The 52,024-nt window shown below is 45.4% G+C and overlaps 1 long non-coding RNA gene across 1 annotated transcript; it reads right to left on the reverse strand.

The window, feature by feature from the left end:
* Nucleotides 1-15,229: 15,229 nt before the first annotated feature.
* On the reverse strand, nt 15,230-27,325 carry LOC117196137 (uncharacterized). The gene is made up of 3 exons (XR_004476218.2): nt 26,937-27,325; nt 24,952-25,181; nt 15,230-23,041 (listed from the first exon to the last, which is right to left on the reverse strand). It is a non-coding gene; the product is annotated as an uncharacterized LOC117196137 (long non-coding RNA).
* Nucleotides 27,326-52,024: the final 24,699 nt, after the last annotated feature.

The following is a 52,024-nucleotide window of genomic DNA, read 5'->3' on the forward strand; positions in this document are numbered from 1 at the left end:
CAACATGGATGGACCTAGAGATTGTCATACTGAGTGAAGCAAGTCAGAAAGAGAAAGACAAATGTTATATGATATCACTTATAGGTGGAAGCTAAAAAAAAAAAAAATGAACTCATTTATATAACAGAAATAGACCCACAGACATAGAAAACAAATGTATGGTTACCAAAGGGGAAGCAGGGGGAGGGATCAGTTAGGAGGATGGGATTGACACACTACTATATATAAAATAGATAACCAACACGGACCTACTGTATAGAACAGGGAACTATACTCAATATATTGTAATAGGCTATAAGGGAAAAGGATCTGAAAAAGAACAAATACGAACCTTAAAAAGAAAATAGTGCAGCCCTGGGGCAGGGCCCTGGTTCCTCCTCATGGAATATACATCACAATATCTTCCGGTTCTTCTGCAGGAACAAAGGCCCCCATCCACGTGGAGGATGAGGACGGTGAATGCAGGCTGAGCGCAAGATTCCTGCAGCACCGCCGTGTTACCTCACCACCAGCAAATCAGAAGAAAGTCTGCACACAGTGGAAGATAACGAAGACTCTGACCCCCTCCCCAAATGATTCTCCCTTTAAAAACTTTCATGGTGGAGAAGAATCTTTGAAGTTGGTTTTTGGACATGAGTCCACCTTCTCCCTAGGTTGCTAGCCTCCTGAATAAAGCAGCCTTTCCATTCCAACTCACATTCATCTCTGGAGAGCGGGAAGCAGCCAGACCTGCGTCTGGTAACGGGGTGGGGCAGGCGGGAGGTGAGAGGCGGTCTGATTCGGAGCACAGTTTGAAGGCAGAGCCCATGCAGTTCCTGGTGCGTCAGAGGTGAGACGTGAGAAGAAGAGGAGTTAATGATTTTCCGCCCAAGAATCTGGACCGATGGAGTGGCCAATGCCTGGGATGTGGGAAAGCTGTAGGTGCGGCAGGTTTGGGGGAAATTTGCACACATCAGGGCTGATGTGTCCTGGGCATTCACGTGAAGGTCTTGAGTAGGGACTTGGATATACACACTTACATGCAGTTTGGGACAGAGGTGTGAGCTGGGCTAGTCATCTGGGACTTACCACGTGGGTGCATGGAGTGGGACGGGGCCTTGAGGTCAAGCAAGTTGAAGGCCGAGAACTGGCCATTGGATTTAGCAACGTGGTGGTCAGAGGTCGTTAGTGAGTGTTAAGGAAAAAGATGGCCCCCGCCTTCCCTCTAAGAGGCCACCCCTCCCACCTGGGGGCGCTGCCCATCGTCCCCCGGACCCGGGCCCTGGACGGCTCCACACACCAGCCTTCCCAAGCAGCTCTGCGTGCCCTAAACTCCCTTTCAGGGACAGCCTTCCGGTTAGGCGAGCCGCTCCCTGCTGTGGTGGGGACCAAGTGCCCGCGGCGGCAGCTGCACTGCACACCTGAACAGGTGGCTTCCAGACACGGCGCTTCTCAGTCCAAGGAGAGTGTTTGCGTGGATGGAACTTCACCTTGGAGAGCACGTCTGGACTCGTGGAAGTAGCACAGGGTGACACAGGCTGGACCGGCCATGACGGGAGCAGCGGGCTCTTCCAGTTACCAGCTCTGCTGCTGCGCTATCACAGCTCACCTTTCTGGGTCTGGGCTGCTGGTTCTCTGAAATAAGGGCTTTGGGCTGACAGATGCTCACGTGTCCCGAAGCACCACGCCGGGAGCATCTCGAAACATCATGGATTTCTGATAGATCTAATTTTATCATAAGAAATTGTTTTAAAATTCCAGCACAAAAGGAAAATTCGGCCTTCTCTCCATAGGCTTGTTTGACTGACTGGACTCTCTGTGTCTTATTCGACATGGGCTATGCGAGGGGGTAGGGAGCAACGGTTGATCCCCATTTGTGGGCCTCCGGAGTCTCAGTGTCGAGTCATGTGTTGCCTATTCAGTTAGAGATGGGCGGTACTTACAATGATTTAAGAAGAGTGCATGGGAGAAAACTGTACGTTGAGAAAATTCTACTCATTAACTTATTTTTTTCCCCGGGACTTGGGGGAAAGGTCAACCACCAATGATTACAATTCTGGAGCGACTTTGGCCGTAGGAAACTAGTTTTCTAGGCTAGAATCACCCCTAGACAATCGCTAAAGCCCCCCTCCAGCTGTATAAGCGTCTGAGATTCTGCAAAGGGACCCCTTTCTCCCCTCCAGCAGAGGGCTGCGGAGGCCGCCAGAGCTGAAGCCGCATGTGATACTGCGTGCAGTGTGGGCCCCCGAGGCCAGGCTGCACCCCCAGCATCTGACTGGCTTCATTTTATTTTAGTTAATGAATTACATAAGGTTCCGGGACAGGAGACAGAGGGGACATCTAAAACTACCAGCTGTATCAAAGTGGGGAGCCAGAGGACAGCGTAGAAAGACCATTTAGATTTCAGCCTCAGAATCAAAATATCTGTGAAGACACAGACACGTTTGAGCATCCCTTAGAAAGTAAAGCAGGGAAGGAAGAATCAATGCGTTCTCGCCGCACCCACCCCTTCCTTCTCTCCCACTTCTTTCCTTAGAGAGGTACCAGTGTAATTACTCGCATTAGCCTCTAGATGGCAGTCAAGGAAAGGAAAGATAAAATTCTCTGCTGAAACGGAGACCAGCAGAAACTCGAAAGGGCTGGATTCAAGCTATAAAAGGAAATATGATTTTTAAAAATACAGCATCATGAGTAAATAGGTAAAATGTGGGAAAAAAACCTAAGACAGACAATTCTTGCATATAATGCATAACCAACCAATCCTTTAAGAGAAATCCCGTTAAAATTCTACCTGGAATTTTGAAACCATACCAAATCTATAACTTACTTGGGATATGTTTTTGCTAGTTCACAGTTGCAAGGCCAGTATTTATGCTTCGTTTTATGCAACAAATGCTAATGTACTAGGTGACTTCTGAAGTCTCTAGGTTCCAAAATTCCCTGAATATACTCCTGAAAAGTGGTGCAAATTCAGTTTTCGTAACCTGAATCGTATATACTGATGGATTTCAACGCAGTGTTCATTGTCATTGTTCTGCTCTGCCTAGCAGTTCCTAACCCTTTGGAACTAGTATCTTAAATGAGTCAGTGATATTTCCTGGAGCCATTCATTCGTGGGAGAGCCTTGCGTGGGTGTCCCCTTCCACCCCCCCACCACCCCACCCTGCCTTAAGGGTCCGGGACCTAACACAGAGCAGGGGTTCAGCAGTGGAGTGAGTGCAGTGGGGCCACCTGTGCGTCATGGGTCCTTAAATGAGCCTGCAGCTCTGCTGGGATGGGCATGGGGCGCTGGACTCCCGAGGGCTTCTGCCCCAGCGCAGGCCTGTAGTCTAGTAACAGGTTGCTGGGACCACCTGGGTCCGCTTCCCCAGAGAGACCTGAGTGCAGAACAAGGCACTGAGGCCAGAAGCCTCTTGGAACCAACATCCCAAAGGAAGAAGCAGACCTCACGTGCAAGGTCAGCGAAACTTGAGGCCAGCCAGCTCTGCAAGAGCAGCGATGAAAGCTGGTAAAACCGGGGCCAAGGATCCAAATGACAAACCTCCAGTTTCCTGGGTGGATGGCCGCCTGGTATTTCGCTCACTTAAAACCTTATTAATGTGCAGTTCAGAGAAAAAAGTGTGCTTGACGCTCCAAAGTGTTTAGTGTCAAAATGTCTTTTCTAAAACCCTAAGGAACTTTCACAACAAGGGAGACTCACAGAGTCGGGACGGACCCCAAGAACTCACGTGGTCAGTTCCATACCTCCAGGTAGAGCAGGTCCTCCATCACACCAAACACAGAACACGAACAAATCAAAGACCCTTTCCTTTTGGTTGAGTTTCCAGAGGAGACCTGACCAGGTCCCCTGCCTCTTTCTCTTCACTGTTAGCACATGTTTGTTCGTGTTCGGCTATGCATTAAGACAGACAGCTCACATTCCGGTTCCTCCACTTCGGGGCTGTGTGAGTTTAAGCAAGTTATCTGCCCTTTCTGAACTTCACTTCCCGCACTTGTAAAATGACTATTAGAATACTCCCCAATTAGAGGTGTTTCAAGGCTTCAATTAAAAAACTAATGAATATATCCAAAAAGAAACAAACTCACAGATATAGAGAACAAACTAGTGGTTACCAGTGGGGAGGGGAGAGGAGGGATGGGGGAGATGGGGGAAGGGATTAAGAGTTACAAACTACGAGGTATAAAATTGATAAGCTACGAGGATCTATTGCACAGCACAGGGAATATGGCCAATATTTTATAATAACTATAAAAGGAGTATAACCATTAAAAATATGAATCATTATATTGTACATTTGTGACTTATTTAATATTGTTCATCAACTCTACCTCAATAAAAAAATATATGTCAACAACTGCACCTGTGGCTCAGCCCCTACAGCCGATCAACCTCTCCCCTCCTCCCTGGGCTGGGATGGTGGGGTTGGCATGACGATGGGGGAAGTGTGACGGTCTGGGGTACCAGACCCTATTTTTCTCCCTTTAGTCCCGCAGCATGAAAATCATCTCATGACCCGTATGGCTGTCAAATAGCTGAACGTTCACGGAGCTGACAAAGCGGGAATTATCCCAGCCCGGAACATAATTCCATTTCACACATAAATGAAGCATTTCCCACACGGTTCCAAATACACTGAATGTTCTAGTACTGCACATTTTGTTGTTAATCCGAGGAAGATGGTTTTGTGTGTTGTTTGTAACTTTACCGAGAGTTGTTGACAATTTTGTAAAATCACATTAACCACGTTAGGTCTAGACTAAAGTAAATGGGTCGCCCACTCTAGGTAACTCTCTCCGTCCACACCTGAGTGGGTGAGTGCTTCGTGGTTAAGTGCAGAGGGACACTGAAATCACCCATCCGTGGCCTCATCTGTTATGTCGACTTAAAGTGAGCTTTGTGTAAAGGAGGTTCTATTAGCCATTCATTTCAGCATAGAAAAAGGGTTTTTAAAAAATTCTTTATTCTCAAACAAGGGCACTGGGTCTGATTAGCAGCTGTCACAGTTGGTGTCCACAGCCCCCAGCCCTCAGGGGTCTTCTGGGCCTCCCCCCTCTGCATGTACTCCCAGGAGGGTGGACCCTTCTCGGGGAGGGTCCTAGAGGCTGCGGGGACCCCTCTCAATGCACCCTCGGCGTCAGGCCTCGTTCTTAGCAACAACCAGGTTTTCTTATTTTTTAATTGAAGTGTACTTTAGTTTCAGGTATACAACATAGAGATTTGATGTTTTTATAGATTATACACTTCAAATAAAGTTATAAAATATTGGCTATATTCCCTGTGCTGTACAATTACATCCTTGTAACTTATTTATTTTATACCTAGTAATCTGTACCTCTTCAACCCCTTCCCCGGCCTTGCCCCTCCCCCTCCTCCTCTCCCCTCTGAAAACCACTAGTTTAATCTCTGTATCTGTGCGTCTGTTTCTGTTCGGTGGAATCTGAAAAATAAAACCAATGAACAGAAAGAACAAAACAGAAGCCAGCTTTGAGTGAGGTCCTCAGGGGAGTCCCCTAGAGACCCCCACTCACCTGAGCTTACTTTCTCTCCAGCTCAGGCCCAAGGGAAGCCGGCCATCCCCCACTCTCGTCTCAGCTGAGAAAGACCCCTGGGGCAGCCAGGGCAGAGTCCCAGCCTTGGGGCAGGCCCAGCTGGGGGCTCACTTCCCCATTCACGTCCCCCCCAGAGCTGCCAGACTTGGCAGATCACTCGGCAATCTGGGGACATACTTACACCAAAATAACGATGTGTTGTTTCTCTGGAATTCAAATTTAACTAGAATCTGTGTCTGATCTGCCCCCTCTCCCCACGCCTCCCCCCAGGGTGAAAGGTCAGAGAGGAGTCAGGGAGGCCGCGGAGAAAGAGGCCTGGCCAGAGAACCTGAGGAGGACAGGTCGCCTGGCTCAGACCGTGGCCGGGAGATGCCAGGGCTGCCTGCGGAGCCTGGTTGCAATTTTCGACCCCAGGACCGAGCGGGTCCTCAATAAGCTTTCCCAAGCCCCCTCCCCTTGAGAGTTAGGACTGTTCTGTTTAGAGTCAGGAAAGCGTAGATAGGCTTTTGTATACTGGCGTCTGCAATATCTTGTTGTTCTAAAGTGAAAAAAGCAGAAGGAGACACACAGTCCTGTGACCCCAGGGGAACCCGTCAGGCCTGGGGGCTCCCTGAGAGGATGACCCTGGTCCGTCACAGAATCAGAGCTAATACAGGAGCTTAGCGATCACCTCTGGGACTAGCCCACTGGTCAGGGGAGCACACCGAGGCCAGAGAAGCCAGAGGGGCAAAGCGACTTGCCTCGGAGCTCAGAACATTGTTCCCTCCAGGCTGCTGGAGCAGAGGCAGTGGGAGAGCGGGGTCTAGACCAGAGTCACAGTGAGTGAGGTCATCGGTCCCCAAATTTCCTGAGTGATTCGGGGTTTCCCTGGGAAGTTATGAGTTGATGTATCACTAAGAAAACTGTCTATTGGGCAATCATAAGTTACCTGCAAATCTTGATCTCTTGAAGGTGGAAGCTGTGGTTGTGGGACTAGATAAGAACCTTTTTGTTTTCTTTAGCATCTTTATTGAAGTATAATTGCTTTACAATGGTGTGTTGGTTTCTGCTTTATAACAAAGTGAATCAGTTATACATATACATATGTTCCCATATCTCTTCCCTCTTGCGTCTCCCTCCCTCCCACCCTCCCTATTCCACCCCTCCAGACGGTCACAAAGCACCGAGCTGATCTCCCTGTGTTATACGGCTGCAGATTTCCTCAGTGCCAAGGGCTTTGCGACCTAAGTTGTAAGGCTTGTGCAAGATGTTTACGACACGTGCGTGTACCCTCTTGTGAGACAGCAGAATATGTGCATATTGGTCTCTGCTTCCTGTTCCCAGCGCAGAGCTCCTGAAACGCTTGTAATTTCCTAGGTGGTTAGAATGCTAGGAGCAACTCTTCTACTATTTGGTCTTTGACCCCAGTTCCTGACACAGGGCTCCTATGTCCCTTGGGATTTCCTTGGCGATAGCAGTATCTTTTGTTCTTTTTTTTTTTAATTGGAGTATAGTTGATTTACATTGCAGTGTTAGTCTCAGGTGTACAGCACAGTATATGTGTGTGTGTGTGTGTGTGTGTGTGTGTGTGTATGCATATCTATTCTTTTTCAGATTCTTTTCCCTTCTAGGTTATTATAAAATACTGAGTATAATTGTCTGTGTATATGTACCACCTCTTCTTTATCCATTCCTCTATCAATGGACATTTAGGTTGTGTCCATGTCTTGGCTCTTGGGAATAGTGCTGCTGTGAACACAGGGGTGCATGTATGTTTTTGAATTAGAGTTTCCTCCAGACATATGCCAAGGAGTGGGATTGCAGGATCATACAGTAACTCTATTTTTAGTTTTGTAATAAGGTGACTCTGGGTGTGCCCCTGGCTGGGCGTTGGTCGCCAGCAAGACCACGCCAGGATTAGAAGCTTGGAATTTTCAGCCTCACCCCCGGCATTGTCCAGAGAGGGGAGAGGGGCTGGAAATGGGGCTAAGGATGGATCATGCCCACGTGAGGAAGCCTCCCTAAAATCCCAGGCTGGTGAGCGTGTGGAGGTGCTGGGAGAAGAGCGCCCCAGGGGAGCAGGGAGCTCTGCACGCCTCCCCACACGCCGTGCCCTGGGCATCTCCTCCGTCATCACCCTCATCTGTGTCCTCTACCGTGTCTTTTACCATGAACTTGGAAACAGCAATTAACTGGCTTCCTGAGCTCTCTGAGCCGCTCTGGAAAACCAGTCAAACCCAAGGAGGGGCCTCCGATCAGAGGTACACGTGACAACCTGGCCTGATTGGTGTCTGAACTGGCGTCCAGGGGGCCGTCTCGTAGGACTGAGCCCTTACCCTCTGGGTAGACAGTATATGAACTGAGTTAAACTGTAGGACACCCAGCTGGCATCTGCAGAATTGCTTGGTGTGAGACACGCGCACGCGTGCGCATGCACACACACACACACACACACACACATCTGGTGTCAGAAGTGAGTAGTGTGAGAGTGAAGGAGAGACACACACAGGAGAGAGAGGTTTTTTCCTACTCACCTCTGCTTTCAACAGTTAAGGTCCCCTCGACCTTGAACTAGGCCCTCGAGGGGCTGAGCCCTCTCCTGGTGGCTAACTCATGACACTGCATCTCCTAGGATCTGCGTGGGTCTGGCACTCTGAGCGGGGCAACCTTCTGTTGCAGGGCCGACCTGTGCACTGGCTTCTACCCATTCAATACCTGTAGCATCTCCCCGCCACGTTGTGACAGCCAAAAAGTCCCTGGACGTTGCCGGGTGTCCCCTAAGAGCCAAACCGTCTCCCCGTCCCACCACGGAGGATCCCGGATCCACAGCCCTGGACCCAGCTCCTCTTGTAGTGCTGTACATCACGTGTTTGTAACTTGCTTATTTATACCCAGGAGTTTGTACCCAGCTCCCCTCAGACGCCACTCCAGCCTCGTGTCCTGTGAATCACCACGTACACACACTCGGTTGAGTCCCACCAGCGAGGGCTGCAGTGACAACTCTTCAGCCAAAGCTCAAGCCCAGATACCCCGTTGCCAGGAGAGACAAGATCGGCTCAGCTCCACACACACCCAGACCCGTCCGCTCACATCACGGGGCCGTGAAATCCAGCGTGGGCTGCAGGGGCGTTGGAAGCAGCCACCTCTGATCCCCTGGATGTTTTCCATTTCCTCGGACCCGGGTCACTGGGCTCCACCCCCACCTGTGTCACTGCTCCCGGACCCTTCCTCTTGGTAACTCCCTGGATGGGCCTTCTACCGTCTAGCTCCTTGCCCCTGGCTTCCACGGCCCCTCTAACTCTACTAAGAGCCCCTGCTTCAGTCAGAGCTGGCCGTCGCAGCCAGGAGGGCAGGGGTACATTGGAATTTACTAGAGTTTCAAAAACTAGCAAGAGTACCGCGGTCAACCCAGAAGTTTCCATTTCTGGCGACCAGGTGAATGAATCCAGAGGAAGCTTCCAAGCTTTCCACCCGCTTCAAAAGGGTCACCACAGCCAAGAGCAGAGGGAGAATGGAGGGGAAATGAGAGGAATTCTTGTTCTGTGTCGTGTTGCACAAAGACCCATTAGGGTGAGCAGTAACCCATGCTACAAGGTCATGGGAGCAGCACACTGGCCGGCGGACAGGGAAACTGAAAGAAAAGTAAGCCGAGGTTTTGTGGAAAGTCCATGGGACAGAGCAGACCAAGTGGATGTGGTGTGAACTGCCTCCCAGGTCCCGTTCCTTTTTTCGTGGGTGGGTGGGAAACCACACACTTGCAGAATCGAGCTGTGTGCCTGCTGCAGAGGGGACAGCATGCCCTGAGACTTACAGGTGGAAGCAGGAGGCACAGCTGGGGGAAGGCAGTGGCCCCGGTGGGGAGAGTGGGACTTGACGAGAGAGACGGAATCTCCACAACCTAAGAAACAATGAAGATGTTTTTGCAAAGCCGGTGTGCTTAATGGGTTGGGGAAACAAAGGGCCCTTCTGACTTATACAAATTACACTTGGGTTGGGTAACCTGATGGTTAAAAGAGATATCAGCCTAGACAAACGGTGGGAAGATTCCAAAAGTTAATCGCTCACCAGGTTTCCCAAGGGCCAGATCGCCCAGCAAGAAAGTCCACCGTCTGGCCCCGAAGGCGTGGTCTGTCATAAGGCTCCGGAAGAAGAGGGAGGATGATCTGATCTTACAGATACCTCCCTCCCTGTACATGTGAGGCTGGGGGAAGGGGCTTCCTGCCTCAGCGGCTACCACTGGCCTCCAGAAACGCAGTTGCGTCATGGGCGAGGTATGCGATCTATCTTGGGCTGTTATAACAAACGTACAGCAAACGGGTGGCTTAAACAAGCATTTGTTTCTCGCGGTCCTGGAGGCTGGGAAGTCCAAGGTCGAGGCGGCAGCAGATTGAGGGTCTGGTGAGAACCAACTTCCTGGTTCCTAGAGAGCATTTTCCGCTGTGTCCTCACATGGTAGAGCCGGGAGGGAGCTCACTGGGGTCTCCTTTCTAAGAGCACTAATCCCATCCACACACGCCTTTATGAACAAGATTGTATCTGGTTTTACAGGAACTTATTTCAGGAAAACAAAATGCCCAGCACCTTGTACAGACCCAAACCACGTTCGTTCTCCTGTTACCCCTGCAGCTCTGGATTAGTGGGTTGGTCTGTTGGAGCAGGGTTTCTCAAACTATAACACACCCAGGAACCCCTGGGATGACGTGAAAACAAGGATCTGCTTCAGCAGGTCTGGGCAGGGCCTGAGACTCTGCATTTCTACCAAGTTTCCAGATTGTGCCGGGGCTGCTGGTCTGCGCTCCACACTTGAACTAACAAGGAGTCGGGCAGTTGCTGCGTAATTGACGTGACTATAGGCCCTGCTCAGTTGCTGTCACTGTGACCTGCCGTCTCAGTACTGTTATCCCGCTTTGAGGGCGTCCTGCAAACACAGCTTAATGGGCCGGTGTGTAAGAAATGGCCCATAAGTCCTATCCAGTAAGTCTATATTTCTGGACCTAAGTATGACTTTGCCCAAACTCCCAAGGAAAGAATAGGTTCAGACCCAGCTGAGTGAAACCACTTTGTTCACTAAGATGCCCTGCATCCTGATGAGGGGACCCATCGGGAAAACACAGGATCATACAGACTTGCCTCCCCCGTAATTCTTCCCAGACCCTTTCTTTGGCCTCTGTGACCCGAATCCTCAGAGGAGAAAAACTCTCCCACCCCGCGGCCCACAGTTGCCAGGATTTAGAAATCCTTAAGGAGCCTGAAACTGAAGATTGGTTTTGGTGCTTGTTTTTTACTTCTTCTGGAGTTTAGAAAGTTAAAACAATTCTAAGCTCACATGCCAGACAAAGTGGATCATTATAGTAAAACTATAATGTGCCAGAAAGTAAGGAAGACTCAGAGAATGGTGGGGATATGTCCAAAGGACACAGGCGCTAGCTTGGGGTTCCCTGTCACAGCCTCATTTCCTGGTGTCTGTATTTGATGCTTTGACATCTGGGGCCTTGCTGACTCTGGAGGGACTGCCCCTCCGGAGTCAGCTAATTCCTAGAGACCGTCAGTGACTACTCCAGAGCCTGCTTTTCATATGCAAACCAACCATTTGGGGGCCCAGATCCCAACCACATCCTCTATTGGGCTCTCAGACTCAGGGCGCTCTTCCCCAGCCTTAATCAACCAAGGCCAGGTTCCAGAGAAGGAGGGACGACCCCGGGGCCCCAGAGCTGCTGAAATGATCAAACCAGCTGATCCTAAACCTGCCCCCACCGCCCACCCATTCCTTCCTGTGGAAACGATAATAAAACCTCCCCCATTCTCCCCTCACTTCCTGGGCCTTGTGACTAACCCTGGTGCTTCCCCTGGTGAGCATATCCTCCTGTTTCTAGGGATCAGCGAGAACAACAAGTGTCTCATTTCATGACAGGCACGGCCATATCTGCGCGTCCTACCACACTTGATTAAAACAATCCCCGGCACCCTTAAAGCCCTCCCCCTAGTCACAGTGGAGACAACTGACCATCAGAGTAAGTAATGATAATAATGGATTATACCCCACTGCATAGAATAAGAATCCATGAGCTCTTACTGATAATAATTAATTAATAAACAAACAAAATAAACGGGGGAAAGAGAAAGCCCTTTCTTAGAGAGTCAACCAATGAATGTAGAAGGAATGAGGAAATCAGAATCCATTAACAATAAATGTTAAAATGAGTGGTTAAGGTTTGATAGGAAAAGGAGATTTATATAGACTCAAATTATCTCCCCACAAATTACTTTTTAATTAGAAAAGAAAAATTAGTAACTTTATGGAAGAGAAACCTGGTAGCTACCACCTTGACTGAAGAGGGAGATGGTTCGGCGCGGTGGACAGGGATAGAGCAAGCAAGGGGCCACGTGAAGCCTGGAAAAACCTCTAAGGTCTGTATCAGGAAGGACTTTTAACTAAATCTTGGAGAATATCAGAAAATCAAATTAAACACAGGCTCTTTTCCCCAGGCACTCCAGCTGGTTGAACATCTCCCAACTCAAGCAAGTTGAAACAGGGTGGTGTGAACTAAAGCTACCTGGCATTTGGGTAATTCTGTTATTTCCAAAGTACTTTTCCAAACAGTATCTCACATGGTGCTGTTTTTCACAGCAGTTCTGTGACGCAAGGTATTGTGATCTCCTAATTTCACATATGAGCAAATTAAACCCAGAGGCTAATGACCTGCCTAAGGTCACACAACAGAGCCATGACCTGACCCCAGGGTCCTGCCGACACTGCCCCAAGGTCCCTCCCACACTGCACTGTCACCCATATTCACTAGCACCATCTGTGTCCCTTGAAAAATGCCAGGCGACCTCCACATTACAAAGGAAAATGTTCTAGAGGGGCAAGAAAAACACCCTCACACTTCACGGAAGACACCTCCACCACCGCGGCACCTGTGTTTTTCTCTGGGGAATCACAGTGACTTATGATATTAAATCTTTCAGAGGTCCATTTTTAGAAACATTACTAAATCCCAGCGCTAGTTGTATGAACTTGTCTGCAAGGTCTTATCATGTCCACATCTTACGTTAAAAGAAGGAAGTTTCGGAGCCTACCAGAAAATTGTATTTCCACCTCTGTGAGGGAGATGGTGTGAGGAAGGAAAGGCTGGAAAGTAGGATTGTGTTAAACACGTGCAGCACCTGTGAGGAGAAAGGCCAGCTCACGTGGCCAGAGTGGACCACGGGCACAGACCTGGCCAATTTCCCAGAAAGTTAATTGGACAATCAAATAATTTCATCTGCTGGTCTGAAGCTGTTTCCCCGATGGTAAAACATTCCATTGTGGTGCTGTGATTTCTCATAGCCATTTTTCGGGTGGAGCAAATGATTTGCTCCATTGGTATCTTTATAAAACTATTACCTCTGCAAAACACAGTCCTCCAGTTCCTCATACAGGTAAGGATGAGGCAGTCGAGTGCTTTAGTGCATGGCCTCTGGTCACACAAACTGCATTCAACTCTTGGCTCAATACTTACTGCTGGAGACAGCTTGAACAGTCTATTTAATCTCTCAAAGACTTAGTTAACTCATCTGTGAAATGGGAATATTAACACTACCTGCCTCACAGGGTTGTGAGGACTAAGTGAGTTATTAAGAGTAGAACACAGTTCCCTGCGAATAGTGAGCAGGGAATAAACACCGCCCATGGCGGTGCTGCTGATAATAATTTGCTTTGCATAACACAGAGGATGGTACCAATTTACCATCAGTAGAGCATGTGCTCCAAGCCGTGTTTCTAGCTGTGGCAGGAGCGATGGTGATTCCTCGTGACTTATTCCATCTTCCTTACCAAGTAACTACCCTTGTGCATGTCTACAAGAGAATGAATGGCAGGGGTTAAAGGAAGTCAAAGTGACCCAACACAAAACATCACACCGTCATGCAAATGGCCATCTGTTCCTTTTAATGGACTCATATTTTGATTACCTTACAAAGCAACGTTACCATGGTAGGCTGGATAAGCTATCATGGGATGAAGATGAGCTGTGGGTAATCAGTACATGCATGCATCAGCGTCGGGCTTTGCACACTCCATTAAAGGCCAATTTGGCAATAAAAATACTGAACCATACAAAAGAGTCATTCCCTTTAACCCATACCCATAAATTTAGTCTAAAGAAATAATTACAAAGAAAATAGTTGAATGTGCAAAATTATTTCCAGTATGAGTATTTATAACCATGAGGAACTTGTAAACAACATATAAATCTAACCAGATGAGACGATTAAGGAAATTATAGGGTATTATTTGATGAAATTGTGTGCAACCGTTAAAATGATAAATGTGCAGACTGCATATGGAATTGTCAGGATACAAGACCAGTATACAAAAATCAAATGTATGTCTATACACTTGCAACGAACAATCCAAAAATGAAATTTAAAACATGGCTCCAGGGCTTCCCTGGTGGCGCAGTGGTTGGGAGTCCGCCTGCCGATGCAGGGGACGCGGGTTCGTGCCCTGGCCCGGGAAGATCCCACATGCCGCGGAGCGGCTGGGCCCGTGAGCCATGGCCGCTGAGCCTGCGCGTCCGGAGCCTGTGCTCCGCAACGGGAGAGGCCACGACAGTGAGAGGCCCGCGTACCGCAAAAAAAAAAAAAAGGCTGTTTCATTTAGCTCAGTAAACAACTGGCCTAGAGGTGTTTGGGAATTTGGGGGAGGGGAGATATTTAAACAATTACAATGAAGAAACAACCCAAGATAAATGAAAGTACCCTCCAAGAATTTCTTGCAGTTAATTTCAATATATACTTAACCAGGCATCATGATCCATGTTTAAGCGTTATTGCCGACCTTTTCTGACTTAAGTAGGATAAAAAAGAGAGAGAGCCTTTTCATTTGGTGTTTTGACAGGTCATTCAGGGCTAGACTGACAGAGACTTCTCTCTCCCTAGCAAAGTGGGGCAGTCCTGGGCCAGGACGCTTGGTACCAAGAGGCTGCTGCATCAGGGAAACCTCAGCACAGCGGGCTCTGGCTGAGTGAGCACACCGCCACCTCCTGGCAGGAAGGGGAAATGCAGATATTCCGGCCCTGACCCCATCACGGTGGGGATGCTGCTCCGGGATGGGATGCGGGCCTGGGGGTCCCGCCCGTCTCCGACCGACACAGACAGCAGACAACCCAGAGCCCTGGGTACGCAGCTCTGCGGGGAGTCACCCTGAGTGCACCCTGAGGCATGTGTGTATTCTTTTCTGAATTTTCTCCCATTTAGGTTGTTATGTATTATTGAGCAGAGTTATACAGTAGGTCCTAGTTGGTTATCCATTTTAAATATAGCTGTGTGTACATGTCAATCCCAAACTCCCAATCTATCCCTTCCCCTTACGCTTCCCCCCTGGTAACCATGAGTACGTTCTCTGAGTCTGTGAGTCTGTTTCTGTTTTGTAAATAAGTAAAGGGATCTTTGCTGAATTTTTTTCTCCAAAGAAGACAAGGACTGGGGACTTACATCAGGCCCGCTGGCCCTCATGGTCTAGCGGTTAGGATTCAGCACTCTCACTGCTGCAGCCTGAGTTCGATTCCTGGGCAGGGAACTGAGATCCTGCTTCAAGCCCCTGCACCCCGAGGTCCCTGTCCCCCCCATCAAAACTAGCTTGTAAACTCGTGCAGCTGGAGGGCTCTGAATGGATGTTTCCAGATTCCCTGTCAATCTGAAGATTTGAGTCTCAAAGGTGGGCTTCACGTGCCTTCCCTGGAAGGAGACCGCCCCCTGCCAGAGAACGTGATGGGGAAATGTTTGTAGAAGAAAGATGTCATTTTAAAGAAGACCACGATTTACTGAGCGTGGACAGTGTGCTTTTATCTCACTTAACCCACTTGTCTCAGAAACGTCGTGATGGTATGAACTCAGACCCCTTTTTATGGATGAAGAAGATGAAGCTTGGAGAGGCCAGCGACCTGCTTGGACCACTCAGCTTGTCAGAACCTCAGCAGGGTGCTGGTGACATTGCATCTCTTGATTTGTATGGTCATTAAATAGAATTTTTAATTGGTGGAAATTTACAAGCTGTACAAGTATGATTTATGCACTCCATACCTATACATTATGTTCTCATTTGAAGAAAAACTTTTTAAAATTGGCCATTAGTTAATAACTGTTCAAGCTTGGTAATGCATACAAGGCAGTTTACTACACGATTATCTCTATATTTGCCCGTTCTGGATTTTCTATAATGAGCTAAAAATTTTATACTACAGAGTCCGAAAATGAAGTTTGATTCAAATTTTATCTGGAAAAACCAAACTAACGAGGGAAAAAACAAGTTTATCTGACACTTAACACGACGCAGGTTAAAACTGTATCCATTAAAGAAGATGCGGCACATATATACAATGGAATATTACTCAGCCATAAAAAGAAACGAAATTGAGTTATTTGTAGTGAGGTGGATGGACCTAGAGTCTGTCATACAGAGTGAAGTAAGTCAGAAAGAGAAAAACAAATACCGTATGCTAACACATGTATATGGAATCTAAGGGGAAAAAAATGGTCATGAAGAACCTGTGGGCAGGACAGGAATAAAGACACAGACTTACTAGAGAATGGACTTGAGGATGTGGGGAGGGGGAAGGGTAAGCTGGGACAAAGTGAGAGAGTGGCATGGACATATATACATTACCAAACGTAAAATAGATAGCTAGTGGGAAGCAGCTGCATAGCACAGGGAGATCAGCTCGGTGCTTTGTGACCACCTAGAGGGGTGGGACAGGGAGGGTGGGAGGGAGGGAGATGGAAGAGATATGGGAACATATGTATAACTGATTCACTTTGTTATAAAGCAGAAACTAACACACCATTGTAAAGCAATTATACTCCAATAAAGACGTTAAAAAAAACAAAAACTGTATCCACGCACCACTTCTCAGAATGAACAAAGGGAATCCTCAGTAGATCTATGATGGGCTTAGCAGCACTGTTGAGTTTCACAATGAATCCATAAAGTCCAAAATCCAAAATCCAAAATTGCTTTTGCCCAATTCAAGTGCTTCATCCCTTTTCCCGGGGACCTCCCCTAATCCTTTGGTAGTAAGATCACACTCTGAAACAGCATCTGAGATCATCCTTGCTGAGTTTCTCTCTATCGTTGACTGCTCTAATTCGGCCAGGTCCTCATTTGTCAGTGACTCTGCAGATGTTTTGAGCAGTTCTCTCAATATCACTTTCAACACTCTCATGAAATCCCAACTGTTTTGCAAGATTTGAAATCCACTTTGCAGTAATGTGCATTCTGTTGGAGCTATGCTCTCCAGAAGCTGACCACATCAGACAACGTGGAGAGAGTGACAAGAAAACAGTGGGTGGAGACCAGCTCTGCTTCTTCATTTTAGATAGAGAGAAAAAGCCTACTTAAAACAAAATACAAAATATAATCTTGGAGTAAAAAAATGGGGAGAGATTATCTAGCATTGACTGACTTTATGTGTGGCCAGAGCATTAGGGAATGTTGTCACACTAGTTAGCCTGGACTTCCTCCAACAAAGTGGCAGCTGGTGCTATATGACCCAGCAAACCCACTCCTGGGCACACATCCAGACAAAACTCTAATTCAAAACGATCCACGCACCCCTATGGTCACAGCAGCACTATTCACAATAGCCAAGACGTGGAAACAACCTACGTGTCCATCGACAGATGAACAGAGAAAGATGTGATGTATATAGATATAGATATGATATATATATATACACAATGGAATACTACTCAGCCATAAAAAAGAATGAAATAATGTCATTTGCAGCAACATGGATGAATCTAGAGATTATCATACCAAGTAAAGTAAGCCAAAGACAAATACATATGATATCACTTATATGTGGAACCTGAAATATGACACAAAAGAACGTCTCTGTGAAACAGACTCACAGACATAGAGAGCAGACTTGTGGTTGCCAAGGGGGAGGGATGGATTGGGAGTGTGGGATTAGCAGATGCAAACTCATATATAGGATGGATAAACAACAAGGTCCTACTGTAGAGCACAGGGAACTGTAGTCAATATCCTGTAATAAACCACAATGGAAAAGAAAAAAACTGGCAACTGGGGGGACTCCGATAATCAATACCCAGGTAGCAAGGACCCTATGTGTAAAGGAAAAGAACCTACTCCCTCAAAAGCATTAGCGACTGATGAAGAATTCCTTGACATTTTTTGGAAGAATCCCAGAAGATGCAGGATGCATCGTGTATCTCACATGAAACCAGAGGTCCTTCCCAGACCGTGCAGCTTCAAGAGTTTTTCTTATCTCCCCATCCCTCCTGCCATGGCCACCTCTCTTGATCCCATTTTCCTTCTCCTAATTTGGCATCTTGCTCCTTCCCAAAACGGACCTCAAAATCCTTTCATTTCTCTTACATAGAAAGATTCAGCTTGACCCCCAACTCCGATCCTGGAACTGCAGACCCCATGCATTACAGCTTGAAGCACGAAGTGATTCCGGAGCCCCCAGCACCTCTCTGTTTAGGAGGCCCCAGCAGACTGGATTTTTTTTTTTTTTTTGAGCTTATCGTTTGCGGCCTCCACCAATCAAACCATCAGTATGTTCCTTTCAGACAGGGACCATGCTCTCCCCACAACAAACTGGTGAATGCTTTTCCCTTCACCCTGGATGTAAGGAAAGAAAACTGAAAAACCACTTTAACATGGATTATCTCAGAGTGGAGAAATTGTGAGAGATGTGTATTTTCCTCTTTTTGCTTATCTGTATTGTCTGAATGTTCTGTAATAGGAACATCTATTTAAAAATCTTACCTCTTTTCAAAGATTGCATTGAGCATGAAGTTAACATATGTAATAATGTCAATGAAACCAACTTTTTACCTAAAAATAATATTTTAAAGAGAAAGGTGTATATTTTTTTCCTTTATCTCAAAGTGAAGAAGCATAAAAGCTTTTCTATTCGTTGAGTTTTTTCCTATCTGTCAACCACTTGTATGCTCCATTGTTTGCTTTTTCTCGCATCGTTTTTGGGAAAATGTTATTTAACAAGGATTCTGGTAAATGCAGCAGAAATGGCCAAGGAGCAGTTTGTAATCAGCACATTGCTAGTATAATCAAGAGGGCTTTAACCATTCAGGAAGGAAGTTCCTGCCCTTTGTTTAATTAAAACAGCTTCTCTTGAAGATTAAAAAAAAAAGAAAGAAAAGAAAGGAAAACCTCTTTCCTGACAGTATTTACACGAAGAACTGCCTGCATTAAAATTCCACAGCCCATTAAGTGACATCATTAAGCCAACTGCTTATTCCATCGTGTCAGTGACCACGGTCACATGGAAGCAGGAGGAATAGCTTCACCTCTCAAGGAGGGAGAGCAGCCGGTCCGATCATGAAGTGAGGCTTAGTCTCCGCACGCAGTGACAACAGCATCTGGGAAATTTCCTCTGGACTGTGTATCTATTGAAATCAACAAGTTTGCGATTGATGGTGTCACATTTCTGACCAAGGCTTGATTCTCTTCCTCATACTCCAGCCAAAATCCTCACCTGGTGCAATGAATTAAGAAGGCAAGGAAGGCAAGTTCCAGTTGGATGAACTTGACCGGTCATGTGTCCAGCAAACTGAGCCAATGACAAATGGCTCTGCCATATTAGCGCTGAGAGCGTTCTGCAGAGGCTGAAAAGGTCCCCTCCGCCGCTGGTGCGTCTCCTCCTGTGTACCCACGTCAGGGCTCTCACACCTCACCAAACGAGACCCCCAGAAGTCACCCTGACTCTTTCTCCCTTACTTCACACAGCCAATCAAATTTAACTTCTGCCAGCTCAGCTTTCTAAACATTTCCTCATTTATCTCTTCTTTTCATTCCTGCCCCTTCGATACTGCAGCTCTTTTCAGTTTTTACTTATACAATTCATTCTTTGCAGCTAATTAAGCTGAAGAAGCCTGGGAATAAAGCTTGAAACAAAGGTTGATAAAGCCTTGGCCTCATAACAGCCCAAAGCCGGCACCATCTTACTTCACGTCTTCGTTCTCTATCCAGGATGCAAGGATCACAGGCTCCGATGGTCTCCTCACCCTTTCAAACCCACCATCGCGTCTTCAGCGTTACTCCCTTACTGGCAATCCTCCACGGCTCACTCTGCTTTACAAGATGAAGTCTACTCCTCAACCTGGTTCGCTACAGCCTCTGACCACTGGACAGGCTCTGTCCACCCGCCTTCTCATCCTGCCCTGCCTCACATTACATGCTTCCCCCACATCTCATACACATCTCACGACTAACCCCTACTTGTAACTTACAGCCTAATCCAGTATCTCCTTCTTCAGACCTTTCCTTATTCACAGCTACCCCCAAACACACACACAGATCTCTGCCTCCTGGAATGCCCTGTGCGTGTCTATTATGACACTTAGCACGTTGAAGTAATATTATTTTTCTATCACCGTGCTTTCTCTCTTGAAGGCAGAGTTTTGTATTCATCTTTCTATCTCCATGCCCCAGCTGAGTATTCAGAAAACTCAGTGAATAGTGACTGAATGCACAAATGGCAGAGAAGAAGCCACAATGATGTTAAACTTTTGGCTGAAAGATAAGACTTTTCAGATAGAAAAGATAAATCTCTAGTGAGAGATGCATTCTAATGGTGAAATTTAAAGAATCGTTGATGAGCAAGTGTTCTATAGCTAACAACTTTCCCTATCATGTGATTCTGAATTTTTTTTTCATATTGCCAATTCCTGTCATACAGAAGACAGGGTTCTATACAGAGATTTATGTAAATAATATTGATAATTTCAGGTAATTGTAATATAAAGATTACATATTTAATTTGGGAGAGAAGGTCAAGGAAAACATTAAGAAATCTAAAGAAGGTTCTTCTTTCTTAATTAAGGGCTATCTTTAAGAAATTGAAAAGAGGAAGTAATGAAGCTACATGTGAAAGAAGCATGAGCGTCCACAAAAGCAAAGGAAATTTCAACATTCTGGTGTTACCCCAGGTAGAGAGAGGCATGTGCGCGGAGTTAAAATATCTAACAACTAGACTATTCTTACAACAGAAACTAGAAAGAAGAGAAGGGAAAAAATAGAAGCACAAGAACTATCAGAAACAAAACTGGAGTGACTAAAGGAAATTATTTTCTTTCTGTTTTATAGAAAAATAAATCCATATGTTCAAACAGAATATTAGCAGCTGCTCTGTTGAGTCTCTGAGAGCTCTGAGGGAATGGGGGTAGGGGTTGTGAGTCTATGGCTTATTTCTTCTGTACTGGCATCAACTGGGATCTTCTCAACAGTGAGATATCCCATGCATTGTATCAGTTATCTATTGCTGTGTAACAAAATACCCAGAACTTAGTGGGTTATTGTTCATGATTCTCTGGTTGGCAACTTGGGCTGGGCTCAGCTGGGCAGGTCTTCTGCTGGTCTTACCTGGGGTCACTCATGAGCTTCCCAATCATCTGATGGATTGCTTGGGATGATTCCTCTAAGATGGCTTCACATGTCTGTCTGCCCTTCTCCATATGTTCTATATCATTCTTAAGGAGACCAGCCCAGACTTCTTTACCTGGAGGCCCCAGGGAGCAAGCGTGACCGAGCTCCAATACACAAGTGTGTTTTGAGCCAACTTGTGTCGTGTGTGCTAATGTCCCTTGAGCCCAAGTAAGTCATATGGCCGTGCCTCTGTTTCAGGGGAGGAGCTGACGTACCCTATCTCTTGATAGATAGCCACATTGCGTATTGCACAGGGCATACACAGAGGAAGAGGAGGAATTTGTGATTGTTAAAGAACCCTCTTCAAATACCTTCTAGCTTATTTCTGAGGACCCTGCAGACTCTCAAGATGCCAGTGGGGTTCATATCTGGCACTTCCAAAAGTTCAGTCTAGTGGAGGCTGATGAAGGAATTCGTAACGCGCAAAGATCTCAGAGACCAGGGTGTTGTCCGTGGATTGGAAGGTGTGTCCCACTCATTCCACACGCACACTCAGCATGTCACTCTGTGTTTAAAAATCATCCTGTTGGGCTCCCCTGGTGGCGCAGTGGTTGAGGGTCCGCCTGCCGAGGCAGGGGACGCGGGTTCGTGTCCTGGTCCGCGAAGATCCCACGTGCCGCGGAGCGGCTGGGCCCGTGAGCCACGGCCGCTGAGCCTGCGCGTCCGGAGCCTGTGCTCCGCAACGGGAGAGGCCACAGCAGTGAGAGGCCCGCGTACCGCAAAAACAAACAAACAAACAAAAAAGTCATCCTGTTCCTACAGCAATAAACCCAGACTCCCTGGTGTGGCATTCAAAGCCCTTCACTATTTTTCCCTCCCTGCCCGCGGTTTACTGGTTACTGGAAGCTGGCTTATTTGTATTTAGTAAGCACACAGTAAGCTAGTATATTTGATACATAATGTCAAAGACAACAGAAGCTATTTCCTGCTCACTTATGAATACCAGGGGCAAAATACTGGTGGGGCAGCCCTCTCACAAAATTGTTATGGTCGCCAGGGTGATAGTCTCTGCCATCGTCAAGCGTGGCTTCCATAACCACGTGGGCGGTGTCCCCATCTGGAAGGGGACGAGAGCAGAGCAGAGCCTGCAGAGGGGGCTGAAGCCCACACTCCGGGCTTGGAGTCGTGCACATCACTTCTGCTCAGCTCTGTTAGACCTCGGTCGCGTGGCTACCAAAATTCATCCTTGGTGCTCCCGTTGCAAATCACCCATTGTTTCCCCACAGCTTGGTGTCAGATGCTCTCCTCTCTTTTCTCCAGCTGACAAGCTCATATTTATTGTTAAGATCTAGCTCTATTTTGTCACTTCCCCTGTGAAGCCATCCTCACCTGCAGAAAGGTACTCAGGCTTTGTACTTCTTCCCACTAGAGCACCAACAGTACTGATTAACCACACTTGTTATTCAAAGTGCTGAATAGCTAGGCTTTGCTAGACTTCAGGGTCTCCTGGGTGGGAAGATGCAGTACTCACACTGGCATAGGGGTGCACAAGTCACTGTGTAGATACAGCACAGAAGTGTTGAGTGAATGGAGGCATGGAGGGGGGCAGCTTCCGACTCAGGCCAATCATAAAAGCCATCTCCTGCAACGTTCCCACCTAGAGGCTTTCCAGAATATTCCATCACACTATGGGGTGACCAGAGAAGGGCCGCAACTACTGTTTCTGAGCATCATGGCAAAAAGGGGGCGTAGCCCACCCTTTTTCTTCATGTTCTTTTATATTTGGGTGACCCTACGGCTCTTGCAGAAAAGAGATGCTCTGTGATAGCCAAACCATAGCTCAGCAGTGAGCCTGAGGCCAGAGGACCACTCCACCTGTGCTTGTTCCCCCATCAAAAAGCAGCAAAGATGTGTGCTCTCACTGGCAATGAAACACAAATTAAAATATAGACACTTGTCTTCCCTACCATCTTAGGAAGTATTTTAAAAATTTTTAAATTTGCTGGAAAGGGTGATACTTTTTTCCTATCATCTTAACAAAGCTTTCAACACATTTTAATGCTTAATGCTCACCAAGATGTGTTGAGACAGGCACTGTCATCGTCTTCAGATAGAAGTAGAAGCTGAGTAATGTACCTAGAAAACAAATTGGCAGAACATAGCAAAAAACATTACAATGTTCCTATCTTCTGCTCCAAGCTTCTAAGTCTAGAAATATATACTCAATAAACAAGCAAAGACATCAGCAGAACTTGAACACACACATGTTCATTATAATATTCTTTACCATGCAACAAAAAGGTACAACTTAAATGCATAGCTTTAAAATGCATAAGCTTTAAAAAAAATTAAAAATACACAGAAATTATAAATAACATGAGTCCAGACTGATATAAACAATTGATTGAATACATATATAACTGGGAGAGAAGAGCCAAATCTCCCCTGGAGGAGAACTCCAAGTGATTTATGTAGCTGCCCCATTTTCAAGAGGGTGGAGCATAACTCCCCGCTCCTGAAGCGTGAGCTGTGCCAGTGGCTGCCTTCCAGAGACGACAATGTGGGGAGGGAGGGGTAACTTTACAGGGGAGGCGCTGACAAACACGACTCTAGCCAGGTGACCAGAGTGAGAACAATAGCGATCATTATGTCGACAGCGTGTGCCCTTGACATGACAGAACGAGGATGGTGCCTTACTGATGTGGTCTTCCTCCGAAACCCATGACCCCAGTCTAGCCATGAGAAAAACTATCAGACACATCCCAACAGAGGGATGTTCTGTAAGATACGTGGCCAGGACTCCTCAAAACTGTCAAGATTGTCAAAAACAAAGAACGTCTGAGACTGTCAAAGCCAAGAGGAGCCTAAGGAAACGTGACAAATAAATGTAATGTAACTGTAATGTATCAACATACACACTATATAGAATATATATATACATATATATATGTTTAACGGAATCACTTTGCTATACACCTGAAACTAACACAATGTTGTAAATCAACTATACTTCAATTTTTAAAAAAATAATAAATAAATGTAATGTGGGATCTTGAAACAGAAAAGGGACAGCAGGTAAAAACTAACAAAATCTGATAAAGTACAGACTTTAGTTAATAAGAATGTGTCAGTATTGGTTCATTAATTGTAACAACTGTACCAGCCTAATGTAAGATGTTCAAAATAGGGAAAATTAGGTGCAGGGTATATGGGAACTCGACGTACTATCTTCCCAATTTTTCTATAAACCTAAGGCTGTTCTAAGAAATAAAGTCTAACTTTTAAAATGTATTTGAAATACACAGGATGGAATATAATTAATATGCAGTCTAATAGGTGGGCTACAAATTAAGGTCGCACCTCTTTCAAGATTCAAATGCCATGGCTCCTAGTGTCCACTGGGTAGCCGTGAAATTACCGTTTCCTCCCTTATTTTCCCTTCGTTAGAAACAAAACCTGGGGAAATCACAGATGGCCGTGGTGGCTGAGTGGTCCTGCTGCAGCCACAAGGCATCACTGCTGGCAGGGGCCGGTCCCAGAGCCCAGCTCCATCCTGACCATTGGCAGAAACACAGCATTGTCCCAGGCACCACCACTAGCAGCCCAGTGGTCCCTGGATACTGCCAATTTCTGTGCCGTTGCTCAAATTTCAGGGAAAAAGGGGTGTGCTCAGGCCAAGTAACGCTGACAATAAGGGTAATGACGAGAGTGAACATTTACTGAGCGCCAGGCACTGTCTTAAGCACTTGGCATGTAATAGTTCATTTAATCCTAACAACCATCCTGAGGAAAGTCCTATTTTATTGCCAGCCCATGGTGACATTGACAGTTTCTTAAAAATTAAATATATACTTATATGATTTGGTCCAGCAATCCCACTCCTAGTTGCTTACCCAAAAGAAATGAAAACATTTATACCAAAACCTGTACATGAATGCTTATAACAGCATTAGTCATAGTACAGAGAAACCGGAAACAACCCAGGTGCCCTTCAACGGGAGAACGAATAGACAAAGAGAAGGACCTCCATACAGTGGGGTACGTACCACTCAGCAATGTAAAGAAATCGACTACTGATCCACACAGCACGATTTCACTTACTGCACGCCCGTGACGTGGTTTGACATGTCGCTCTGTCCTCTGAGTTTCCCATGAACATGCTCTTAGATTTATTGTTGAGATTTTGAGGAGATTCAAGTTCACTTAGGTGACAAAACTACTTCATAAGTTCTTCCACCAGAAAGCAGTCTGGCAGACTCTCCTGTGACGTGACCCGCTACGGATGACCAGTGCCTGGGTACATTAGTTCACTAAGGATTTGCAAAATGATGATATTCTAATTCTGATATCACTTTTGGAATATTTCTACAAAGAGAAACTTCCCCTTATCAACTATTTGATTAACCAGAGGTACAAGACAGATGGTTAATTCTTTCCCTGTGAGTTAGTCCCTAACCTCCTCCAATGGTAACGAATGAAGGGGTTTTTTTATTATCACTATGGACTCATAATTTTTTTTTTTTTTCCACGCAGGCTCAGCGGCCATGGCTCACAGGCCCAGCCACTCCGCAGCATGTGGGATCTTCCCGGATCGGGGCACGAACCCGTGTCCCCTGCATCGGCAGGCGGACTTTCAACCACTGCGCCACCAGGGAAGCCCTGGACTCATAAATTTGAATATACTTATTCTTATAGATGTTCAAATGGTCTGGTATTTGGTTAGAAGGAATCTTTTCAAGTTTTCTCCTGGGTCTTTTGGACATGACCTTAGTGTTTACTTTTTTCAATTGAGAAGTAATCAACATGTAACATTATATTAGTTTCAGGTGTACAAACATCATGATTCGATACTTGTAAATATTGTGAAATGGTCACCACAATAAGTCCAGTCTTGGTGGTTTTGATAAATTCCTTCCTTTGGTTAAGACAAGATGTCCCCAGCTCATCCTGTGGAGTTCCTATCCCAGAACTGGGTTCAGTCATTTCTGCAAAGAGCTCTTATTCCTTTTAGTGGGAAACTAGTCAGAGACCACAATCTGGGTGCTAAAAGTCAAGTTTAATTTCTTAATATGCCACAGGTTTCAAAAACTTGACGTGGTCTGGGCCCCCTGGTGCATTTAAATGACCCTACACCCACCACTACACACACACACACACACACACACACACACACACATAAAGCGAGTTCCTGGTCCCTTTCAAAGGATCAAGTGCATCTGCCTGTCTGTCTCAGAGGTCTGACCACAGTCAGTCTACTGCTCCTCTATAGCCACAGGTCTGGATAGAAGAATATTCCAGGTGGGTGGGCTCACTTCCAAAAGCAGGAAGAGGCAGTTAGGATTCTTTTCCACAGAAGGAATAGAGAGGAGATTGGTGAGTTTTCCAAACACCCACGCTGGTAAAAGCAGGCTTGTCCAGCCCACACATCATTAACTTCCGGTAAATTAAATTCTCTAGACCAGGAGCTGGGACACCCTGCTTCCTGCCCATGCAGAGCTGGCAACAAACTCAGAAAAGAGCACAGGCTCGTGAAGCTTTGTAAAATCCCCGAACAGGGGCTTGAGGATGTAACGTATTTTCCCAAAGAGTCCGCGAAAGGCCCCCAGCGTAGACAGAAAATGCAATTCCCAGCTGCGACTGCAAAGAGTTTCCTTCTGAGTTCCAGCTGGAAGAGTGAAAGGGCAGTGGCAGCCCTAGTGAACCTCCTGGGATTTTCTGATGCTGGAGAAGACGTCGTGCCTGAAACTGTCCGTGCGTCTCTCTCTCTCTCTTTAGTTTGAAATTTCAAAATGCTCAGGAGAACTTAAAATGGGAAGTTCCCGTAGCTCTTTGGGTCAGAAATGGGAATGTGCTGGGGGTGAGTAACAGCTCTCAACCTTCTGATCTCTGGGACATGAGAGTCAGGGGATTGTGAAAAGACAGCAACAGGGAAAGTGTCAGCATTCTGACCACAGAGTGGGACAAAGGCCATGGCTGGACCCAAGGCCCCACTAAGTGAGCACTGATGTTAGCTTAGGGGGCGGTGACTCACCAGCTCGTGACGAGCACAGGCGATTCTCAAGCCAACACGGTTCTCTTTTCCTCATGAGGCTGAACTTTGAAATATGTCCAAGGTGACACTGAAGTAGTGGAGAAACACGGCACCGCGGAGAGTTGAGGAAACGTTGCTTTCTGTCCCGGGCTGTTTGCTCAGCTGGCAACAGGTACCTTCAGTGACTGACACTCTGTGTGGTTAAGTAACAAGCAAACAAGAACATTTCAATGGCTGTGGCGAAACACAAGGATGAACTAACCCCGCAAACACACAGAAAGGAGGGAAAGGAAAAGAAAAGCATATCCGGTTTGTGGTTTGGGCCTGAACGGGCTCTGTGACGTCCAGAACTGGATCCTCTTTGCAGCCAAAGAAAATGAGCGGCAGGGCAGGGTTTGGAGCATTCATGCAAGGGACAGCTGAAAGCTGTGGCAGTGTTTAATCTGAAGAGGAGGCTTAGGTGGGAGCTTAGACTTATTCAAACATCTGAAGAGCAGGGACCCACGTGAAATGCAGAAGGGAAGTTGTAGCTTCCTGAATTTTCTAACCATTAGAACTCTCAGAAATGGAAGTGGCTGTCTGGAGAATAAAGCATTTCTGTTGGGGAGTGTGTTTCAGCAGAAGCTGGACGCACATTGTGATGACTGTAAGTTCAACCACAACTGAAGTCAGAATTGGGAATCTTGCCTGTGCTTCCCGGATGCCAGGCATCAGACTATGGCTTTTTGGCATATAAATCCTCACAGCCTGGGTTTCACTATTACTCCATGTTACCGAAGAAGAAACCGAGGGTCAGAGAGGCTACGTAATCTGCCTAAAGTTGCCCAAATGTTATGTGCCTGTATTCAAACGTCATATACTCTCCATCATGCTAAATGAGGCATTAATCTCTAAGCCCTTAAGGAAGAACGGGTATTATTGTAAAATGTTATAAAAATTCTACATTGCTAGAGCCATGAATGAAATTCTCTCAAGTATAAATGCTAATGATTCCCCAAGCATCTGACGGCATGCCGACGGACCTCTCTGCTGAAAATCCATTGGTTTCATGGTTTTAACGAAAGGAAATACATCAAGGGCACCTTTCGGAAACTTCTATTAGGAAACCCAGAAGTTAAACTTGTGTTATTCATACCATAAAATTAACGCAACATGATTTCCTAAACTAGTGATTTGTATGTTTTTGATGTTGCTACACTTGTTTTATTTTGTAACCATGCTATATCTACATCGTTCATTCTCAAAATATGGTCTAGCGATAGCGACCCTTGGGTATCCTCGAGACCCTTTTAGAGAGTCCTCAAGGTCAAAGCTATTTTCACACAAATACAAGTATATTGTTTGCCTTTTTCACCCCTATTCTCTCATTCTTATCTCTTGGTGATTTTGTTTCCAGAGGTTACACAACTTATGATTCCACACAGATTGAATGAAGAAGCAGGTACAAGAATCCAAAAGTGTTCTATGAAGCCAAAACCTTAAAGCAATTTTCAAAATCATAAGACCACATTTTGCAGAAATTTTTTTGGTTTTTGGAAAATAGTTATTTTCACAAAAAAAATTTATGCCAACATGTAATTGTTTCATTACTATTATTCTAAGTAAATTAATAAATAAATACGTTTAAATGTCTCACGTTTGGCTGTAATACCATAAATATCAATAGATGCGACCACCGCAAACAAGAGCTTTTGGGTCCTCGATAAATTTTTAAGAGCATAAATATATGACATGTGTTTTTTGCACAGGCTCCGGATGCGCAGGCTCAGCGGCCATGGCTCACGGGCCCAGCCGCTCCGCGGCACGTAGGATCTTCCTGGACCAGGGCACGAACCCGTGTCCCCTGCATCGGCAGGCGGACTCTCAACCATTGCGCCACCAGGGAAGCTCTGACATGTGTTTAAGAAGTAAATATCAGTTTAATGAATGACAATTTGCCTTACTTTGATCTGAACTTCACATACCACAATGATGTGTACCTGTCCTCTATTTCAAACTGTTGAGACCCACCCTGTGGTCATCCCCCTAATGGTGTCCAGGACTCTGAAGTCTCCCATCCTCCCAGAGAGTGTTCAACCAAGGCACCCAACAGACTGGAAGCCCAAAGACCGGACCTGACCTAGTAACTGTACTTGGATTTTTCCAGTTTCACAGATGACACCAACTTTTGAAGGTTTATTACCTGAGCATTTATCTCCCTTATCTCACCGTACCTCTCCGCAACTTGGACTTTTTGGCCATCAGAAAAATATGTCATTTTAACCACCAAGTTGCTGAATCACTGATGCTTCTTGCTGTCCTATCTACCGTGGTCCAGAACTATGAAGGGCCTGAGATTGTGCCCTCTTTGCAAGCTAACAGTTTAGCCTGACACACTTTCAAGGATACTGACAGAAGACAGGTGACTCCTGGGTCAGGAACAAAGGGCTTTATTACTCATGGGAATGGAGTAGTCAGAGTGCCATTTGGGCCCCTTCTCCGAGCCCTCGTTCCAACGGGGCAATGGAAAGAGGCCCAGGTGATGCCTGCAGGCACCTGAGTTGAGTTACAGGAGAGGAATGCTGAGCTTGGGGAACCCAAATCTTTCATAATGGGCAGCAAACCTCCCTGCCCTTTGCCCCAGAGGAAGACATTATCTTATGATGTCGGAGAGTAAATAAACCCGTCCTTTGCTCCAGGGGACACCGCTCAATCTTCAGCTCCTTGTACTATGTAAACGTCCCTGAATAGACAGTACCAGGCAAAAGCAGTTAGTGCCTCTGCAGACAAGCTAGAGAGAAACACAGAAACCCTGGAGAACTGTCTCCGAACAGCCACTGCTTCCATTTATACACAGTATCTAATCCTTGATCCAAATTTGCATTATTTTCATTTTTTTGTTGCTTGATAGTTGAGAGAATATTTAGCATTAAATCCTGGCCAACTTTTTTCCAATCTTATGACCAGGCCGTAAGTCCTTCCCCTCCATCTATTTGAGTATGGTCATCCTTTGCAAGAGTTTTCTGAGTTTTTTCCCCTTCCACCCAATCCAAGGTAGATGTTTGGACACTCTCTCTATGCCCACAATAAAACTCAGAAACAAATTCATGCAGACATCAAAGTAAGAAGGGGTGGAGGTGAGGGTGAGGAATTGTAAAGTAAATACCAAAAGAAAAACTCGTTCTAGAGGGTTTTGGAAGCTATGGATAAAACGCTGTGTCAGAATGTACAAGCTCTTACTTTCGCATAAAGGAACTTTATCCTAAACCAACAAAATAGGATGTTCAATCCAAAATTCACTTTTTAAAATCTACTTAAATTTCTGAAACCACATCCAAGAAACTATCAAAAACAATTTCCTCTAGAAAGAACAAGTCTGGTCAGAAGAGGAAGGAGAGCCTCACTTCATTTCATTCTATAGTTTACCTTTTATGATGCAGATAATGTAACATTTTTATATAGTGTTTGCTGTATTGCCCCCTTCGTGTAGGTACCTGGCCAAAGATTCCTCAAACTAACGCTGTCCTTTCTCTGCACCTTGAGCCAGCAACCTGGTCTGCATCATCTATCGTGACCCGCAGCAGGCGATATCAAGAATATCTAATGTGAAAAACCCTTAACACAGCCAATCCACTGGAGCAAGCCTGCCACTCAAAGTAGGTGAGAAATTTTTCAAACCAGTTTGTCCTGGATACCCTTCTCAAACAGTCTTGAAAATGCTGACAGACCTCACCAATGCCAGGGGTATGAAAGTTAAAAATACTGGACAAAAGTCTTTGTAGTCAGGACAGATGTATCAATACTGTGAATTTCAAATGACCTTTTAGAGAGAATTCTGATAGTCCTTGAAGGTTAAAGGAGAAATTTCCCGCCAGAGTCTGGGCTTGTCCGTCACTGTCATCTCCCGTAAATTGGTAGCACACCATAGTGGAAAAAACCTGAGACTGGGGAGCCAGTAACAGTTGGGCTTACAACCAAAATTCGTCATTAACCAGCTGTGTGGCCTTGGGCAGGTGACTTAACCTCTCTGAGTTTCAGTTACTCATCTCAAAAATGGGGATGAGGACACCTAGCTCCATTTGATGGCTGTAAGTAAGTAGAGAGCATTCAGCACGACGTCACTGTGTTGACGCAGGCGGGAATCACAACTTGTTGTCCCCAGTGCGTCACGCTGAGTCGCCAGCTCATGGTTGCTGATGACAGTCTGTGCCCCAAATCAGAGCGGGATGCACACAGCACGGGCCCTGGAGTAACGCCGCCTGGGCTCAAAGCCTGACTCCACCGTCTCTAGCTGGGGACCCCGGGTACATTCAGAATTGCTCCCTGCTTTAGTTCCCTGCCGGCAAGTGAGCAGAAAACCGGCCTCCCGGAGGGAGATGGGAGCTGTCTGCCAGTTAGCACTAAATAATTGCTCAAATAATGCTGGTAACTTGTATTAGGAAGGGCAAGTCTGGGAGTTGAGCAGAATCATTCCCCAGACCTGCAATGTGAAGCCGGGCAGGAAATGCAGACGTCCATTTAGACACAGAGGGTCTCCACAGTACAGGCACTTAGAGGACTTTTCTGAGAAGAGACGGCTGCCAGCGCGGAACGGCCGAACTCCAAAGTCTCCCGTGTCTTTCATGTGCGGGAAAGTAAACTGGTTGTCCTTCCAGCAGCCTTTTCGGAGTCCTGTCTCTGGCCCGCACTTTATAGAGCAGGCACTATTCCGTCGAAGTTGTTAGACGCTTTTCAAACTACGGCCGTAGAAGGGCTTGGTAATGGGAGGAAGCCCTTTGGGAGGCACTAAACGTAAACAGAATCTTCCACGCTAATTATACAGTAGACCTTTGCCCTTCCCGAGGCCACAGACCCCGACACTGATGACGACAGAAACAGCTCTTGAGCAGACGACGTGCTTTTCCAGCATCACGTTTCTTCCAGGGTCGTGTTTCCCTTGCAGATCTTCAATCCGCTCGCTAACTGTAATTTAAACTTTAAGAAGCATTTATCACGTTGGATGACCATTTTTGTCAAGGAAACACACCTTTTCAACTCACAGGCCTACTGAAGGCACGGTGGGCCTGTAGCCAGGCTGCCCGGGTTGATACCAGCTGTACTTACGGGTGGAGGGACAGCGGGCTTGTGAGCCAGTGTCTTTCTGCCTCGGGGGCTGCGTCCCACCATAAAATAACAGCGCCTCCTTCCTAGGCATGTCCTGAGGCTCAGAGCACATAGATCTGTGGTCAGAGACCCCCCGCCCCTACCCTCCCGTTTAAAACACGCACCTCAGTGAAAGCTTTCTTCGCTTGCCATGTGACGGGCACCTTCATGGCTACTCCCAACCAACGGTAAGACAAAGATAATGTAAATCTGCACACCTCACAGTAGAACTAAGACCACTTGCTGGAATATCTGGTATGTTCCAGGTGCTCACATTATTATTTCTAATCTCTGCAGCCCGGCTCGAAGATTATTATTATCTTCATTGCATAGAAAAGGCAATTGAGGCGCAGAAAGATGAATCCCCTGCCAAAGGTCGGCCAGCCAGGAACAGCGGACGCAGGGCTGCCCCACTCTGAGCCCCATCCCCGGCGGTCAGGCCCCAGGGTCTTTCCCTAAACCTGCAGGGAGCAGGCACCTGTGCCACGAAGACGCCCTGACACACAGAGGCCTGGGCCCGGAGGAGGCTTGTCTCTTAAGCACCATTTACTTCTCCTTCTTCACAATTCACCAGGGATGCAGAGGGCAGAGCTTCTCATCCTCTGGACCCACAGGATTTGTTACCTCAGTGGCTGGTGTCATGCGTAATATGTCACAGCTGTCAGGGTGAATTCCACAAGGTCACACCGTTCGGGATGAGGGGCAGACTTCCTGGGGGAAAGGGACAATTCCATAGGCCAAGGGTCAGCAAGAGGAGAAGAAGGCCTGAGATTTGGCTTCGAGAAATAGGTACTAACCAATAGAGCAAACGTAAGCAGACTTCATAGAGAACGGAAAAGTCAAAGGTTTTGGTGGGCCAGATTTCCAGGAGCTTATTAAAAATCAAAGGATTAAATTTAGTGCACCTCTACGTCAGCCCTATTCCGTACGTGCTCCAAATCAGTGACTTTTACCAATGGGACCAAGAATAAAGAATTCCCTCTACGTGGAACCCTAAGTCTCTCCTCGCCCCCTGCTGAGGAGACAGACCTCTGCTCACCCATCTGAGTTCTCACCTTCCCGTGAGAAGACCATTCTCGGTGCCGAAATCTATTTTATCGTTACTTTCTCCTGGTCTCACTTTCCTGGGATTAACCATTATGTGTTTGCTATTTCCTCACATCCCTGTGCAAGGCCATGCTTTTCTGTTCAATGCAACTTCATTTTTGCCAATGTCCATCACAATCTACTACATTATTTCACCACCCACTTTTTTTAAAAAAATACGTGTTTATCGGAGAAAAGCAAGGATTATTCTGTCTCAATCACCGTCACACACCTAGAGTTGGTGGAGTGGTACGTGTGTGTTGAATAAATGAACAAAAAATCAAATGAGTCAGAACCACACGGGGTCCTCTTAAACGTTAACAGCCAAGGAGAAGGCACATTTCAACACCGTGTGGAGCAGACTCGGGCCTTGGGGGTTAATTCTTTTTCTCCATTTGTTGCACTAAAATAGAAGGAATAAAGGCGGATTTGGGTTTCCCACTCTCCCACGGTTTTTCACTCACCGCTTCCCAAAGAGAGTTTTTGGTGGAGAATTAGGGTATTCAGGGTCAACAGTCACAGTGTAACCCATCTCAGAACAGAAGGAGATCAACTGATGTCTACACCCTGGGGGGCACCATAGGAAACACAAAACAAACGAGGGCTTCGAGTAAAGCTATCATAGGTACCCGCCTGCTGGGCTGGTTAAGATTGTTGTCGGGCCATAAACAGGAGTGTGCACGTGACCTTCCCAGGGGCTCCCGGGTCTGTGCTGTGCTTCTGCCCAGGCTCTGCATGGCTTTGGCTGCAGAGGGTTGCGTCAGCGCTGGAGAGAGACCTGGGAAGGGCGACAGTGAGGCTGAATTTTGAAAACTCGTCACTAGATGGCATCACGGAGTTGTCAAGTCACACAAGGAACTGGTTTTTCTGCTTCTTAGCTAATTAATGAGATGCCCTGGGATTTTTCGGTGCCGTGTTTTCCTTAGTAGTTGGTAACCTCTTGTGACCATTTCTTCGAGGGCAATCTTATAAGCAGCAGCTTGAAATCCTGCAGCAGATGCATGAGAGTCCTGTGAGAGCCCTGGGTGCCACGTGTGATCTCCACGTGTGAGCTGGCCAAGAAACGGCTCTCTGTGAACCGTGGTTCTCAAATTTCTGCACAGTCCACTTTCATGGGCAGACGTCAAAGAAAAAAGGTGGGGATCAGACGGGTGTACGCAAACCAAAGAGTACACAAAATTCAATTCAGAATAATACCGTACACGGTTCAGAATTTGCGACATTGCCAGTGTCATTTGTGCCATGTCGTGACAATAGGGAAACGTCAAGTTTCAGCTGGGTCACAATGGGGTGTGTGAGATATTGTTTCTGTCGTGATTTCTCCTCCTGCCGACGGACCTTTCCTGGATGGAGAATTTCAAGTGCATGAAGACAAGTCCTGAGTCTCTAGCGGCCCATCAGACTTGGTCTCTCTAATTTACTTTGGGTGCTAAGAATGGTACTCTTCAAACAAACACCCAGCCCAAACTATCTACTACTCTTCAAGTCTCGTGCATGAGCCTGAACAACTCCCAAGCTAAAAGCAATCATTGCTAGCGTTTACTGAGCGCCTACTGCATGCCTGGTCATGTGTTGAGCCCTCCACCGGCACGTCTCATCCTGCGAGAGGCCTTTGCTGTTGAGATCACACCCATTGGCTGGCAAAAGCAGAGGCTTCTTTAGACCGCGTTCCCCGTAGCAGTAGATCAGGGTTCAAATCCAGGCCTAATTAACCACTACGTTACTCCAGCCCCCCAAGACCAGTGAACTGCCAAGAAGACAACGTTTTAAACCCTTCACGGAATTTTCCTGTAACTCAACAGGGGCTCGTGGGCAACGCTGATCTTGGAGATTTTCTTCAGCCTGCCTCCTATGTGGCCTCCAGCGGGCCCAGTCACGTGGCTCCTTTATACAAGACTTTGGCTAAGCTGTTTCCGTAGGGTCGGGACGTGGACTATTGACCACTGGGTATGAAGCCTTTTACACGTGTGGATCGCATTAAGCCAACATGATATCTTGGATGTAGGAAAGTGGGCTTAAGTAATGAAATGCCTTACGTCTATGTATTTTCTATTTTCTATATATTTATATTACTTAGATATATAATATGTTATATACTTATATGTATACCATACAGCACTTTTTCAAAATACTTTCTCTATCTTCTCCCTGGGTTCTCAGAACAGAGCTGTGAGCTAGAACAGAGGCACTATTATCCCTTTATCATATGCAAGTTAATAGCTCTGTGCAGGGCCAGCCTCGCTGATGGGCAACCGATGTAGTCACACAGGGCTCCACACTCTGAGGTCTCAGAAATTGAGGGTTAATTAATTACCCGTTAAAATTCTTTCCAGTTTCGTCTTTGAATTTGTGTTTTGTCAGGGAAGTCCGATAGGAGGATGGGACACGTCGGGAGGTTAGCGTCACCTGCAGTCCCACCCCTGCTGCCTCCTGGCCTCCAACTTTTTGGCCATAGGCTCCCGGCTGCCACGGCCCGTCCCACCCGCCGAGGCCTGGACACGGGCCTGGAAAGGGCCAGGCTGGGATGCACGCACCAGGCACCCTGTCGCACGGCGGGGCCCTGGGGGTCTGTGAGGGTCTGTACTCACCCTCGAGCTGTCCCTGTGCTTAAGGGGGTGAGACCCTAAACAGAAAATACAAACCACCACGGCAGGTGGGCCGAGACACGGCACGGAAGATCTTTTCCCCACTTTTAGAACAAGTCCACAGTTTCATACAGCACCGGACCTTGCTAATTATGCACCTAGCCCTGGTTCTGTGAGTCGCTCAAGGTTCCAAAATCAGTGCAGACCCGTGAGGGGCTCCTACCATGCTTTCCACCGAGTCAGACTGGCAAGGAGCCCGTGTCTTACGAAAGAGTTCAGTAAGTTTCTGCAAGCAGCAGTCTCCCTTGGGGGTGTTTAAAAACCAGATTCCGAGAATAAAAATGCATTTGTGGGGCTTCCCTGGTGGCACAGTGGTTAAGAACCCGCCTGCCAATGCAGGGGACACGGGTTCGAGCCCTGGTCCAGGAAGATCCCACATGCCGCGGAGCAACTAAGCCCGTGCACCACAACTACTGAGCCTGCACTCTAGAGCCCGCGAGCCACAACTACCGAGCCCATGTGCCACAACTACTGAAGCCCGCGCACCTAGAGCCCGTGCTCCACAACAAGAGAAGCCACCGCAGTGAGAAGCCCGCGCACCACAACGAAGAGTAGCCCCCGCTCGCTGCAACTAGAGAAAGCCCGCGTGCAGCAACAAAGACCCAACGCAGTCAAAAATAAATAACTAAATTTAAAAACTTTTAAAAAATGCATTTGTGCACACCTAGGAAGGATGTTCTGCAGGGCAGGGATCTTTGTCTATTTCGATCTGTATCCCAAATGCCCACATCAGGACCCGGCATGTAGTTGGTGCTCAAAAAAATATTTGTTGAATAAATGAATGAGTGACTGTTCAGAAACCCTTCTCTAGAGAGGTGTCATCCGGAAGGCAGGGCCTGTGTCTTGTTTCCTCTTCCCCTCTGAGCAAAGGACAAGGCTGAGCTCTGTGAGGGAGCCAAGTTCATTCCAGCTCATGGATCAGTAGTTACCTGATGGAACGGGCAAAAGTCAACAGGCCATCGTTTCATCCAGGGAAGTCTTTACGTGTTTCTGCCCCCGTGACAGCCACCAGGGCCCCCAAATAATGCCATGAGCATTGCTCTAATGTCCACTGATGAATGACCCGAATGACCACAAAGTACATATGTGGCCAGGGTGAACCCTCCCCAGGAAGGAACGTGAAGGTCTGGGTCTTTCCTCAGCCTCTCTCTGGCCAAGTTCCATTTGCCTTCCACCCAGTTCCATCCACCCAGCCGCACGAGGCCTCAGAGAAGAGCATCTCGGGCAGGGAGGCGGGCAGTTGCCGTGGTGAGCCGTCGTACTTCCAGCCTGCACATCTCACAGATTCACAGAATGTGGATGCGGCTCTCGTAAAGGGCTGACCACAGAGCCTCAGAGGCCTGTGTCCTCTGCCCGGGTTACCTGAAACGCCGTGCCCAGGAGTCCGTGATGCACAGAGAGTTTCAGTAAGAAGGCCTGGTGGGCGAGCTCCCTGTCCAGGTCCTTATTAAGCATATTATTTCTACTGGAGCTCATTCAGTTACATAGAACTGTCAGACTAAAGCCCTAACTATGCAGCACCCAACCCCATGAAGTGTATTTCTCCACGACTGGGGGAACGTCGTTGCTTACTCTAGGAAAGAGATGTTAAGCAGCCGTGTTCATGTCTTTAAAAACTTATTTTTTTATTTTTAAAAAAAGTTTATTGGAGTATAGTTGATTTACAATGTTTAAAACCTTAACTGTTTTTAAAATGAGAAAATTGCCAATCACCTATTCCCCATAATCACAGAGGGCAAAACAGAAGGAAATAGATTAGCAGTTCTGAACGGAGATTTTGAGTAGATGGATTGGAGGTTTTTCAATGTAAAGATGACTAATATACAAAACAGCTCCCGAGAACGCGTATAACACCTCCCTCACCAGAGAGATAAGACAAGGTACTTGTATATTCATTCAACAAGCATTACGATAAGCCCCAAATAAGTGCATAACACTAAGCTAGGTGCTAGGACAGACATAAAAGAAATGCAAAACAGGGGCTAATGGGAGAGATGGAATTCACACATGACACAGCAATCTCACATACATTCAACATACATGTAAGTGCCTTCCAGGCGGAAGAAATAGATTCGAGATTGGCGAGCAGGTTATAAAACTGAATCAGAGTTCTGCTTTTAGGAAGAAGGTGGACCAGAAATCCTGAAACCCTCCTGCTACAAAACCTAAAAATGTTAGATAAAATTCAATATTTTAAGGGAATGGATGAGTTTGCAAGAAACTGAGGAAGCTCTCGTAAGAACGAAGTAGAAGCACAAGTTCGGGGAGACACGCCAACATTGACCTTGTGGCTGATCCAGAGACCTTTATCACCCACGGTGGTTTAGCCTCCTTTTAGTCTCGTTTAGGGACACAGGAGACAAGACTTCTGCACCATTTGAAAGGGAGTCAAGTCAATGAACACCCCCTATAACCTAAAGACACACACACACGCACACGCACATGCACATTGCCCAGACCCAGGAAAAGACTAGGTCCCCAGGAAAGGGTGAAGTAAGAAGAAAAAAACTCTACCTCATGGGAGCATAGAACAAAGGGTAGGTCTATTTCTGCTTTGGCTCTGGGAAAAGGTTTTTAAATCCCCCTTGAGTATTCCTAGCCACTGACCAGCCCTCATGTCAGCAGGGTTTGCACAGCCTGGAAAGCCACGAGCGGAGACTTTTGATTTAAAGTGGACATGATTGACAATGTCTTCACTGCCGGGAAGAAGCAAATGCAAATCCCTCCTGAAAATAAGTATACTCGAACCAACGAGGCCTTAAATAATTCCCATAGTAAAATGACAATAGCAAGGGCTCACATTAAAAAATTATAAACACACATGGAAGCAAGACACCATAAGCAAGAATGAGCAAAAAGAAGAAACAACAGGGAGCTCTCCAAAAGGACTTTGGCATTGCCATGAACAAAAAATATAATTACTATAAGCAAAATTTGAAGACTGAATACCATATTAGACACAATTGAAGAGAAAATTGGAACCTGGAAGATAGTTCTAATATACATACCCTAGAGGGACAGAAAATGAGAAGAAGAAAACATTAAAGAAAGGCGTAGTGACATAGAGTGAGAGGGACCAACATACATTCAATCAGGGTTTAAAACCAAATATAACAGAAGTAGGGATGAGGCACTATTGGAAAAGGTAAGTCTGAGAATTTCCAGAATTGATGTATATTCAATAAGTCCCACAAATCCCAGATGCATACCTATAGATGCATACCTATAGAAACCTTATAGTAAACTTCAACCTTACAAAAACTAAAAGATCTTTTAAGAAGTGAGAGAGAAAAGACAGATTATCTGCTGAGGAATGAAAATAAAATGAATAGCTATTTCTCAACAGCAAAAGTGGAAGTTAGAAAACTGTATTAATAACAATATAAATACTACAAGAAAGTGAATATCAACCTAGAATTGCCTGAAAGAAACTATCTTTTAAGAAAAAGAGAAAAATGGGGACATTTTCAAAAAAGAAAAAAAAATGAGAATGTTTAACGTAACAGATCCTCAAAAAGAAATTCTTAAAAAACAGGCTTTAAGAAAAAGGATATGATGACAGAGAGAAGGCCTGAGATACAAGAAAGTTCAGTGAGTAGGCAAAGGGTAGGGAAGCCGTGTGGGAAATCTAAACTATAGACTATACGAACTGCTATACTGTTTAACATGCGAAGTTCAAAGTGATTGGACAGCATTCGTATGGGAACTGGGAGAAAAGAGACTGGTGTTAGAGCATCAGGATTCTTTGATTTGGGAAGAAAAGAAAATTATTACTTAACTTTGGGTTTTGTAAACTATTCATGTTAAATCATCAAGGGAACCAATGAAAGAACCAATAACTTATCAATGGAGGGAGGGGAAAATGAATGACAAACATGCCCTACGTCACATGGTTGAGACTCAGAAACACAATTTTATGCCAAACCAAGTTCACACAGTAGAAGTTGATTTACATAAAGTTAAAAAAAATAAGCAAAACTAAGCAATATCCTTGTTTAGGGATTCATAAAAAGTTGGTAAAATTATTTTGGAAGAAGGCGAAGAAGTGATCAGGATATAATTAGCTCTGGGAAAGGAATGTAGGAAAGGTATTTGGTAAAATGCTTCGTTCTTAACTTGGGGTCATGCATAGATGCTCTTCTGTTAGTTTTGATGTTAAGTGTGAGTGTTATTATTATTTGAAACGCACATAGGCATTATAGGTATTGTTCTAAAATCTGAAGTGGGTTTACACTTACATTAGCTTGCTATTGCTGAGAAACACACCCAAACTCAGTGGTTTTAAACAGGAATCATTTATAACCGCTCATGCATCTGCAGACTCTCTGGGGCTCAGCTAATCTAGGCTGGCTTGACAAGGGACAAAGAAATAGGCTCTGTTGCTTGGAGGAACTATAAAGTCAGATGGCAGAAGTTATGAATAAAGAGAGAAGTGAAAACTTGAGGTCAAGGATATATCATATCACAGCTCTGAGGGGATTCGTTCAATAAACCAACACATTTTTTTCCCTTTTTACTGTGGTAAAATACACATAACCTAAAAAGTACCATCTTAACCATTTTTAAGTGTACAGTTGTGTTATTAAGTATATTTACATTATTGTGCAACCACCTCCAGGACCCCTTTCATCTTGAAAACCGAAACTCTTCCCCCATTAGGCAGTAATTCTTCATTCTTTCATTCCTCCAGCCCCAGGAGACCACCATCCTACTTTCTGTTTTTATGAATTTTATGATTCCATAAGTAGAATCACATGGCATTTTTCTTTTTGTGACCGACTCATTTCACTTAGCATTGTGTCCTCAAGGTTCATCCATGTTGCAGCGTGTATCAGAATTTCATTCCTTTTTAAGGTGGGATAATATTCCGTTGTGCGTATGTGCCACATTTTTTTCAGCCATTCATGTGTTGATGGACACTTGGGTTGCTTCCACCATTTAGCTATTGCGAATAATGCTACTATGTACAGGGACGTACAAATATCTCTTCAAGTTCCTGCTTGCAATTCTTTTGAGTATATACCCAGAAGTGGAATTGCTGGATCACACAGTAATTCTATTTTTAATTTTAGAGGAACCACTATTCCGTTTTTCATTGCGGCTGCACCATTTTACATTCATTCCAACAGTGCACAAGTGTTCCAGTTTTTCTGCATCCTCACCAACACTTGTTATTTCCTGGGTGTTTTATTTTTTAATAGATATATACGTTAGCCATCCTAATGAGTTTGAGGTGGTCTCTCGTTGAGGTTTGAATTTGCATTCAAGCAATGAGTGATCCTGAGCGCCTTTTCACGAGGTTGTTTAGCCATTTGTATGCCTTCTCTGGAGAAACGTCTCCAAGTCCTTTGCTCATTTTTTAACCAGATTGTTTGTTTTGCTGTTGCTGAGTTGTAGGAGTTCTTTATATAATCTGGCCGTTAATCTCTTATCATATAAATTATTTACAAATATTGTCTCCTATTCTGTCGGTTATGTTTTCACTGCATTGATTGTGTCCTTTGATGCACAGAAGTTTTTAACTGTGTTACAGTTAATTTACTCTTTTTCCTTTGCTGCCTGTGCTTTTGGTGTCATATCAAAGAAATTATTGCCAAATCCAATGCCATGAAGATTTTTCACTATGTTTTCTTCTAAGAGTTTTATAGTTTTAGCTCTTACATTTAGGGATTTAATTTTTGTATACGGTATAAGGTAAAGGTCTAATTTCATTCTTTGCATGTAGATATCCAGTTTTCCCAACATTTGTTGAAAAGACTGTCCTTTCCCCATTGAACGGTCTTGGCATCTTTGTCAACAATAATTTGACCATATATATAAGGGTTTATTTCTGGGCTCTCTATTCCATTCCATTGGTCTATAGGTCTGTCTGTAAGCCAGTATCACAGGTTTGATTACTATAGCTTTGTAGTAAGATTTCAGGAAGTAAGAAATCAGGAAGTGTGAGGCCCCCAAGTTTAATCTTCTTTTTAAGATTGCTTTGGCTATTCGGGAATTGGACAAGCTCTATTGAGATTTCATATAAACTTTAGGATCGATTTTTCTATTTCTGCACACATGTCGTTGGAGCTTTGATAGGGATTGCAGCGAATATGTAGGTCAGTTTGGGTACTATTGACATCGTAACAATCTTAAATCTTCTGATTCATGAATGTGGATGGCCTTTCCATTTACTGTTATATTTAATTTCTTTCAGCAATGTTTTGTAGTTTTCAGTATACAAGTATTTTCCTCCTTAGTTAAGAATATTCCTAAGTATTTTATTGTCTTCTTTTCAGTTTGTTTATTGTTAGCTGATAGATTAACTTCCTTGTTTTGGGCATAATGCCTTAAACACATGCCTAAGTAGGTAATTCATTCATTTATCAATTATTTCTTGAGTACAAAAAAGTTAATGTTGAAAGTACATATATTGTATAGTCATAGAACCCTTAAAGAAAACTAACCAATAATTGGGTATATTCCCACAAAGAAAATTCAGGCCCCAAAGTTTTACAGGCAAGTTTCACCAATTATTCAAGGATTCAAAAATTTGAATATACTAATTCCTTAAGAGAATATATAAAGTCAGGAAAATTACCCAACAAATCCAATGAGATTAATATGACCTTATCATCATCCAATCATACAAGCAGTATGAGAAAGAAAGTATTAACCTTGAACACAGATGCAAAAATTTTATACAAAATATGTGCAAAATGAATCCAAGAACACATTTAAAAAACAGATCATCGGGCTTCCCTGGTGGCGCAGTGGTTGAGAGTCCGCCTGCTGATGGAGGGGACACGAGTTCGTGCCCCCGTCTGGGAAGATCCCACATGCCGCGGAACGGCTGGGCCCGTGAGCCATGGCCGCTGAGCCTGCGCATCCGGAGCCTGTGCTCCGCAACGGGAGAGGCCGCAGCAGTGAGGGGCCTGCGTACCGCAAAAAAAAAAAAAAAAAAAAACCAAAAAAAAACAGATCATCACCGAATTCATTCCAGGAATGCAGCCAGATGGCTTCATTTAGAAACAGTCCCATATTTTATCACTAAATACATTAAAGGAGAAAACTATGTTTATCTTATAAAAAGGATTTGATCTTAGTAAAAACATTTGATAAAAATTCACCAACAATTCATTAAAAAAAAAACACCTCAGCAAACTTGTCAGGATCCAAGCACACTCAATTGGGGTAATTTGAAAGAGTTTAATGATTTACAACAGCAAAGGCATAATGAAGGGAAACCAGTTGAGCTAGTACATACCTTAGGTCAAGTTCCCTTAAAAGCAAGACCTGAAACAGAATTCAGATGCATGGATTGTATCGAGAGTTTTCGGGAAAAAGGAAGTGAGGGAGGCAGGATATGGCAGGAAAAGAAACTAGCAAGAACGTGATCTACCTGGAGTCTAGCTTTGGTCGGACCCCAGAGGAATTTCTGGAGCTTCAACTGCACCAGAGTTGGTCTTACCTTTAGGCAGCCTAGGGAGTCAGCCTCAATACCACTGGGTATGTTCATTCCCATCATACATCCGGGAATCCAGGCAATCGCCATTGGGTGAGCCTGTGCACTTAGTGGACCCACTACGAGATGGACCTGGGCTAAGACTCCATTTACCACCTGATTTCCAAGTGCCCCTACTCGGGATTGCATTATCAGCTCAACCTGCCCTGTATCCAATAGTCCTCAAAAGGTGTGGCTGTACCACATTCTTCAGTATTTTGTACCCAAGTAAATTTTGGGGGGAAGGACTAGGAAAATCACTACTTTATGCAATTTCCATGATGCTTCAGGGTCCTTTATGGCGAGCCAGCCTCTCCTTCAGCTGATAAGTTTTAGGTCTAAAAGCTACTTAGAAAAAAAGCAAAAGGGCCCTAACTTTCCACTGTGGTGACTGACCTCAGCCTTCTGCTCACCTATTTTTGAGGGCCTTTGATTCTATATATTGACTCATACCCTTGAAGTCTGTCCATCTCTCTTGTCTGAGGCCCAACACGTTCTAGTAACCATCGCTATGGACCTCTATGGATAAGACCTATTCAAACTCTGCAGCCCTTTCTGGTCATTACACGCACCTGGCTTCTGAGGGTTAAATGCTAGGGATCCCAATTCTGGAACGATATCTCTCCCCTTCAGCCCAGGCGTACAGAAGACCACCTCCACTGAGCTTGCCAGCAAAGTCGGTGCTCCCCTAGCCAGCACATCCCTCATTATCTTAGTAAACAGGTGTCCTGCAGGGGCTCCCAAGAAGCAACCTCAGCTGGTGGTTTCCCCATCTTACATAGCAAATCACTGCAGCAGGGCCACCTCTCAGGGCCTTTGACCCCTCCCCACACGGTTGCCATGGCAGCAGCCACTCTGCTTCCCCATCACTCTTTCTGAGCGAAGCCAGGCAGCCAGGTCCTCACTCCTGGGCCCTTGCCAAGGTGGTCCCTCCTACTTAATAGGAGTCTCTCCATATTGACAAACCCTCCCTTATCCAGACACACACGGATCCACCTTGATTCTGAACCCTCAAAAGCCACTCCCAGATACAGACTTCCTGCTCCTGCCAGGGCTGAGTAGCCAGGGCCTGCAGTGACTTGAGGTACATCCTTCTCCGGCCTTAGCACACGCCAGGCTGGGATTTAGCCTCGAATGGGTCTGGTGGTCTGGAGGGGAGGGAAGGGCAGATGCTGAGGAGGACAAGCACTATCCCGACCAGCCTCTGCCTCATTTAAGGCTTCCGCACGGTCCTCGGGAGGCAAGGGGTCGCTATTCTTTAGAAGGAGGAAAGAGCCCTTTTCTTTATGAGGGGGCGTGGGCCACTTCCCGGCTGCAGACGGTTTAGGGGAATTTGTGTCTTGGTGGTTTATAAATACCAATAACCAGATTGCCCCATGCAAAGCTTTAAGGTTCTACTTCTTTCCTACCAGACCCCTGACTTTGGCAGGAGGCTTATCAGGGCTGAGAATGTGACCTTCTGTGAAGCTCTGCTACTCAACCAATTGGTTCCTGAGCTCAGAACTCAGCTTGGTGTCCCTCTAACTTTAGGAGAAATTACGGTTTGTTTAATGCTGCCAAGGAAACCCTGCTTCCACACTTTGCTTTGAACTGATGACTGATGGCCCCGAGCCTGACATTTTCTTCCTTCAAAGCATCAATTCAAGCCCCCTATTCCACAGTTCTTTGATGACTAAGGTATACCTTTCAAACAGATGAGATACTGTATAAGCCAATGCATCTATTTCCACCTATATCCCAGCCCAGTGTAAGAGAGGTAAAAATCTGGGCAGCTGCATTGGTGCTGCACACCAGGGACTAGCAATACTGCAGCTTCCACCAGGGGCACTGCAAATAAATGTGGAAGAAATAGACCCTTCGTTAAAAGGGGCTATTCATTCAAAGGGGTAGGTATGCATTACAGCTAGAAAAGGAGAAAATGGATTCCTACATTTTATCATACACAAAGTGAATTACAGGTAGATTAGAAACTAAATGTCAGAGCAAAACAATGAGCTTTGAAAAAATATTCTTACAACCCCAAAGTAGGAAAGGATTTTTAGACTAGATACACATACACACACATGCAACTGAAGCCCAGAGAATCTCTTACACATGTGCACCAAGGGACAGGAAAAGAATGTTCCTGGTAGCGTTGTTGAAAAAGCAAAAAGGCCAGAAACAACCCAGTTGTTTCTTGATGGGAGAATTGATCAATAAATCATGGTATTTTCTTATAATGGAACACTGTACATCCCAGATTCATAATGAAAATGAATGAACGACAGCCACAGACTTCAGTATGAATGAAGCCTCGAAATTTTAAAGACAAGTTGCTGCAGAACACAGACAGTCCGACCTTGTTTCCAGTTAGCTCTGGTGGCGGGAAGGATGTGGGATCAGAGCAGTCTGCAGGATGGTTCATAATCTCCGCCTCATTAAGAACAAGTGTATTTGATTCTTTTCTACGTATGTAAGAGTTCACCATCTTTTAATTAAAAAAATGAAACTTATTTGACAGGATCCTTTGCCTCAAGCTGTTCGAAATCTAGGGAGGGAAATGAGACATATAAGAAAAGAAAACTCTGAGACAAAATGTTCAAGAAAACTGCACGAGGGAAGAATGACTAGAACTAATATCATAACTGGGAAGATCAGGAAAGGCTGGTGACGTTCAGGATGAGCCTTGAGAAGATGTTTAAGGACTTGAGAGAAAGGGAGGAAAGTTGTCATCCAGGGTGAGTGAAGATTTGGAGAACTGCAGAGGATCCTGGGAAAATGAGGGCAGTACCACATGACCCGATCCCCTAGGAATTCCTACCACCCACTTCTTTAGAACAGCCTCCACCATAGCCAGGGTCCACCCATTTTCTCCAGTGAAATAGAAAGAGCACGGCTTTGGAGCCTAAAGAAAGGTTTAACTGTAGCCCCGCCATGCGCCATCTCTGTGATCTGGGACGGACTCGCCTCCTTCTGTGGAAAAGGGAGATGCCACAGTTGCCCCACAGTTATTTCAAGGTACGAAAAATGCGGGCAACTATGAGAACAGCATGGAGGTTCCTTAAAAACTAAAAACAGAGCTACCATATGATCCAGCAATCCCACTCCCGGGCATATACCCTGAGAAAACCACAATTCGAAAAGATACCTGAACCCCAGTGCTCACCGCTGCACTATTCACAACAGCCATGACATGGGAGCAACCTAAGCGTCCATCGACACATGAATGGCTGAAGAAGACGTGGCACATATATACAATGGAATATGACTCAGCCATAAACAAAAATGCAATAATGCCATTTGCAGCAACATGGATGGACCTGGAGACCATCATACTAAGTGAAGTCAGACAGAGAAAGACAAATAGCATATGATATCACTTATATGTGGAATCTAAAATATGACATAAATGAATCTACATACAAAACAGAAATAGACTCAGACATAGAAAACAAACTTATGGTTACCAAAGGGGAAACGGGGGGGGTGGAGGGAGAGATAAATTAGGAGGCTGGGAATATCATACACACACTACTATGTATAAAATAGATAAACAAACAAGGACCTCCTGTATAGCACAGGGAACTCTACTCAATTTTATGTAATAACCTATATGGGAAAAGGATCTGAAAAAGAATATATATATATATATATATATATACACACACACACACACACAGATATATACGTATAACTGAATCGCTGTGCTGTACACCTGAAACTTATAGGATATTATAAATCAACTATATTTCAATAAAAAAATTTCTTAAATGTGGGTAAATGTTGGCTCTCCTTTTCTCAGGACACAGTTGTGTCAATGGCTTGATTTTTATCTTCGGCTTGACTTGTATCTTTAAATTCTACGTAGAGCAAGTATTGCTTCCTTGGGCCCAGAGAGGGGTGGCCTCAAAGCCAGCTTGGCCACGACCCGGAAGGCTTGAGGGAAGCGGTTTGTCCCTGCAACTCCTGCCCTGAGGCTCAGTTTCCAGGCTTGAAAAGCAGAAGACTGAGTCAGGGTAGGAAAAGAGTCCATCTCACTTGCCCCCCAGGGCAGCGGCTGAGTGAGGCGCACTGAGTGAGGAAGACTTCTGACTTTGCTTTTGGCCTCAGTGGAAGAGGAGGTCCTGACCTGTTCATGTCTGATCACTGGGCCAAGATCAAGGGCGGTGGTCTGTCCTGTTCTATGGTCTCGTGAAGTCAGAGGCCAAGTACCATAGCTGGCCCACCGTCCAGACCCTCTAAACAGCCCCAAGGTTACGATGAGCTCCCTGTTCACCAGACGCTTCTTTCCTCTAAGTAAACAAGTCAGTTTATGCTTTAGGCAGATTTTAACTCTAAAATGAATGTCACCAAAGAGCTTAGCGTACTTTTAGGAAACGTCCCCTTTTAAGTTCCTAGCTAGAGTGACATCAGACAGAAGCTCCCAGATGGAGAGCAAGCTTCTCTGGAGGAAAGTTGTGACCTTTCAAGAGGGGTATTAAATAGCCTCCCCTCATTTCAGCCAGGCCTGGGTGTTCCCACCTTGATAATCCAAGCCCATAACAGTCAGATGTGAACCTTTGTTGTGGTGTGTGAGTCACCACAGGCCAGCATGGGACAGGGGAATACCCCGTCCACTAGACAAAACCTCACTACGGCCCGGGGGACGGGGTGAGTCAGACAACAGCTACCCTCGAGAATCTCTGGCTTGATATTTCCCCCACTTGGCTCAAGTACTTGAGGGGCTTTCTCCTTGTTTATAAAAGCAAAAGCAAAAAACAAAAAAAAAGCGCCAAGACACCAAATGGGATTTCAGAAGCTGGTTTCCAAATTGTTACATCCTGAATCCTTTGAAGGACTCTTTTGCTTGTCTGTTTTCACTTTGTGTTACGAGATATTTCCAAATTATTTAGGACAAACCGCCAGGTACTGACCACTCAGCTTCAGCAGCTGTGAATTCAAAGACCGTCTCGTTTCATCTCTACCCTCCCCACTTCCCCCACTCCATCCCCTGGGTTATTCTGAAGTAAATCCCATATATCACATCATCTCATCCGCAAATTCAATGGGGTTTTTTAACTTTTGTTTCAGAAATTAAACAAGCTATGGCCAAGCAAGTGGGCTCTGTCAGCAGTAAGAACCCATGTGTTACTACTCCCCCCCTTACGGACGGTAACTTGTCCTAGGTCACGGTGGTGGTAAGTGACAGAGCTGGGGACAAACACGGGCGGTCCAGCTCAGCCAGAAGATAAACGCTTGGAACTTGGAGCCCTTGTTAAACTGCAAGTGACTCTCTAATAAGAAATACTGAGTGTGCAAGCTGGCGGCGGGCTTGCCTAATAGGCTCAATCAGTATTTTTTCAAGCACCTGCTATGTTCAGAATAAACACTTCTCCATAGCAGAGTTTTGCAATGTGCAAAGCCCTTTGGACTTCCTGATAGCCCTCCAAGAGTTATTGCTGTGCATGCTTTAGGAAGGAGTAAACTAAAGTTCTGAACAGCCAACCAAATCTCCCCGACATTGGCTGGTAAGAGGCCAGTTCCCTTCCAAGGGGCAGGCTAGGTGTTGCCATCAGCAAATGTGCCCGGAAAAGCAAGAAGCATTGTAGAAATGTAACTTGTGTGTCTCCCTCTCTACCGAAAAAGCAAGCAAACAAGCAAAGAGTGAGCAGTTCTTCCTGAAGGAGGGTGAGCACCGCGTCAAGTCCTGAACCCACTACAAGTTACCTAGGATAACTAAGGGGCTGCATGACGCGCGGATGACTGCACCCGCGATCCATGCCGTCGTAATAAACTCCAGTCTGAAAAGACGACGTGTGCCCTGGAGAAAATGAGAGCTCTGATTCGAAATTCTAAGTTACTAGAAGCCTCCGTCTCAAGCTCAGCCACTCTCCCCAGACCCTCTCCACCCTCGGGCTGCTTGGCCCACACTAACCCCGCAAGGAAAGGGTGTGTTTGGATTCAGACACAAAGTATAGGCACAAAAAGTCCATCAGAGGAGCAGCCTTAAGAGGGGGGGAAAAAATGCAATAGATAAAGGAATCTCAAGAAGCCACAGGAAAGAAATACGAGCACTGAAGTTACGTTTCCTGTAGTTTCAGGGAAAACATTCACTGTCATCATTCTGTGAAGCATGTCCACAGTCCTGCTTGCGCACAGGGCAGCGAGGCTGGGGTGCTTCCTGCCATCTTCACTCTTTCTGGGAAGTCTTACAAAATCACCCATCTGCGTCTTTTTTTTTCGTTGAAGTCGAGTTGGTTTACAATGTTGTGTTAATTTCTGCTGTACAGCAAAGTGACTCAGCTACACACACACACACACACACACACACACACACACACACATATTCTTTTTCATATTCTTTTCCATGATGGTTTATCACAGGATATTGAATACAGTTCCCTGTGCTGTACAGTAGGACCTTGCTGTCCATCCATCCTATGTATAATCGTTTGTATCTATTAACCCCAAACTCCCAGTCCAGCCCTCCCGAGTCTTATTTCTTGAAACCTCTCAACCAAAATATTTGTCACCTATTTAATAAAGTGCTCCTTCTACATACTGAAAAACAAGGCGTGCATTAATTATTTCAGTGTACCAAAAGGAAAACATGTTTACATGACTTACTAATTGACATGCTTGCTTGGACTACCTTTGCATGAAGTACTTAAAATCTACTTCTAAACAATCAAAGAATTACGACATGCACATTTTAAATCAATTTAGGGTTTAGTCTGTTCTAGTGAATGATTTCTTACATGATAGATTTAACCAAAAAGTCCTTTAAGAAGCCAGTGTTATTTTTTAACACAAGAGCTAAATATTCAGTCAGAGTTCTGAGTATCTTTGTCAAATCATGATTTTTAATATTTTTTTTACTTGGCTTTTTCCCAGATACAATAGAAGCCAAAAAAATCTGCTTACTTGGAGATACTTCTTAAGCTACAGTAAAATTACCAAGTCCTAGGAGGCAGATACCAATTCCAAGTAAAATTAACAATTCCAAGGAGTCAGTTTCTCCTTTGGGAAGGGGCTAAGGGGTGTATCTTCTATTCCTCGGGCCCAGGAGGAGATGATGGGGGGAGGGGGAATCAAAGCAGCAAGGCATTATGGGAAAGTCTTTAAATGATAATGAACCTTGTGTTTGGGTGGTACCACCTTGTGTGCACCATTGATCCTAGCTTCCAGTCCTCAGAGGGTCACCCCCTGCTGATTTCCTTCAAATGGAATGTCAAAGCCATCCCAACTTCACCCCCTCGCCCTCAAAAAACTAACAACCTAGATTCAGTTTTGTGGTTCTTGTTGTTCTAAGGAATCTAACCAGACACTTTTTTTCTCACATGAGCTTTGTAAACACTCACTTACTGCTGTCCTCTGGTTCTCCTGAGCTGTGGAACCAGCTGGGGACCTCTTGTCTGAAAGAGTTCTTAAGGGCCAATAGGCAGTTAATGTGGATTCGGAGTTTAGATTCTATCCTGAAGTTTAGACGATGCTGACCACGAATTTATTTTTAAAATACACTCTTCAGGAAGAGCTTTTGTTTGTTTTGAAGAGCAGAGCTCTGATGACTAAACTAAAACATTTATTCAAGATGTACCTCTGCTCTGAAGGAACCAGAATCAGTTTTCCAACCACATCTCCTTAAACTCCCCAGCAAGGAAATGAAGGAGTGATCTGGTGATGGTACACCCTCTGGGATACTGATAACTAACTGTGAGCGAGGTCGGGCCATAGCTCCAGCATTTTATGTGCATTGCCTCATTGAACCCTCATAACTCTTTGAGGCATCAAAATTATAATCCTCATTTTACGGATAAATAAAACCAACCCATGGAGAGGTTAAATAACTGCCTAAGTCACAGAGTGAGTCACGAGTGGTCCAGCCAGGACTCAAACCTGGGCTGTCCATCCCAGGGGCCACATCGTTACCTGCTCTTCCCTGACAGCTAGCATTATCTACACAGGGGCCACGGTGAGTACTTGACATGCATTATCGCACAGAGACCCCTCAGCAGCCCTATGAATTAGCACCATAATTATCCCCATTCTCCATATGAAATTCTGAGGACCCCAGCTTGCTCAGAGAGCTAAGTCAACTTTTGAAGCCACGTCTATTCCTACAAAACCCAGCTCTTAACCAATGCACCCATCACAACCCACTGGGCTTGGAGAACTTTGTGCATTCAGGTAACCTAACACCAGGCACATAGACTGTTCCAGTGATATTTGTTCTCCATTTAAAAACTGAAACAAGAACAGATAGCATATGAGGAAGCACAGGAATATGGAAGTTTTACTCTTCGAAGTTTTACTTTTCAAAAGTAAAATTTCATTACTTTTCTGTAATTAAGGATTACAGACTGAAGATTAAGTTGCTCCGAATAATTACTTGCTGAATCATCTGTGTGTTCATCAAAGCTTAGCATAAAGAGTAGCCCTTTAGTGGCAGAACGTAGATAATAAATACTGCATACTCTACATTCTGCCGTTCAGGGGTCCTCGACATCATACCAAAGGCTTCCTTTACTACTGAAAAATGAAACCGATAGACAATAAAGCCTACACACATATCCAAAACACTTTTTAATGCATAAGGATTTGTTTTGGATTTAAGAGAAATTAGAAATAAAGTTTTTTTAATCACTCATCGTGCTCGTACAGCTGACTTCCAGTTAAAGATGGTGCGCTGAGCACATGCCTTAGTCTCCACACTCTTCTAAATCACCACTAATATAACAGCAAAGGACTTTCTAAAGGCATAAAGACCAGGAAAGAATGGGGAGGGGGGAATTGGG

Source organism: Orcinus orca, chromosome 2 (genome assembly GCF_937001465.1).
Source record: "Orcinus orca chromosome 2, mOrcOrc1.1, whole genome shotgun sequence".
NCBI classification, from domain to species: Eukaryota; Metazoa; Chordata; class Mammalia; order Artiodactyla; family Delphinidae; genus Orcinus; species Orcinus orca.